General features: G+C 46.1%; 4 protein-coding genes across 6 annotated transcripts; 1 reads left to right on the top strand and 3 right to left on the bottom strand.

Annotated features, from left to right (window-relative positions):
* Window positions 1-24,738: 24,738 nt before the first annotated feature.
* c9h15orf61 (chromosome 9 C15orf61 homolog) lies at window positions 24,739-26,007 on the bottom strand. The gene is made up of 2 exons (XM_030366805.1): window positions 25,168-26,007; window positions 24,739-25,041 (listed from the first exon to the last, which is right to left on the bottom strand). Exons 1-2 carry the CDS (start codon window positions 25,520-25,522, stop codon window positions 24,917-24,919), a joined length of 480 nt encoding a protein of 159 aa, XP_030222665.1. The 5' UTR covers window positions 25,523-26,007; the 3' UTR covers window positions 24,739-24,916.
* A 109-nt stretch (window positions 26,008-26,116) lies between these two features.
* iqch (IQ motif containing H) lies at window positions 26,117-49,338 on the bottom strand. The gene is given in 26 exon segments (XM_030366162.1): window positions 26,117-26,405; window positions 26,595-26,703; window positions 27,364-27,425; window positions 27,662-27,784; window positions 29,166-29,324; window positions 33,004-33,198; window positions 33,200-33,351; window positions 33,621-33,738; window positions 37,630-37,818; window positions 37,927-38,291; window positions 40,092-40,187; window positions 40,480-40,528; window positions 40,530-40,564; window positions 41,837-41,903; window positions 42,743-42,832; window positions 42,834-42,983; window positions 42,986-43,290; window positions 43,833-44,082; window positions 44,739-44,902; window positions 45,134-45,248; window positions 47,571-47,690; window positions 47,805-47,880; window positions 48,211-48,305; window positions 48,416-48,529; window positions 48,748-48,832; window positions 49,211-49,338. Coding segments are annotated over 25 exon segments (3,339 nt in total). The 5' UTR covers window positions 48,808-48,832; window positions 49,211-49,338; the 3' UTR covers window positions 26,117-26,324.
* Window positions 49,029-52,408, top strand: aagab (alpha and gamma adaptin binding protein). 3 transcript variants are annotated; one of them, XM_030366791.1, is made up of 10 exons: window positions 49,031-49,366; window positions 49,681-49,871; window positions 49,970-50,066; window positions 50,166-50,255; window positions 50,456-50,539; window positions 50,856-50,935; window positions 51,065-51,161; window positions 51,252-51,356; window positions 51,461-51,510; window positions 51,816-52,408. In XM_030366791.1, exons 1-10 carry the CDS (start codon window positions 49,270-49,272, stop codon window positions 51,891-51,893), a joined length of 969 nt encoding a protein of 322 aa, XP_030222651.1. In that variant the 5' UTR covers window positions 49,031-49,269; the 3' UTR covers window positions 51,894-52,408. The 3 variants fall into 3 exon arrangements, with proteins under 3 accessions (XP_030222650.1, XP_030222651.1, XP_030222652.1); XM_030366792.1 differs by having other exon boundaries at window positions 49,052-49,366; window positions 49,973-50,066; XM_030366790.1 differs by having other exon boundaries at window positions 49,029-49,366; window positions 49,970-50,255.
* A 105-nt stretch (window positions 52,409-52,513) lies between these two features.
* smad3b (SMAD family member 3b) lies at window positions 52,514-61,854 on the bottom strand. Its single transcript, XM_030366784.1, has 9 exons — window positions 61,441-61,854; window positions 59,209-59,402; window positions 58,958-59,092; window positions 58,665-58,739; window positions 58,524-58,574; window positions 57,297-57,509; window positions 56,994-57,131; window positions 56,334-56,478; window positions 52,514-54,266 (listed from the first exon to the last, which is right to left on the bottom strand). Exons 1-9 carry the CDS (start codon window positions 61,641-61,643, stop codon window positions 54,143-54,145), a joined length of 1,278 nt encoding a protein of 425 aa, XP_030222644.1. The 5' UTR covers window positions 61,644-61,854; the 3' UTR covers window positions 52,514-54,142.
* Between the last annotated feature and the right edge of the window lie 5,646 nt (window positions 61,855-67,500).

Here is a 67,500-nt window from a genome sequence, read left to right as displayed (position 1 = left end):
TGGTTGTTTATTAGCTTTCGTAAAAAAAGATGAAAAAGCTGTAACATTGACTCTTTGTGAGGCTGGCTTTTCTTGTTGTACAGTTGGCGTCCGAGCGGCCTCGATAGACCCCCTCCAGAGCCTTCACAACGAGGAACATGTTCAAACTAATAGGTCTACAAATGTTCTGGTGCTGTCCTCTAAGAGTGATATCCCCCCATCTACTAAATATTCCTCCTTGATAGAGAAGCGGTTGTTCTTAAAGATGGCCGCCGGCCTCTCTCCGCTCCGTGGTGACCGGGGCCGGCGTCCCCTCGGTCTATCAGCCGTCCATTCAGGGAGCGTCCATAGTCAATTACTTGCTCATTTTGCAAGGTCTTTTCTGACAAAGCTGCACCGCCGTTATTGATTCATTCTTTCAATTAAATAAAGCTTTACTCTCTCTGCTCCTTGTAAATATCTAGAGACACCCCCCCCCCCCCCCCCCCCCCCCCCCCACCCCCCCCCCCCCCCCCAACACAATATCCATTCTCCTACACAGCCACACTATCAGTCTGCCCAGGAAATTAATTCACCCAGGATTGCCGAAATAACCATAATTGCAAACTATGCAGAGAGAAATTGGAAAGGGAGTTTAATATACATTTCCAGGTGTATTTTCCATTTGTTCAAGTCAATAACATTTTTCATTAACATTTGTAATAAAAAGGCAAGTTCTGTTCCCTGTTCAATTTCATTTTAATTCAGATGAATTCAACATAATCTGTCCAAACAGCTCTTTGTCATATCGTTTGGTTTAAGACATCCAAATGAGATTAATGCGTGTTATCAGCGATAAAACATTTCAATTTACATATTTATCAGTTGAATGAGCCGTGACTCACTCTAGGTAAAAGGTATTAAAATGATTGCATATTAGTACAATAATGTAATACAGCCTATCAAACATAAGTGAATAGAAATTAAAACTATTCAAACGTCGTTGTCACAGAGTGGAATTCGAAGCGTGTGTTTCCTCCTCTGTAACAGGGGGCTCCACACAACCCCACACCCACAGACACCCACGGTCACCCGGCCATTGGTATTCTCTGGAGCAGGGATTGAGAGGAGCCAGGAGGACGCCGGTTGTGTTCAAGGACATCTCACCCCGTCGTCTCCACTCAGACAGGCCAGCGGAGGAGGAAGAGGAGACGCACAGACCCTCCTCTTCATTATCCGGCTGGCCGTCCCGGGGGCAGAGGGAGAATCAGGCGGGCTGGCCTCAGCCGTACAGGGGTCAGAGCTCGGCTCGTCGCTGTTGGAATTATGAGCTAGCCTTCGGCCCGCGGGGCACAGACTTAGCTCTGACCCTGGACACAGACGGCTCCCCCGGTGGTCGACAAATTTTTATCACCACATTGCTCCTGTCTGTGGCGTCTCAGAGATCCACCCTCTCTCCTGAGCCGTCTCATCCCCTCGTACCTCAGCCTGGAGACGGGCTCTGGGAGGGAAACCTCCCATCACAGTATGGTGAACGCTGAGGTACATATTCAATTAAGATCAGGAATAATAATGCATCCATAACCGCACAAGGAATGTGTAACGTGTTACCTATGAGGGCTAGTTTAAAGGGTAAAGGGTAGGCCTACTGCTTAGTTCTGAGGGCTAGTTTAAAGCGTAGGCCTACTGCATCTGCTTAGTTCTGAGGACTAGTTTAAAGGGTAGGCCTACTGAGTCTCCTTGGTTCTGAGGGCTAGTTTAAAGGGTAGGCCTACTGCATCTGCTTAGTTCTGAGGACTAGTTTAAAGGGTAGGCCTACTGAGTCTCCATGGTTCTGAGGGCTAGTTTAAAAGGTAGGCCTACTGCTTAGTTCTGAGGGCTAGTTTAAAGGGTAGGCCAACTGCTTAGTTCTGAGGGCTAGTTTCTTCAGGGAGACCTCCGACATAACTCTCTCACTTAAAATGAGTACTTTTTATATTGATGATGTGTGAAATAAGGATGATAGAAATGAATTTCTTTATTACAATGTTTTAGAACATTTCAAATCTTTTAACTTTGAGCTCAAAGCAGACAAACTCTCCTGCCATCCCGTTCCCCACCCCCCCTGCCTGGTGTGTTGGCAGTCGCTCAGGTTGAGGTGCGTCCGCTCACTGACAACAACGCACAACAATAACACGTCGCCGCGGAAACCATTTCCCTCCTATGCTTAATGCGGTTCCTCCACACTGCATGTAAGCAATGCTAGAAAGTGTAGAACAATCACCATGACAAATATCCTGGCCGACTCTCTGGCGTCGGAGCGTCTCGTTGTTCCGAACCGCGAAACGCGCCGCAGATAGACCTGCTACTCAGAGCACGGAGAGAGGGAGAAACGAGCAAACATTACAGACACAATAAATCAGGGAGCTCTTTGCTGGCGGCTGCATGTACATTAGAGCACATCTTGGAGATTTTCAGAGCAAACCGTAGTGAAAAACTCCATTACCCCCTGACGCAGAATGCAAATGAATCACAACATGGGGTGAGATGGAATTAAAGACCCTTCTCTAATCAATGACAAGCCAAGATGAAACCCTCTCTTGCAAGGCTCTGCCACGGGCGAACTGAGAGTGTACCCCCCCCCCCCCCCCCCCCCCCCCCCCCCCCCCCCCCCCCCCCCCCCCGCGCACCCCCCGACCCATCACCAACACACACATGCATGCTTGCACACGTTCAGAATGACAAAAGACGGACAGGGCGACCGACAACACAAACACACGCGCGGGCCAGCACACTCACATTCTTCCATTCTTCCATTCTTACACACACACACACACACCACACACACACACACACACACACACACACACACACACACACACACACACACACACACACACACACACACACACACACACACACATCCCCACACACACACTCTGTCAAACACACATGCACACATCCACACACTCATCCTCACACACATCCACAGACACTGTCAAACACACACACACACACACAAACTTTGAAACACACACGCATCCTAACACACACCGAACACACACACACACACACACACACACACAAAGACAAAGAAACACAAACACACACAAAGACACACCCACACAAACGCACACACACACCCGTACGGTGCCAGCCCGTGTCAGGGCGGCCATGTTGGTCAGCGGGTGCGGTGGTGGTCTGGGTGCGAGGAGGTGCGGGTGAGTGTGTGGGTTGCGTGTGTGTTGCGCGTGTTGAGGGGGGGCTGTGTCGAGGGGGGCTGTGTTGAGGGGGGCTTGTGTTGTGCGGTGCTCAGACAGATGCAGGGGCCTGTGTAAATGACAGCCTGAGCCCGAGGACGTCTGCTGGCTCCACGCAGCCTGCTACAGCCTGCAGGTGAAGTGTCTGTGGCGCCATATGGAGCAGGGAAAATTAACAACGAGAGGAAATTCTCCAGCGCAGCAGGGGGGGCTCGCTGCTCTCTCTTCCCCCCGTACCCAACCCCGAAAAAAACAACCCTTAAAGACGAGGCGGAAACAAGAGAGGGGGAGAGATAAAATTAATGGGGTTCAACATTTTAACACAACACCGACGGCAATGTTTGCTCAGAAAAACACGAATTCCCTTTACAGTTGGGGCCCGACGCAGGGACGGCCGCTTGATAAATCAGAGGATGGCTTAAGTAGTTTGACCCGTTCTATAAATGTACATTAACCCCGCTGCCTCTCCCTGCCACGCGCGCCCCCCTCCCCCACACCCCCGCCCTCCCCCTCCCCCCTCCGGTAGCGCAGGTGAGATTTCCCGCCCGTCCCCGGTGACTCCGCGCTGGCTGCCGTGACAGAGGAGGAGAGACAGAGACACCCCCTCTCCCTCCTCCGCCATAGAGACGCGCGCGGCGCGGGTCATTGATTACAAAGAGCCTCCTGGTTTCGTCTGACAGATGTGAATCCATGCTATTTAATTTGGAGAGTTACCCTCAGAGGGATCACCATTAGCTATCCAATCTGACCACAAATAGTGTTCCATTAACCAGAGAGTCTGCCGGAGCCGGGCTGAGGGTCTCCCGACAGCGTGCCGGGAGGAAGAGCGTTCAGGGGGGGGCAGGGGCGGCCTGGGAGGGGGGGATTTTACGCTGAATGTTAAATGCTCGGTTGTTTAAAACAAAAGGGGGAAGATCTTACTTTAAAAGAACATCTTTTGTTTTGGAGAAACATAAAGAGCCCCCCCCCCCCAGCGGGGTTCTGCAGGCACATTAGAGCTGAAACTGTCCTTGTTTAGTGTCTAAAGAGGGTGGGGTTGGTAGTTAAAATGTTAATAAGTGCAATTCAGTTTTAATTTAACAGCCCTCTGCATTCCTAATTACTCCACTAGCTGTGAATAAATGAGGAGCAGAGCACGTCTCTCGCCCTCCGCCATCCACACAAAAACACATTCCTGCCGTTTCCGGTCCTTTATGGCGCTGTGCGTGAAAGTACACAATGTGATTCTTACACGTAATCATCGCAAATAATCTCCGCAAGAACAAAGCTCGGATCGCTATCTTCAGCTCCTCTTCTCACTGTGGGACGGGCGCAGGAAGTTCTCCTCCAGGTTCAGCAGACTTGGGAAAGTGAGCGGGTGAACATGGGAACACGGAGCTGAGAGCCACCAGGATGCATTCCATGTTGGAACAAACACAATGGAACAGGGACGGGATGCATTCTCTCAAAGAAGAAGAAGCAGCATTTAGCAACAGAAGCACGCGTCCCAATGCAGCCGCGGAACAGAACTGTGCATAAATTACTTTATGTAATCATACGGCGTAGATTAGCATGATAATAGTGGGTGTTAATAGATGCCAGGAAGCAGGGAGTGACAGCACTTTAAAATGAGACATGCTCGGGGCAGTGGGCTCCACACACACACACACACACACACACACACACACACACACACACACACACACACACACACACACACACACACACACACACACACACACACACACACACACACGTGCAAACCAACACCTACACACACACACACATACACACACATTGACACACAAACGTGCACACCGACACAGGCATACACCCACACACATAACACACACACCGCGTTGGGGAATAGCCAGCGAGGCTCTTGTGCCATTACGACAAATGTGAGTGACGGGGAGGGAAGCTCTGCTCAGCCCCCCTCAGGCGGCTGCAGTATTTCCACAAGTCTATAGAAGCAGGCCTCTCGGGGTGCTCTATTAATTGTGAGCCAAATTGTCCACCATTACAACTAATGCTTCCAGAGACCCGCGGTGAAGCCGCTGCCCGGACTCAGAAGTCGGATCTGAAGAGTCTCCTGAAATAATGTCATCCTAGATTAGCCACATTTTAACCTGCTTTTAGACTGGAGTCAGAAAAGCACATGGGAAACAAAAGGAAATGTGCTGGAGACACACAGAATGGATTCACAGGGCCTCATAAAAGAAAGTCCATTGAATGACCATCGCTGTGATGTAATCGGACTGATGGCTTGTCTAATCTTTGGCTACAAGGTCAGGGCCAGACGGTTAATACATTGCTGTATTAACACAGGTCTTTGAAGACAGCTCTGCCCCTCTACCCACCAGCCCTCATTTGTAACAGTGTGGTTGCCATCAGCTAATCATCTCAAAATGCACCGCCCCCCCCCCCCCGGGGAGGCGGGGACGAGGCCAATGGAGCAACAGGGATGGACAGAAGCATAGGTCAGGGCCCCTTATTTAAACCCTCCCCGAGCACAGTGGGTACAGGCCACTGAATACAAAGAGCCTCTCTGCTTTCATCTGGCAAAGCCTTCGCAGAACACAGAGACCGGCGGGGGGCCGGGGAGGAACCCACGGGCCGGTAGATCTACGGAGAAGGGGCCGCCACTCCCCTGGATTAATCCAAACCAAAATGGCTCCGAGACGACTGCAATTTGATCAGCTCCGACCTGGATTACACCACCCCCTCCCCCCCCCCCCCCCCCCCCCCCCCCACCCCCCTCGACACACACTCCCACTGCGCCTGCTTCTGATCTGCCCGCTCTGTGGGTCTTCATTAACTCAGGTTGAGAACGTTCACCGCAGCACACTGGTCTTTGAAGCCCAAACAGAATGGAAAAGGATGACTCGATTCAAGCATCGCATTGAGTGATAACACTGTGTCGATGACAACTACAGTAATAGTGTAACAATGTCAAAAGAAAACGGCACTCCGTCCCAATTGGAGGCTGTCCGTTGAACGCAAACCATTTATCGTTATGTCCCGAGCTCACCTCTCACAAACACGTATCTTCCACCAACGTGCTCCTTCCTGCCACGGACAAAGGGCCCGGCCCCCTGAGTCTCAGGGGCCGCACTAAAGGGGGTCCCCCACTCGGAGCCGGCCCCCTGACCCGGGGACGGTCACCGCCTGAGAGCGACGGCTACATTCATGCTCTGATCCGCGGGTCAGCTCCACCGCGCTGTGCACTCCAAGGAGGGCAGAGCCCAAAATTAATTAAAAAACGCTACTGTGTGCTGAATGACGGCCACCTTTTGTTGGTCCTTGCCGTTGGTCGGGTGGGGGATGGGGTGTGTGTGTGTGTGTGTGGGGGGGGGGGGTCCCCGCGTCCCGGTTGCTATCAAACCCCGGGTGGCCTCGGCCGCCATTGTCTCACTGCCAAGCGATCCCCTTATCAGCGGCGGCGCATAAACGAAGCCACCTTCTTGTTTGCGTGCTGGTAATTACAACATCCGCCATTCTGAGGGTTACAACAATGACACCTCTAGGGGAGGGGGAGGGTGTGACATGTTTAAAAGATGTGTGGCCCCATGAAAGCCGCCTCACGTCGCGTGTGCCGTCACACACAGAACAGCTTCCGCCTCCGTTCCCCAACCCACACGGACGTGTCAGCAGGACACACAGACGGGAGGATCAGCGGGCCAGTCCGTTACCGTTGACGACCCGCGGTGTCGCGGCGCCGGAGAGCTGGGCTCGCGCGGCGTTTTTAGCAGGAGGAAGCTCAGGGTTTAATGCGCTCCATCAATCCCGTCGGCGCGGTCCCGGGAGCGGGCTGGAGTGGGTTAGTGGCGTGTTGGGGTCTAGAGGTGCGGCAGGAAGTCAGGCAGCAGGGGAACAAATAGTCTCGGCAGCCCTCAGTTTTAACTACCCCGGTTCCATTTGACCCACGCACGTTGCATTCCGAATGCATTTGTACTTGTAGCTTTTCACACATCGGGACACACACACTCACATTCACACACCCACACACACACACACACACACATTCACATTCCCACACAAGTACACACTCGCACACACAAAAACAAACACAAATTCCTGTTCACAACTCACCGGCAATGGCAATTTAAGGCAATGACCATAAGGTGCAAATGGCCATAAGGTGCTCATCTTAAAGTGCATGTTATCGAGACAGAGCGAACGCAGAGGCCAAGCGATGTGTACACTTAGTCCCGGGAACACAGGTCCTTGTCTTGGACACACATTCCTACTGGGAATGGGGGGACGGCCCTCAGCTGGCCCACCCATCACTCAGAGAGTCGGAGAGAGTGGGGCGAGTGCAACGAGGGCACACAGCCACCGCCCAGGAAGCACCGCAGCAGAAACCAGGGGGAAGGCAGGCGGGCTAAATGGAATCAGAAAGAGGTAGCTCCAGCCACCCGATGGCTGCTATACTCCAGCGGTCGCTCGGGTACAAGCAGTGTTGAAAAAGAGTGGAGGGAGGAGAGCTACGGAGCACTCATGAGCACTTCATCTGGTCTGTTTTACTGAGGAAAGTTAAACACATAAAAACACTCAACACATGGACTTATGATAGACGGTTGGATTGACAGACACAGGTTTGGATTGAAGGGTTTGGCAGAGCTATGCGACAGTTCTTTTCCAACTAAACTACTGAGAATACTCACTATGACTGATCCACATTCAACACCACAAGAGATCCCATTAAATATATAATACTGGTGCTATAGAACAATCAGGCACAAATAGCATTGCAGCAGTATGTGTCGGATGAGGATATCTTAGACTTGGGGGAACTGGTGAACAGCAGCGTTTAGCCAGCAGAACAGACGACGGTAAGAAGAGAGTAAGGAGTTAAATTATTTAACAGGACAGACAGCCATCTTCAATCACAAAGAAGACCCCGGATCCAGACCGACGTCCGGCACACGGAGAAGTGGAATATTTTCCCCATGAACCCCGGCGTCTCACCATGCAGGGCACTAACGCCGTTGATAGTCTGCTCATACACACCTTCTGTTTAATTGCATCCCAGCCCGAGGGGATTGCCACTTAATGTAGGTAATATAAGCTGCCTTAACCCACGGAAAAAGTACATTGATTCCTGAACGAAGACGTAGCACTCTCAGTTATGGCACACGAGCGCAGCGACGCGATCACTCTATAAAAGAGGGCAATATCGTCTGAGCACGGAATAAAAGGACAAGCCGGGAGGTGTTATGTTCTAGACTCCAGACGTGGCGAGTGCTCGGGTCAGGAGGACCGCGTTGAGCTCAATAGTCATAGACAAGTGACTCAATTACCGCCTTTGCTCCAGTGTCGACCCCTCAATTAGTGTGGAACTGTACCAATCTGCCCCCCCGAATACAGCCATTCATCACCGGACCGCCCGCTGCTCGGCTGGAAACGAGGGCAGGCAGAGGTCAGAGCCAAGCCCCGGCCGTGTAAGCAGCCCGGTTAATATGGTCTGTCTAACAGGATCAGCCCGCGTAGGTCACCAGCGAACACGTGGCGCTGTGACAGTCTGCACGGTGACAGTCTGCGAGGAACGGTGATAAATGAACGAAGCCAATGTTCAACCTCACAAAATGGCCTAATGATTTCAATTGGAGAATGCAAGATAAACTGGCTTTTTGAGTTTGATAATGCACAACGTTTACTCAAACGCTGTACGAAGTAGAGAGGATCTGACGCTTAAGAGGGAGAGAGAGAGAGAGCGAGAGAGCGAGAGAGAGAGAGAGAGAGAGAGAGAGAGAGAGCGAGAGAGCGAGAGAGAGAGAGAGAGAGAGAAAGAGAGAGAGAGAGAGAGAGAGAGAGAGAGAGAGAGAGAGAGAGAGAGATTGAGCGAGAGAGAGAGATGCAGTAAGTAAGGGGCAGATCACGAGTAACTAAGTACTGGAGTACACAGATATTCAGATAAGGCCTAAGTGGGTGTAACAAATGTACCAGCATCTGCCGGCGCATCGGGGCGTTCACAAAGGCCCCGCACCCTTCGGTCATCGTGCACCGGGCGGCCCCGGCGAGACGCTCCTCTTACCTGCTCCCCTGCACAGGTGATAGGGTTGCAGTCACAGTAAAAGTGAAGCTGTGATGATTTAATTATGATAGCGGTTCACTCAGTCACGGCGGCTCGCGTTACCGATCGGGGGGTGAGGTGACACGAGCGAGGCTTGGTTTACGTTTTCAAGAGCTCACATTTAATCCCCCTGGAAGGCCGGCCGGCGAAGGTGGTGTCCCGGTTGAGGGGGGGGGGGGGGGGGGGCCCGGGAGGCTCACCCCCGCGTCCGGACAGAGCGCGGTGGCATGGCCACACCTGTCTGGCTCCGCTCTCGGAGGCCTAGTTTACCCCGTGAAAGATAACCACGGCTTTTCCACCGTCAGGATACCCGCCCCGGCTCATCTGCCGCGAGTCACAGCCGTGTCACCGCACCGCGCTCACGGGAATTCAGTTACCACACAGTTTGACCGACCACTTTGAATAATGACCCACGTGTCTCCCCCCCCCGCGCCATCATAACCGATAATCAACCGCACCTATGAGCACACGGTTTAATTAACCTTTGACACAGCAGCTGATGTATAAATAAAGCGACACAAAAGGTGCCATCCAGCGTTTAATTATTCCTCCATCGTACATTGTCTCACACAATGGCTCCTCTAACGGTGAGATCTCCACCACCCCCCCCCCCCTTGAGTTTGATAGCTTACTCTACCTTTAAGCTGCACAGCCAATACCTTTTAAGCAAGGAATGCATTTCTTAATTAAGCGAAGGGGGCAGATATTAATTTAAAGCCATTAAGCAGCCAGGCCTTATGTTGCCTGACATTTAGTTGTGATCACACGAGTCACTGTGTACTGTTATGGGAAGCCATTACCCTGCTGTCATCCCAAGATGTTTCCCTGCACTAATTACCACAGCAATCATAACACACTGCGTCTTCTACCTATACACCATAACATCAGCGGGCAGGGGGGCTGGGGGGAGAGGAGGTCTGGAAGTAATTAAACTCTTCTTCACAACTTTATTCCTCGTTTTCTCTTGACCTGTTGGCTCTCTCTCGACTGAGGGAGCGGAGTCCACCTGCTGCCGGAGCCTGTGCGGCGAGCGAGGGCCAGGGTGTAGCCTGACCCCCTCTGGAGAGCGTGGTGTCCCAGCCGCACGCAGCTTATTTACACTCGTGTCTGGGGCTGCGCTGAGGTCTGACGCATCAACTATTCATGGTGCTTTCTGCGGTGCACCCATCAGAGGGCCACCAGGAGACCGAGGGGAGCGGCCGGCTTTGGTTACACATCCTCCTGGGGCCGAGCGCCCCGGAGGAGAGCACCTCCGTGCACACATGCGCACACACACACGCACACACACACACACACACATACATACGCACACACACGCGCACACACACACATACATACACACACACACACACATACATACACACACACACACACACACATGCATACATACACATGCCCACACACACGCGTACACACGCACAGACACGCATGCATGGAAACACATGCTCACACACACACAGAAAAAATGCTTCAAGACGTTAATTAAATTGATGTGATGGATACTGTGCTGGCAGTTAGAGATTGTATCTTTTTCTAGAAAATGTTTAATAAGGTGCAAAGTCTGAGGCAGCTTAGGGGTTGATCGCCAGCAGTACCATTCCTTAAAGTCTATTTTTGTTGTTGTTGTTTTAATTAAAAAGACAGATGGGTGATTACAGAAAAACTATTTGTTTTGTTGTGTGTGCGTGTGCATGTGTGTGTGTGTGTGTGTTTGTGTGTGTTTGTGTGTGTGAACACCTCCCTCACTGTGTAATTGTGGGCTCTCTGGGCTGACAGATACAAGCAGGAAAGCCCAACAGGCCAGCTGGCTGAATTATTCCAGCAGAAAGCAATCTAACGCCGTCTCCCTGATGACCCGCTGCACACCAATAACCCGGGCCGGGCGGTCAGCACGGAGGTCTGCTGCAGGAGGTCCTGCATGGACGTAAGGTATGGCTACCAAACGACCCAGCTGATAAACCTCTGCTGTACACAGGCTCATCCGACAGGCTGTGTAGCGCCGTGGTGCAGCGTCCAGCCAGCCCCCGACGCAGGAGGCCTCTCAGACTGCCTGAGAGGCGCAGGGCTCTTCATCAATTCAGCAGGATTAGTTAAAAGTGGGGCGAACAGCGGTAACGAATCAAGAGTTTTCCTCGCTAAAACGGCCACATAAAGAAAAGGAGAGAAGCAGATGATATGGATTTTGTGCAGGGGCTCAATGGCGTGAGGAGTTGTTTGGCTTGCATTATTGACTTCCCAGTATGGCGGAACAGTCTGGGTGAGGGCCGTCTATTTCTTCACTCTAACTACGGTGTCATAAATAGAAGAAGCCATTAATGAAACCCACTCATGGCTTTAAAGCACACCGTCCGATCGGCGATCGGCGGTTTAAACAGGAGAGGAGTGAGAGGGGATCTCAGGAGCGGTCCTGAGACTATCACTCACAGCAAACTACCCCAGCGCTGAATAATGAGCGTAAGTGCTGGTCAATAAGTCAGTAGCTGCAGAAATTGATAGGGAGGGAGTGGAGGGAGAAAGGGAGAGAGGGATAGAGAGAGAGGGAGGGAGAGAGAGAGAGAGAGAGAGAGAGAGAGAGAGAGAGCCAAGGTCCATAATGTTCACTGACATGTGACGTTGTGTTGTGCTACAGAGAAAGAAAGGCAGTGTTGGTTCTCCATGACAGCAGTGACAGACACAGCATTGGGATGTTGTGAGGATCTTCTACATTGTGTTGTTACAGTTTATGTAGTCCCCCCTTTCCCCGTCCATAGAGTTGGATGACTCTATGGTTTGGGGTTAGCACCAAATGTGTTAAGCATCAATTAGAAATAAATTCACTAACAGTTTAAGAGCACTGAAGCCTTAGAAATGTATTTCCAATCCGTCAGTTACTGGGAATATATAAGGCATTATTATAAGAGCATGCTGCATTTATAACCGGGTGTGGCTGTCATATTGACCAGGCCTGTGATCATGTATCATTCTGGAGAAGAGAAAATAGAAACAGAAAAAGGTAACAAAACTGTCATGTCGACGTAATAGCCTGGAAAATCAATAACATACAATTGGATCACATGTCATGTATGTCCAACGAGATCTGTATCAAAAGAGTGGGACACGCACCATATGGCCATGAAGACAATAGATCTATTTATATTCAAACATTTAATTTTAATGTCAGTAAAAGTGGCCCAAACCGCGTGTTGTTATGGATTAATGGGTGATTGAAACGCTATATCAAGGACAAACCTCAACATTTTTCTAAACAACGCAGCAGAAACGCAGGTCACCTCCAGTTCAGCTGCAGCGAGCGAAGAAAGATTAATATAACATTTGCTGAACAATAAAAACATAATGCCACAGCCGACAGAGAGATAGAAGAGCTTGCAACCGGTTTGTGTCGCGGGGATGGTTTCATTTGCTTTTGGTCAAAGCCTTCAAGACACAAATGAAGAAGAAGAAGAAGAGTTGAATGAACAAGAAGGAAACAAGGTTCTTGTATGAGGAGAAAATAGGCGGTGAAACCCTTCTGACTTCCTGTCAAGACAACAGGATACTTCTTAGTTCCTTCTGAACTGACTGATCATAATAAAACTCGGTCACGGAACAATAAGTCCATTAACATCCACACCTGACTCCACGCGAGCTAATTGAAGTAAAGTCATTACACTGAAACAATGCAGTTAAGCGTTCTTCCCACGCAGCAAGGAGGACTCCAATCACCCTTTAATGAAAAGCCTGAAGCTACACCATGCTAGTCTGCTACAACGGACAGAAAGGAGGTGACAGTCCCCACCACCTCTAATAAACGTATCCATTCCACTCAGACACCACATACTAGATAAATATTTATATGCCATAAACTGTGTCGATAAATCCAACAGGGGGAGAAGGGGAAGGCTATTCTGCAGCATGTCAATAGTTGATTAGGCCAGCAGATAATCATTTTTCTCTGGGCGGTGGAGGCTGATATGAAGTCGATATGCGCTGTCAGAGTTCGTTTTGGCCCCGCCGCCACACAGAGGCTGCTATTTGGCACTCTGCCTCTGAGCTGCATTGATTGGACAGGGGGCGTGTCCGGAGGTGGCTGGAGAGGTTGGGCCTGTCATGTCACACACGCGTACACATGTGTTTGTGTATGTGTGTGTGTGTGTGTGTTATATATACAATGTGTTTGTATGCATATAATATAAATGTTTTTGTGTGTGCATGCTGTATACAATATATATATGTTTGTGTGTGTGTGTGAGAGTTTATATATAATAGATATGTGTGTGTTTGTGTGTGTGTGTGTGCGTGTCTGAGTGTGCTTGTGTGTGTGTGTGTGTGTGTGTGTGTGTGTGTGTGTGTGTGTGTGTGTGTGTGTGTGTTTGTGTGTGCCTGCGCGCGTGCATGTGTGTGTATGTGTGTTCTTGTGCGAGTGTGTGTGTGTGTGTGTGTGTGCGTGCGCGTGTGTGTGCGTATTCTTGTGCGTGTGTGTGTTTTCGTGTGTGTTCTTGTGTGCATGTGTGTGTGTGTGTGTGTGTGTGTGTGTGTGTGTGTGTGCTGATGGGAGAGACTGTGCAGTGTGGATGGCTCTCCACAGCGGCTCTCTATCTGACCATTATGCTCGCCCAGACACAGGGGAGTCGGGGCCTTTTAATTGTCTTTCTGACACCCAGCTGCACGCGAGAAGCTATGACACCACTGAGGACGAGAGGGGAGGGGGAGGGGGGAGGGGGAGGGGTGGAGGGTGCTGAATGAGAGAGAGCAAAATGGCAATCGCACAAGCGCGAGCGCCGCCACCGCCCCGCGCGAGACGATGAACACACAGACAATCAGTCAGGATAAAGATCTCCACCCCTCGGCCCGGCGTGAAAGGGGAAGTGAGCGGTGCCGGGGTGAAAATCAATACGCAACCACTCCTTTCTGGGGGGACATGTGTGTCACAGTCAATAGGAGTTAATAGGCAGGGTTGTTCAGTTAAGACAGGCGGCTGGGGAGAGCGACCCACTCCTGACAGCTTAATACATACTGAATGGCACGCTGGTAGCGTGTAGCAGTCACCGCGGACACATCAGGGCTGGGATGGAATCTGATGGGCGCAGGCAAAAGTTAATTATAGGATGGAGTTGAAGGTCTTCTACACAGTGCTGCAGAATTACCAAGCCCAGCGATGGCGGACAGCGTGGAACAGTGGGAGCAGGCGAACGCGCATGGTGTACAAGGAGTTGGATTGGGACTAGTGAATGTGTTATTTGTAGGTGATATTGAGTGGATGGTGGTGGACACCAGACAGGAACACGAGTCCTTAACGAAACAAAATGAGAACGTCAGAATGTTTAATGTAACTAAAGGCTTTTAATTACAACAATTAAAACTAGACCACAGATGCAGAGACTCATCCGCAAAACTGGTCTAAATCCATGGTGGTAAACTGAAACTCAATGATTCGAACTAATTAAACACAATAAAATGCAGTGATTAAAAAAAATGGCCGGTAGATAAAAGGAAATCCAAAATCACTTAACATGTGTAAAGGTAGTTAAACGATTAACAACTGAATTCACGTGCAGGTTCGATATCGGTCCCTATGCTGTGACGAAATGGGAAACATGAGAGGCTTAAATGACATAAGTGTGGATAAAAGGGCCATCGATAGCAACAGTGTTAAATCCTTAAAAAAAAAAGATCTTACAACTTTAATACTGCTCATAGGTATATTGTATATTAGATAATTAAGTAATTTAGTTATAGTTAGATTTTGTTGAATGTAAATATTTTTTCTATTTTGACAAAATGACCTCAATTAATAATGCTATAAAAGGCAATTAATGACTGACAAATCAAATCAATAGCCTTCAAGAACTATGACATTAACCTCATAAGGAATCATGAGCACTAACCTCCTATCATACTGACCATACATTACATATGTTTTTCTAGGGAAGGGTATCTTCTCATTTTAAAATGTTATCTATTTATAATTATTATTTTCCTGTTGTGGATGAATAAAGTACATCTCAACATCTAATTAGGTCTGGAGTTGAGTCTACAGGGCACTCGTCGACAGCAAGGACATAGGGACACAGGAACTAGAGAGCGCCCAGACAGACGGGCGGACAGACAGACAGACAGACAGCGGCTCACCCCAGGCCTTCTCTGTCATGCAGAACCCTGCCTCCCTGCTCTGATTCATCAGGCCTCACTCTCGGCATAATCACAGGTTAATTGGCTGGGAGGGCGGGTGACAGGGTTCTGCTGGAGAGAGGAGAGACAAGACAAACATGACTTTAACCGTTGAGGAACACTTTTATCATCAATCATGAGCCATCGGGGCGGCTTTGGGCGTGCAGAGTGGATCATAATAGCTTAATTAATTGGGGTCTTGGGGTCACTGTGTTTAGTGCTATGAAATATAATCTAACCTCTTAATTAGTGCCCATTAGGACCTCATTTCGATTATTATCATCTCTTAATTTTCTCACGCTTCCTGGTAATTAACGACATTTTCAGTGTAATTCTCAAATAGATTGGCGTGTTAAAACCCAGTGGTTGAACCACATGCTGTCAATATAAAAACGCATCATTTTCTTAACTAAACCATGTTCTAGTCAGGTGTGTGACTGCAACGTATCAACACACTCACATAAAAGTCTCCACACCCTTTAAGCACTGATCATAGAGGCAGAGCGGTAACAGCAGCGAGCAGCGAGGGGTCACCCCCCCCCCCCCGTACACAGGCTGACGGTGGGGGAGAGAGGTAGGAAAGAGGTCTTGACATTTCAATAAGTGGAACAGACCGTTAGTGATTCGGTCCCAACTTTTCTGAAACAATTATTGAGATGGCACCTCCAGGCCATGTGTGTTCCTGCTCCCCCGGGTGCTGCTGGCTGAAACAGTAATTGACTAAATTGTAGAACACATCAGGGCCATTTAAAATTTGCCGAAAATGAATCGTTTAAAATGAAATGAGGGTGACTCTCAAATTAGCAGGGAATATGATTGAGATGTGGCTCTGGGAATTAGGAAACATGATTTAGTGCTCCGCAGGATGGAGCGTCTGTGAATAGTCCGGCGTTACACCCACACACACACACACACACTCATTGCTATGACTTATATTTAAATATCATAGCAGTTTATCAAAGCTTGAATAAAACACCATGACTCTTATTTAAACACAACAGCTAAGTTTCCATGATGACTTCCTAAAGATGGCACTGATTATCTCACCATAGCCGTTCATTTGCAGAGCGTTCATTGGCTTCTATTTATGGGGCCCTTGTAATTGCTATATCTACATAGTTATCTGACAGTTGAGTCCAAGTCACAAATACTCCACAGTATGTGAATTACACACATCTATCTAATTTAACATTTGAGAAAAACGATGTATTTAAGCTTTATCATATCCTTTTCAGATGGCATCACTAAATACATTGTCAATATTATGTTCCCTGTGTACACCATTGCCAGGTTTTTGTCATTCTAGTGGGAAAACTGCAGAAAACTGCAGAAAAATGTATAAAGTACTTGACCGACCTTGTATTATAAGTACCAACTTCAATCTCCGAGGGTGACAGTTGAGTCCATGGAAGCGTAACTTGGCCAAAGGAATTCGGGTTGTGAGCAAACTGCGTGATAAATCATGGGAGAGAAATCTCATTGGTTAAAACATATTGTGCTGCGAGGTGTTTAGGGAACATGATCTTAGCTACATTTTACAAGGGTGTACTCATTTCTGGGGAACACCACCAAATGACTGTGACTGTTTAAAGGCCTGACACTTGTGATTGATTGTTGTGCAGGGACTGTGTTGATTGTTGCCTGTTGTGCCAGCGCTGTGGCTCCCAGCAGCCACTGCTTCCCTCTCAGCCGGGCTCAGCTCCCCCAACCCATCAAGAGTAATTACCACGTTCATTAGCCCCGCTGGTGGCCAAAGCATTTAAGCACAAAATATTTTCTTTATCACCTCTTGCCCGTTGCATTTGACCCTCTTAGAAGTCTGCATAGTGCATTCATGTATATGATTGTTTCTTTGTGGTTGATATCCAACCCTATTTTTTTAACAGCAAGGACGAGTCTGAAATGGAACCGCGTGATAAAAATATTCTCTCTTAAAAAGGATTTCAGATTGGCTGCCAAACTGTGGCTGTTCATGTAAAAGTGCAGAAGGACCGATTATGAAAAACCCTGGGTACAACACACATTCCATGGTGAGACGCTTACACCATCGGGAGGAAATGAAAGAGCCACGAGCTATCTGAGGGCGATGTCCGAGTAATTTTTCTTTAATAGGAAAATTGTTACTTATTGATCGGCACTTTGTAGTGCCTGACAGCTACGCTCCAATCATGACGGCTGTCAGGCCCGTGGAACATACTCTGGGCTCCTTTGCGGTTTGATGGCACATAGATTCCCATTACTGGCACTTTTCCAATGTTAATTACCTCCAACATAATATCATCTCTCTTAAAGGACTGTCACACAGGCTAGCCGCGTCCCACCAGAGGCCAGTGGGATGGGAGGGCTGTTATGAGAGGGATGGGCTGAATGTGTCTATAATATGCTTTTCCTGTTGAGAGCTCTCGCTGAGGCTGTGCACCACTGACTCTGGCCATTAGGCTGCATGATGGGCTTTTCTTTTCCACACCATTTGCCATGGTCAAAATAGCATAAAAACTCAATTTTGGCTCAATAGCAAAGACTTCAACTGAATAATCACAAGGGTGAAACTGTAACTATTACAGAGGTACCTCTGGGATAGCCATACATAACAGGGGTGTCAAAAACAGTGTAGGTTTTCTGGAGGGCAAAGTGTTTAAAGTGTACGCTGTTAGCTTTCGCTCCGACATCTGCTTTTAATTACTCAATTAGCGCCATCATTTAGTCTCCTTGACACTCATCCAAATAGCACATCATAGCCAGGAGTTGTTCGGTTCAAGCAGAGCGTTAAAGTTGCCATGAAAAATGCATACATGATAATGTATATGGATAATTTACTAATTGACCCAATTAAAGAGAGGGAATTGCTTTGAATGGGAACAGCTCCAGCGATGCCCTGCAGCGCGACGCGGTGACACCCCTGATCAACCGCCTCCCCTCTGCCTATTCACACGCCTGTGCCCGGGGTCATGGATCAGCCAGACAAAAGCATTTCCTCTCAGTCATTCAGCAACAATAACATCCAGTATTCGAAAGTTACACGGCACTAAAAGAGACGGGGCAAAAATGTTTGCAGATGTGTTTGTCAACTGTGTTTTCACCGTTTCTTATCAGATCGTTGCCCATCCGTTGTCTGGGGCAACCTCTCCTCTTCCCTGAGATGCGAGCCGATTGCTCAGAGAGTCCACCATCGGACTCAAGTGAATTAGCGCAGGCCTATTTCCCAGCATAGTTAAACTAATTCAAACCCCTCCTCCTCGCCCACCATCAACACCACCGCGCACACACACACACACACACACACACACACACACACACACACACACACACACACACACACACACACACACACACACACACACACACACAAAGAATGATTGTTCCCCTGCGGTGGTGATTTCCTTGCCTGCTATGGATGCATAAATAAACATAGGCATAAATACACAGAGGACATTGACTGGGACTGGCCGACCAAGTGGGGCAGCTGTTATTAAAAGGGCTATTTATCACTGTCACCCCTCGCAGGTTCCATCCCTCTCTGCCCTCCAGCGATGTCACCAGGCCGCACAGGAACAATGTCTCATCCCGGCCCAACCTGCCCACTCCTCCAGCTCCCCAAAACAAACAGGACGCGGGCAAACAGCCACGCTCCTCACGGAGGCTTTGAACACACACAGATAGACTCTACTGTAGAGGCTATGCACACACACACAGATAGACTCTACTGTAGAGGCTTTGAACACACACAGATCGACGCTACTGTAGAGGCTATGCACACACACAGATAGACTACTGTAGAGGCTATGCACACACACACAGATAGACTCTACTGTAGAAGCATCACACACACAGATAGACGCTACTGTAGAGGCTATGCAGATACACACATAGAGGCTATGCACACACACAGATAGAGGCTATGCACACACACACACACACACACACACACACACACACACACACACACACACACACACACACACACACACACACACACACACACACACATACACACACACACACACACACACACTGATAGAGGCCATGCAGACAAACAGATACGCTCGCGTAAAGGCCCACACCTTTCGTTTATGCGTCACAATGCGCGCATACATATAATTGAACCAAATTGCTCGACTGCCAGTGAGAGCAAGGAGAAATGCTGAAACGGGAATCCCGCCACACTCCATTGCAGTTGACCATCTAAAACACATCTACACACATACGCACCGTTTATTTTCTGCTCCGGTGCATTATTGATTGTGCGCACAATTATCCACTTTTTCCAAAGCACTGCATTAAGCGAATTCCCCCTTTGTTGGACAATAAGTACAGAAGGTTGGCTGAGGCAACCCATCCTTCAGCCTAGGGGGACAGTCCACTTTCTTCCATAGCCTCATCACCATTACCAAGGCCATATACAAAAAGAACACACACACCACAATTAGTCCACCTCTTCTGGGGAATCCCAGCCAGGGAAGACACAGGCTCCGAGTCTTACCCTTGTCACGCGGCCACTTTACACGAGTCCCGCTCCGGAGTCGCCTTCTGAAAGGCCCATTGGGCTCTGCGGTTAAGACAGTGAACTCCTGGTAAGAGTTCTTGCCAATTATTGAATTATATTTTATAGTCAATTCGGTTTATTACGTCTTTTTAATGGATAGTCAATTCAGTTCAAAGCCTTGTCCGCGGCTTGCGGCTATGTAGTAACCCTTTAAAAGTATCACACGTGCGCGCTCACACACATGCTCAGAGAAACACACACACACACACACACACACACACATACACACACACACACACACACACGCACACCCACAGCAATCTCACTCACTGTTAATGATGTGCTTACTTAACCAATTTAGGCCCCCTTAATTCCTATTAATTCAACATAATAGCGATGCTCTCCACTTGAGTTAACAACACCCCAGCAGAAAAGCGCCGGGCCCCGAGGGGAGGCCCTTGAAAGGCGCCAACACTGCACAATTTCCGCATTCTTTGATAAATATGTAACCGTATGTATATCGCTGTTAAAATGCATAACCCTCGCGTAAGACCCCCATCAAGTCCGTTTTACACCTGTATTACATTTCCCCTTCAATCAGCAGCTTTCCTCAGACACCGGCCTCCCACGAGAAGCAGAAAACCATTACAGGAGACTGCAGCTCATTTGCAGAGAGATTGGAGATCACAGAGCTGCAGCATCAGAAAAAGAGGTATGAGGCGTTTCTGAGGACAGGATTGATTTATTCCACGACCCTGTTTGTATGCAGCCACAGCCTGCAGGGTGTACTTCATGTAAATCCCCAGGCCTGCATATCGTCTGCACACAAGAAAACAGAAATGCCCGAGAAAATATACCCAAAAGTGCCAAATTATAAAATATATATGTTGATGTGGAGCGTTGATACACAATTCTCTGATGATAATCAGATGACGATCACGAACCAGAGGAAACAGAGGCAAAATTTATATCGTGACATTAAGGGCTGAGATGGTGGAATATAAATAAATAAGTACTTGAGAGTATTTTAATTCTGACTTTAGAGAAACAGATCAAGCAGTGCCTGTGGCTAGAGGAGCCTGACTGCCTGCCGGTGGGGGGTAAAAGACAGCCGGGTGGGGGGGGAGTCTGTTTTGTAATGAGCTGAAACTTTAAATACTGCATAATATATAATGAAAATGGATAGTTCATTTAACTCTCGGGATAAGTCGGGGGGAAACTATTAAAATCCATTACTCATAATGTCAACAGAGTAAGCAATGAGTACGAGTGAAGGGAACGCCATGTTGAGTCGATAGCAAGATGTGGGAACAAAGTAATAATCAACCTAGAATGAAGAAAATAAGGCATTAAGCCATATGAATGAACGTACAAAAATAGCACCGCCGCGGCCCATCGTATCAGAAGAATAAAGCATTAAACTACAACAAATAAAACGCTGACGATGATAATGAATGCGTTTCTAATGTCGTAAGGTGTAATTATTCCGAGTCGATGAGGAACGTGTACCATATATGTATGGTTCATTCATTTCAATTGAAAAAGCGAAAAAGAGCGTGGCCCATAGAATGATTGAAAGATATTTCAGACACCTAATGTCCATAGCATTGACCGCATTTATAGGCACAGCAGGTGCTGCGCTGCTCCACCAGTCCACCCCCCACCCTCCCCTCCCCCACCCCCACCCCCACCCGCCTGCAATGGAGGCTTTGGGCTTCTGAAAAAAAAGAAAGGAAAAAAGAAATATGGCTCTACTTGTCAACCCTTACGTTCTGCTTAGTAATGACAATGTTTGCCCCCTTGGGTGAAGACATACACCATAATAGATTTTTAATAGCACTACCAACCCCCCCCTTAAAAAAAAAGAAACACATGCAAAAATCCCATAATAAGGTGAACACATAAACATATTTGGTGGCACTCTCATTCAACACACTGTGCACTTCTTTCTCCGTACAAAAGGTCCCTCTCACCGCGGCGACATTGAGGATGTATTGAATCCACAAGGCCCCGGCTGCCCAGAGCCTTCGGATCGACATATGCCACGTCTAACTGTGCTGACTTTTAATTTGAAGGTGATCCACCATATACGGCAACGCATGCCGTGACTACCATTCCGTGTTGCTTTGAAATTGATTCTATATAGCGAGGCATGCCAGACGACTGCATGTCGGCATGTCTGCTGTGGTGTTTCCACTCTTAATTTGAAGGTGATCCACCATCCATACGGCGATGTGACTAATGGCTCTGGTGCCCCCGCTGCTATCAGAGCAGGTCGGGGTAGGGAAACGCTTGGCCAATCTACAGGCTCGCTGATAACCTCATGCACATTAGCTGCAGGGGTTGTTCCTACAATAATTGTTTCTGCCAACTTATGTGGCAGTGCTATGTATGTGACAGAGAGAGAGAGAGGGGGGGGGAGGGGAATACAGCAATTTGGTCCGATAAATAATTGATTTCAGAATTGCCATTTTATTCATAAACTACTTTATTTCAAGCACAAAAAAAATGCTATTATTTTAGACAGAGTAGAATAATTATTACACTGGCCGTATTGTTTTACACGTTCTCAACAAAACGCTGTACTCAATCTATCCACTTTTGTTTTGGACTTCCTGTCGAGGGAACGTCCCCATGTTCAGGATGCAATTTAACTTTACAAAAGAGATATTCATCGTTTGTCGACCGCTATAACTGCAGTTCACTCTTTTCAGTCGCTTCAGAAGGACGAGACGACGCAGCACTGAAAACACAGATGGCCCCGATCTCAAGGCAGCGCGCCTCTCCCTGCCGGCTCTGAGCAGCATGGCGGAGACACCCTAGACCACGCTGGTGGTGGTGCCCAGGGATCTGTGTCACACTGAGCCTCTGACCGGCCCCAACGGGGGCCTCCTCTGCAGGTTACGGTGCGCCGCAGTCGTGGAAAACAAATACCCTTATACTTACACACACACGTGGCTTGGATTTCACAGACTCACAACCATCTCTTAATAGGCAGACACAAAGCTGCGGTCTGTCGGGGCCCCATGCTAAAACGTCTCGGTGCTACAGTATCAATGCACCGGCAGAGGGTTCAAAAGGTCAATAAGTAATTAAGACATGGTTGCCTGAGCATTCCCCACGCACACTTTCAGGTCCCAGCGAAAAAGAAAGGCCAGAGATGAGAGGGGGAGATTTGGGTGCAGGTTGGTAACGTGGGGGATCGGATTTCCTTAAGTGTGTGTAAATGTTCCTGTCACAGGCAATTAGCATGATTAAGCGATAGCGTGCCGTCATCGCGCTGATTAAGAGGCCCGTGTGTGGACCGTGATGGAGCGAGCTCCCTCCTGACTTAGTGTGAACTATTGATAGAATTTAATTGAGAATATGTAACTATGATATTTATGGTTTTACTCATCATTCTTACTGTTTCTCTATTGTGCAATATCTTAGACCATTACTTTATTATGCATTGTTTTTAGACAGTTTTTCCATCCTATTCGTTTTATTTTGATTAATCATTGGAGATGATTTTGACTCGGTTATATTCATGCTCTACGGTGCTGCTTCTGAACCCATCTGGTTCACATCCTTTGTGCATTAGAAATCTGTTTAGGATTATTACTTCCCAATGATATCAAAGCAGTTGAGTTCTTTCCTTAACTTATTAGCTGTGTGCCCTGTGTTATCTTTCCCCTGTTAGTGCACTTGAGTTTGTTTTTCTTGGTAAATCATCTCCTTTAGGTTGACCATTCAAATACTTTGAAAATTGAATGATTAAGAATTGTGTTTTAATCATATTTAGAAGTGTCATTAGCCTAAAACCAAATACATGTGCACCAACAATAATAAATCCCTACATAGGGATTTGTCTAATTTCTAACAATACATAAATATATCTGACCATTCAGCTAGTCTAGCCATGTCTGAATCGATCGTAGAATAGTTTCCAACAGAATGCAGTGGTTCAACTAAGGAGGTTACCGAAAGCAGTCTGTACGAAATGTAGGCCGATATCACAGAACACATAAAGACCAAGGGCCAAGAGGTCCATTGATTTACATGTTGAACAAGAAATTATTCCTTCGGCTTCATTGTTGCTTAAAGAGAGGCCAAGGCCAGAAAATTGGGGTCGCTGATAAATGCTATTAGTAAGAGACGCTGGGGGTGGGGGCAGGGGGGGGAAATCAATATGGCAGTTTGTCAAGCAGAGTCTCCGAGGGGCCGGGGCCCGTGCTGCAGAGGTGCAGCGTGCCACGTCAGCAAAGCACATTATCAGAAATCAAAGGCTCACAAAGGCCTTGAGGACAGGGGAAGCGGGCCCCGCTCAACAAGGGCCACACTTTGGTAATTAAAACCCATTTTATCACACCTGTCCTGTCACCAGCTCTTCTTTGGCACTATTGACAAGCTGCTGCATGGAGACTGATCACTAATTCCTCTTTAAATAAATGAGCTATAAGTTATTTAAATGAGTGTGGTTCACAAGCTGTGGGTTGGAGACCATGGGGAGGCAAACCTTATTGGTCTAACATTATTAAACAGTCAAGGAAAGATTCTTGAATAACGTTTCTTATTACAGGTAATTCCTGTGACTTTACAAATAAAATATTTTTGTTTTTATTTATGTTTACCTAACCGATCATTGGTAAAGGTAGTGATCTTGAAGTATATTTCCAATTTTTTTTATTATCATATCCTATTTTTATAGAGCAAAACCAGTTTTCATATTATGGGTCACTATAGAAAACATGCCTGTTGGAAGGGTTGATTTATTGTATTTGCATATATGTTGTTGCTTAATAAGTTTGATTATTTTTACGTGTCTAAGCTGGTGGTACCTGAAATGACAGTAATAAGTGAAACAATAGGCCCAATTGCATTTTTTCATATTAAATACGATTTATTAATAAAATAATTTACAATACTGCCAAACTGAAGAAAGCAGAAGCACTGAATACTGACATTTGGATAGCAACAGAAAAAAAACTTTACATTCTCACAGTATATTTTGAATAGTGTAGTTCTCTTTGTCCCATTTGATGCATTCTTGTTTCAGTACTGAGCTCCATCTTCTTTGTATGCAAAATAGACCGTTACCTTCCCAACACTCGTCTGCACTGTTTCAGAAGCCCCCACCACCAGCCAGCAGCCCACGCCATAGGCTACACAGGGGACACCTGCAACACGTGGACACATTTGTCCATGTTTAAGCCGACACTTCCATGAGGACTTCATTAATTGGATGCATCAAATAAAGAGGACACAAAGAAGCACATTGCTGATCACACATACACCAAACAAACCTAGATTGATGACTTTCAGGATGGTAAAGAACGTGTCTTCTATATCCAGGTTCTGGTGGGGTGCCTTTGAGCAATGATATTTGATAAAAGGGAAGCAGCCTGTTCTGAGTATTTGATAGTTAGTTCCAGAGACACTCCAGTTGAAGTTGGACAGTCCGAACTGGTCGTTTTCTACGGCGCTGTAGGGGACACAGAAGGAGGTCCAGGGGGGCAGACACCGCTGCGTGAGGTGGCAGTCCAGCACCTCTGAGGCGGTGGGACGGGGTCCCGTTCTGCCGAAAGTGCTTGGAAAGAGCACTACCTTAAGAAAGACGTTATGCACCCTTCTAAATACTTCCTTCATGTTCGATTGCATTGCGTCTTTTGATCTTGGAAGTGTCTAAACTGGCAAAAACAGTGAAGGTCAGATCAACATGGTGTGCATGGTGGAAACTTCCTCACTGCAGAACCAGGTGGTCAAAACGTAGCCGACAATGCGGGCTCAAAATAGACGAGGTTAAAAGCGGAGAGAACGGGTTGACATCCAATTCTATGTGAGAATATCCGTTTTCAGTGTTTCGGCTGCCAAGTAGGCTAATGTCATGCAGAAAGAGAGCTAAACTTTAATGAGGAAGGCGCGTTACCACCGACATGATGAAGCTTTTGTGTAGCTTTGCTACACAGAAAAGCAGCCGACATCGTGTTTTCCTTCACGGGGTTACACTTGATATATGTATATATGCAGCTCTTTGCGCATTTCATACCTCAGATAATTGTATATTTACAATTTCAGCCTACCGAAATTGAATGACAACATTCTCTGGTCGGCTACTGTGGCGGTGTTCAACTTGTGCCTCCGCTGTAATCATCCGGCTGGAAACGGAGCTAAACCAATGTTTCCGTTCAACGACTGGAACCACTCCAATGATCCCCTTGATTACCAGACCCAAGAACCGAAGCGGAAACTATAAAAGCGGTTATGTTTTTATTTCTCATTTCTCATTAATCTATGTTTCTATAAGTGACTACATTTATGAACTAATAAAACAAATTTATTTAAAATTAACTAGATCTAGCCTAACTATATTATAACGTGGCCAAAATATTGTGCTTCAGCTCCTACATAGTGGGATTAAGCTGTCGAAACCCCATGAAACCTAACAGTATTCGGAAAGCCCTTAAGATGTTTCAGCCTCCAACGCTTGCTCTTTGTTCTGAATGGCCATCTGCAGCACACCTTCAATGTCCTTCAGCAAATCCTAATAATGATATAAAAAACTTCAACATATAATCACTACCCCAGCTTTTGCAAATCAACAGCATCTCATCTACACTCTCTCTATGGTATAGAGAGAATGTAGAAATGCCCTGTGAAAGCTTGACTGAATATACAACACAACGACATGATGAAGATGAAGGGAGCGATCGTTAGGTCATCAACGAGGTACCTTGAAATTAGTGTCTCCTTGTGTTTTAGGGGATGATATTTCCTGATGAATGACTGACAGATTCCGAGCAAAGGTCACCAGGGATCCCAGGAGATCGTCACCGACGGTTCTATTAATGACACCCCAAACAAACGAGTTTACTAATGATCCCATCGCTGCCAGCCCAGAAACAATCACCTTGCTTATCCGCAGCGCCCGGTAAATGAGAACTTTCAGCTGACACTATTGCAGGTCTTTAGGGGAGGGACGGGGCCGTGTTTCACCATTATGCGGCCATTAGACAGGATGAGGAAGCCAAAGGATTTGTGTGATAAATATCCTAAATAACCCTCTTCTTTGAAGATGCATAGGGGGATTATATTCTTAGTGTGCAAAGTGATCTCAGACCCTAATCCATTGAAATTACAGTCTTTTGTCTCTGTCTGTTGAACCGTGGTCATCTAAATTGCGTACATGTCATCTGATGACGTTAGGAGATGTGAGGTAAATGTTTGCATGTAGCCCTTCTACTGTTCATGTTTTTTTTATGTAGGAATTGTTTAATAGATAAGCAACTGAAAATAATGCCTTGCATATTATCAGTAAATTTTAACAGATTTGGAAGTATTAGAAGTACATTTTAAGGCTTTAGTGATATACATTTGAAGTGACCTTATTTCTAAGTGATGCTTCACAGATTTGGACTCAAAAGTGAAGGGTCATCCAACTCAATGGAGGGTGAGAGGGGGGACTACAATAACTGTAACAACGCAATGTAAAATATACTTACAACATCCCAATGCTGTGTCTATCACTGCTGTCATGGAGAACAAACACAGTGCCTTTCTTTCTCTGTAACACAACACAACACAACATCACATGTCAGTGGACATTATGGACCTTGGCTCTCTCTCTCTCTCTCTCTCTCTCTCTCTCTCTCTCATCTCTCTCTCTCTCTCTCTCCTCTCTCTCTCTCTCCTCTCTCTCTCTCTCTCTCTCCTCTCTCTCTCCTCTCTCTCTCTCTCTCTCTCTCTCACCCCTGAGATAGAATCAATCATAAGAGACAGTGGGGTCAACATTGTGTTTACCTTTGTGTCGTAGCCGATGCCGTGAGCCTTGCACATGCTGAAGAACACGCTGTGGTAGAAGATGGACAGGTTGGTGTGGAGCAGGCGGTTCACTAGCACGGCGTAGCGGGGGCCCACAGCATGCTGGGAGAAAACAACAACAACAGAACAGCGAATCACTGCACAATCAGGTCTAGTTGGGTTTGACTGCCGGCTGAAAGGTTCCGGGTTTGAGCCTCCAAGGCAGTCTACTGCGCAAGGTGCCTCACCCCTACCTGCTCCGTAACGACCTTGCATGTGAATCTGTAAGAGTCTCTGCCTAATGACTCCACACTGACTTCTAAAACATAGTTAATGGTAAGTTACCAGTAGCAGGCGTGCCTGGAGGTCATTGTGCTCACTCATCTCACACACTTTAAAAACTCTTCACAGGGATCAGCCATTTCTCCTCCAGATTGTCAGCACCAAATGCCCAACGGCAATTACACTTCAGTCAATAATAAAATTGCAAGACAAGTGGTTCCCCCTTTTTTTTTTTGCCATACAAATAATTAAATGTTGAAGCTAATAAGGTACGAGATACACTCCCTTTACAACACTTGAAGGACAAAAAAACAAAAAAAAACTCCTATTAATCACAATGCAAAAATCGCTTAGAAATGCATGACCTATATTGTCATCAACGAGTTTTCAAAGATTCGGAGATCCTCCGACTCTAGAAATACATACAAAAACAAGTAACGCTCCAGAGGTTGAATACATGGAGGTGGGATATAGTTCATAGAGACCCCCGCCCCGGGCCCTGTCCGCCCCCCCTGGGGGAGACAGCAGCAGCGGGCTCAGACCCGCTGAGCTCAGGAGGCGGGCCATAACTCGCCGCGACGGCCTCATGTTTGTAGCTGTCAGATACCGGACCCTCGCACGACGATAAAAGCGTCCAGCAGGGATTTAATTGTGTTTGTAATATGCAGGCCCCTAATGATAGCCGGGGCTAGAGCCATTAACCGGTGCAGGGGCTGAAAAGCTGTGCGGGGAAACACCAGGCTACTGGCTAACAGTTTGATCAAATAAAACAAACTGGGTTCAACAAGCGTAAACTCAGGCATGCTGCTAATAAAGGACGGCTATTGTTTAAGGCCCGGCATCGGGCTGATGAGGTGTTGAAGCACACATACACATGCATAATGAATGTGCTATGAATTATTAATGTCTCGTTTATTTAGGCTCATCTATCAAAATGATAATGAATTCATCAACTAAACACCAATTCGGCTCAGTACGTAATTACAGTATTTAGTTGTATTTAACAAAAATCCATTGCAAAAACACTGATCAATCGGTGGAGAACAATGCAGTTGGAAATAATTAGATTCAAGCCTCTGCTCTCCTTTATACCAGACTATTGCAGAAACAAACTAAAGTATTTCCCTGAAGCCACCGGTAGCTGTTGACACGTCAACATGTGAAGTCAACAGAAGAGTAAAGATGTGGAGGTAAAGTCTATGGAAAGGAACAGGAATAGTACTTTGGATGGGCTCTCTGTTTCAGGGGATTTCTCTTGGGTTGGCAGCGGCACAAGTAAACGACAGGACCGGCAGTCCAGCGTAGCTCCCGTCACCAGCAGCAGCAACTGGGTCAGGGCGAGCTGGTCGCTGTATCTCAGGTCCAGATCGATGGCCCACACCTGCACACACAAGAGATCACAATCAAGAGATTATTTAGCAGCATCTTATAATAGCAATATATGCTTTATTTTTTGTTGCTGAAGGAGCTATTGAACATTGACGATTTTAAAACAGTGTGTACAAATATTAAATAAGGCCAATACCTTTTAACTCCTTACAATATTATCCATGTTGAGGATGGCAGGGAGAAGACAAAAAATGGTAAATCATTCAGCTATATAAATATATATATATGTGTGTGTGTGTGTGTGTGTGTGTGTGTGTGTGTGTGTGTGTGTGTGTGTGTGTGTGGTGTGTGTGTGTGTGTGTGTGTTGTGTGTGTGTGTGTGTGTGTGTGTGTGTGTGTGTGTATTTGTCAGCATTAAGAAAAAATCAGACCACCGGTTTAGAGAGTATCCTATTCTAAATGCAGCGGAATGGCACTGAACCAATGGTTAGAATGCTAGGCCACGCGTCTGCTTGAGGAACACACTTGTGATATGTGTGGTAAATGGCGTCATTATAAGTATATTAAGGGGTCAGGTCCAGTCGTAGCCTTCTCCTTAAACGGGGCTAATTTTCCCAGATAATATCCTAATAGCTATGCCCCTCTCTTCAAAATGGCATATAAATCACGAGTGAAGGAGTTGTTAATAACTAAGTGGCAGTGGCCTGCCTTCGTGTGCGGTTCCTATTTGTCAAAGTAAACGCTGCTGCCACAGAATGCAAATAGCTGGCTGCCTCGTGCGGCGCGCTGGCTACCGCTGCGCTGCCTGCTCTGGCACGCGGACGTCTGACCGCGCTCCACGCCAGTCAAACCAGACGCCTCTTCTTCTTCTATATTATAAATTGTCCTCCTAGGAGGATTGTTGGGTTGTTGACTGAAAAGTAACCAAATCCCTATTGAGGTGTTGGAGGTCATGATGAAGAGAATTGTGTGGAACAAACAATAATCTCTTTGAGGGTGAGACAATTAGTAGTAAAAAATTATATATATTATATCAATCTATTATAAACTTATAAAAATGAATTGATTTGTAGTGGAGATACTTTAAGGGAAGAATGACAATAATTGAGGGAGCTAAAGCAATTCAAATTTTGAGGACCATTTATATTGGATTTAAATTTCAACAATTTAAGATTAAAATAAATGTATAGAAAAAAAGCCACCTGTATGACAACAGCACAAATGTGTCTGCATATATGGTTCAAGGTTCATTTAAGATTTATTGAAGACCGAAGAATGGCCTCAATAATCTTTATTTGTCTTCATGTATGAAAATAACCTCAACTCATATTACAGTTATTATGATAAGCGGTAGGTTTACTGAAAAATTGAAATAAGTAAATAGATACATAAATTACAGAGGCTGGTATGAGGCATCTTACAGGAGACGGGTTCCCCAATAATCTGGGACAGTTAGAGGTAGCAACCTTTGAATGGATAAGGGTCCATGTGGACCCCAGGTTGATGCATAAGGCCCCAATGGACACACTTCACGGAGCCATTCACCCCACTCACACAACATCAAACCGCAGTTCCCCATTGTCCCTCTTAACAAAGCTGGGGAAAATCTCGAACCCAGATTGTACCTGTTTTCTATAGCCTTGCATTTTCATTAAAAACCTTAATGCTGCAGATGGGACCCCACCGTTCCACAATGTGGAGGAGGAAAAAACACTGCAAAGGGCAAACATATGTGACCCACTTCTTTCCATCAAATAAAGTAGGGCGGCTTTTAGCAACAGGTTTGAATCTAAATGGATGTTTAAATCCAGACAGGTTTGTCCGTGGTGGTAATGAGTGTGTGCGCACGTGCGTGCGTGCGCGCGTGTGTGTGTGTGTGTGCGGATGTGGTGTGAATATGAGTGTGTTTCTGCACACATGTGTGTGTGCCTGCGTTTGTGTGTGTGTGTGTGTGTGTGTGTGTGTGTGTGTGTGTGTGTGTGTGTGTGTGTGTGTGTGTGTGTGTGTGTGTGTGTGTGTGTGTGTGTGTGTGTGTGTCTGTGTGCGTGGTGCATGTGCATGTGCTTGTGTCTGTGTAGAGCTGTGATTCAGACTATAATGGATCTGCCTTCAATTGAGGCGCAGGCTGTTTGCGGTCAGTTCTTGATAAAAGTGAAAATGAGCTATATTCAGTCAGGGTCTTCGTTCAATGTAAAATTAATTGTCAGGCTGCACTGTAACTGTCAAAGATAATTGATTGAGTGCCGTGTAAGTCATACATTTTTAATTAAATAGCTATGTATAAATATGTTTGTAGAATTAATATATAAATATATTATATATAAACCATATCTATGACATGTAAATATATAAAGACCTAGTTTGTGAATGTGTCTAGTTGGGATGTATGTGTGTCTGTTGGTATGTGTGCCTGTCTGTCTCTATATTATGACTGTTGCTCAGCAGCAGTCATAATACACTCTTCTTCTCAAACAAGAAGAGTGTAACTTGTGAGTGTATCCTATCCTTTTGGATGCTCAAGATTATGTCATCAGGTTCTGCCCAACCAAAGTTAGGTAGCCAGTGAATTTAATACCTGAAAATCTTTACCCAACATAATTCTTTGTACCAAATTTTGCGACTAATAAATTCTTCCCTGCAGTACATTAAAGTATGATACAATTATCCATATAAACGTCAAAGCAAGACAATATGCATCGGCTTTGCCTGCTTGAAATCCTTCACTAAGTCCATAACACAACTCCCTCTAGTGGCTGCTTCCGTTCTGAAAATCTGTCCTGAATCGCCGTCGGATTGGAATTCCATTATGATTGTACACACAGCGTCAAAACCAAATGGAAAACAAAGTATGCAAATAGAGAAATTAACTAATATATAGCGAGGGCAAAAACGAACAAAACGGCAACAAAAAATGTTTTTCATTGTAATTATTTTTTCGTTGTCTTTTTGAGAGGAAGACAAAAACATTTATCATCACTTTTTGCAAAATTGTAAAACAATTCTAGTCCTTCCTTTAAGTGTTTTAGTTTCAGTTTTTATTTTATAGCACAAATTCGTCAAGAGAAGCGCTTTATTGCCCTGCTCTGGGATCAATAGGGTAGTCAATGTGGCTACATGCGTGACGCCCAGCCTTGGCCCATCACCACATCGCACCTTCCTCGCAATAACATAAATCCAGCAGGTTTCAACGCATCAAAATGTGACAGATAAGATACAGCGCTATAGAGCCCCACCATATAATAGAAGATAAATATCAGGAAGGGGAGTGGAGCAAGTGACCAGTCAGAGGGGTTAAAACACTGACAAGGTATTACCAGCCAGCGGTCAGAGTCACTTTAGATGACCTATTGTCTGGAGGATAAGGTAGCTCGGAGTTTCCTGAGTGTCGCGGGGTGAAAGGTCGGCCTTTAAACGGTGGAATCAGCGTATTGACACAATGAGACCTGACAGTTTATTACGCGGCCTTGTGAAGACGTTTGGCCGCGTGCCAGACTGTGTTCTGCCCCTCGTTTTGGCGGGTCCCCGGGGGGCAGTAAGTGGGGGAGGAATCTATCTAAGAAAGAAATATATAATCCAGCAATGTGCCTAAAAATTGATCTCCCTGACCGCGCACGGGCAAAATGGGAGTCCTCTGATACCCGGCGCCTCAGCCGAAACCACCGCCGCGCCTTGTCTTACCTGACCGGAGACGGCTTTAAAACTGAACTCACACACCCCCCGCCCGCGTCTTCCTTCTGCTCGGCGGTGCAGGTGGTCCCAGGAAGGTGGCCAGGTCTAGGGAGACGTACCCCAGGAATGTGGCCGCTCTGCAGGCAGGCGCGGCCCACGCGCGAGCAGAGAGCGTGCAGGGCTCGGGGTCGCACCGAGGCCTGGGGGACGCAGGAGCCCAGGGTCTCCAGCCGACAGGCGCCGTGGAGCTGGTCACACGCAGGACAGCACGCTCACACTCCCCCCGGGCTCCAGCAGCAGATCTACCGTGAGGGCAGGTGACACTGTGGAGGGGGGGTAGGCCTCCACCAGGCCCCCTGGGCGCGCAGGACAGACAGACAGAGGGAGGGAGAAAGTTGCACTTGCCAATTCTTAACTTTATTCTTTCCTCGTTTAAGTTATTTTTTCTACTTTGTTAAGTTGTTAAAGAAATAGTTTGGAGGTATGAGCAGTCACAGCTGCAGGAAGAAATGAGGGCAGGACATCTGTCCAAAGAAATACATTTGTTATTCAATAAAAAAGGGCACTACATTATCACCCACTAAACAAGGGCAATAGGAAAATTAAGAATGGACATCCAAAATGTTGTTATTTCTTCCCTGAGTGAAAAGCATTCAACGGTTCACAATAGGAGGCTGACCTCGCCGGAGGAAGGCTTCAGAAAGCCAGCCCAGTCGGGAGCAGAGGCGTTGGCAGGCCGGGCATGGCGGGCTAGCCACGCAGGGATCTGGTCCACATAGCTTATGCACAACGTGTTCCTGCGAGGAAGCAGAAGGGGGTTGTCAGAGGATCAACATCAAATAGAACATCCACGTAATCCCAGCGGTGGAGTCAGCTCTGCATACAGTGAGCTCTCACACTGTAGCACACTTGTAACAGAAGGGTAAAGGTGCTAAAATCAAAATCCACCTTTCTGTTTTCCCTGTCGCGTTTGAGGCAATTTTCCCTGCCTTTACTCAACTATTCCAAGTGTCCACCGCCGCGGCGGTGAACACGTAGACACGTACAAGCCCGAATCACTGGTGTAACTGTCTGTTATGGTTAGCCCGTCGGTTTAGGGGGCCGCTTCAATCTCTTTGTGCGTGTCCGTCGGGCGTATCTGGGAGTGACAGCCTATTATCAGAAGGCCTCGAGAGCTAATGGCTTTAACTCACAAGCCAGGGAGACCGCCATAACAACTACCCAGGGCTGGGGCAGATGATGAATACCTAAAGCAAAACCCCCCCTCCGTCTGGGGATCAATCAGGGCCTGACGTGGGGATCGATAGTACTCTCTTGTTTCTGTAACTAGGAAACGGCGTAATGGTTTTCGCCACTTAATTATGCTGTTAATTGCAAACTTTTACTGTGTCCACCCGAAACACTTGTGTACCACTCTCATGGGTTTTTGGTCTTTAGTTCGTACTGAATGCGGTCGGTTTTGCGGTGTGAGCACCAACACTCACACCGACTGTGCTTGCGTTGTTTTAGCAGAATTATTTTCAAGAAATGAAAATCCACATTCAAAATAACAATATAAAGATGATCCTCATTTACTCCCTCAATGCTAAATAAATGAATTTCTTCTGAGCATTTCCTGACATTAGTATGGAAGAAGAGATTGTGCACGTTGGTATTCCCAGTCATGTCAGCGATAGCATTCTCCCATCCGAGCTACGGTTTGAGAGGCGAGGTCACACACTACACGCGGTTTTCCCTGCTCCCCTACACCAGCCATAAGGCACACAATGGTGCGGCAGAGAGGGTAAGGGAGCGTGTGCCATTTTCAACGGAAGAGCGCGCTCAGCCAGGGACTTGCCTGTGTGCTTCAATGAAACAGCGGGAAAGAAACAAATGAAAACTGCTTGTTTTGCAATAAATTATTTGGACTTAAACTGCGAGCAGGACTCTGCGATAGTATTGGAAGCGTTGCTCAGTGTCCACGCGCCCGGATAATGAAATGAGATGTATGCCCCCCCGATTTAGGTTATCTTGTTCCAAACTGAGAAAAAAACGTTGGAGGAACATCAACCTCTGGGAACATAATGCGCATGATTCAACAACAAATCCTGGGAGAATTTATGCGAAAAAATCACAGTTATTTGTTTTTAAATCATACTAAAACAGGAACCGTTGGCAATATTTACAGAGCAGAGCCTTTAAAGCCTCTTCTCGTCCGGTCATATTCAGGAAGCTCCACCTGAATACTGGAGAGAGAGAGGGGCTGCGCCGCGGCGTGACCCTGCAGGAAATGCTCCATCTGCCCAGGCTATTAGGTGTCATTCGGCCCTGTGGTGCCTAATGATCCATACGCAAGCTGGGTGTCGCAGTGTTTAAGTGTTTGCATGCCCCAGCCCCTTCAGGCATTGTATGTTTGCAGATCTACACATCTTTAACCTCTCTTTGAGGAAAGGCTTAGAGGGAACATGGGGTGGGGGGGCGGGGTGTGGGGTATGTGTCGCAGGGGGGGGTCCTGCAACATTCGGGGCCTCCCTATATTAGGGCCCGTTGGGCCCATTCTCCCTGCTAGCCCTGGGAGGGGGACAGGGCTTTGTCCTCCTCCTCCTTGTCCCTCTCTCTCTGCCCCTCCAGACACAGCTTTTCGTGTTCTCTGGAGGAAACAGAGGGGCTGATCTTTTGTTGGAAGGGCACATGGCTACCTTGTTGACGTCGGAGGCCGGCTGCCCCGTGCAGAGTCACCCCTCTCAGACCAGGCAGTAATTAAAACATATGCCCGGCGTCTCTGCTGATGCCAAGGCTACAGCAGCAACACAAAGGAGCGGCGCAGCACACAGACGGGAGATCCTGACAGGAGGGAGCTCAGCACGGATTCTAGGGAATCGTGTTTTTTTGGGGGGGTTTGTTACAGGTCCAAATGTGTACGTCCATATCTCTTTTATAAATAAGAAGTCTGTTGCTTTCTTCCTTTTTTTTAAAAAATGTTAATATTGTAATGAACACTTCCGTCAAACTTGAGGACACAGACAACATCCTCCAGAGTGTTGTTAATTGCGAGTGTCCTGAAGCAGTCACTGTGTCTGCTATTAGCGCTAAATCTTTTATGCTGTAGTAATGAGTGCTATATGTCAAAATATGCTGCCGTGCTTTAAGTGTGGCAGCAACTGTTGCTGCTGTAGGGGTAGTGTGTAGCAAAGAGATAAATCCACCCTGAAATATTCATACACTTGATTGTACACCCTAAATGTTTTGTTATGGTAAATGCGTCAGCGCGTCATGCATAATGGCTCCAACGCTCTGCAGAAGGAGCCCATGACATTAGAATTAAGGTCCGCTAACTCCATGAAAAGTTAATATATAGAACAGGGTGAGCAGCCCGTTGGTTTGGGGAGAAATAGAGCCCGGCCCGGCCCCTGGAAGCCTCTCGTGGCGCGGCGGAGCGCAGGATGTGGGCTTGCCTTTGATTAAAAGAGCAAGGTGTAGAATAAAGGCCAGTTTAAGTGTTGTGTCCATATGGCCCCGGAGCCCCGAGGCTGCCAGCCTGCGCTGGGGGGCCTCGGCATTCTTCCCTCTCCATGGGACCCCAGCTGGTGAGACAAACACATTTACTCCCACGCGCCGCCTCAGCCACCATTATGGACCTGGGCTCTCGCTCTCTCACGCTCTCTCTCTCTCTCTCCCTGCAATAATTAACAGCACCAATGACACAACAATTACAGCCCTGCAAAACACACACACACACACAAACCGACACAATACACAGACTTACATGAATGCAGACACACACACACACACACACACCACACATACACAGAATGACTCAAAAAGCAGCTAATGGGAGCAAAGCAGTAAGCACCATAAGAAGCTTGGGAGGGCTGTTTGTGCTTTGAAATGAAATAAAGAGTAAAATCATTGTGCTCCAAGCCCACAATGATTAGCCAGTAATTAGTTTACAGGAAGCTCCCTGTTAAACGGCCAAATACGGTAATTAACGCCTGACAGAAAATCAAAGGCTACTTTGTAAGTATATGAGAAGTAAGAGCCACGGGCTTTGAAGGTGAGTACACATTCAAATACTCAGCCAGCACTTAGCCATTACTGATAACTTTTTTATTTTGGATAATTTGTTTTATTTGGTGTTGTTGGTGTTTTAGAAAGGAGTCCCAACAACCCTACACAGATTCAGTCCACGCATTTCTGAGCATCACTTTCAAAAGAAAGCAAGCGCTCGAGATTTAATACCAACCAACACATTACAAGGTAAACATCTCCCTCCCATACCTCCCGCTCCATGATATTATACTGGGGGTTAGGTTAGGAGCCTCAACCTCCACTGTTAGGAGGTAAGCAGGGAACCATGTCCCTGTGTTTATTGTGCTCCTCAACCCCTCAAAGCATACATGCATTAGTCTAGGGTGTGGGTGTCAGCATGCTCAGATAGCCATTGATTTAATGCTCTCAGTTTGCATGGTACTTAAACGTACTGTACCACAGGGACCACTGTGTGGCTGTACCCTTATCGTAAGCTGACCGATGGTCACAGAGTGACCTCACTGTGAACTAAACTCCCCTGACAGGAACGCATTGAATGACTGGTGTGAAGTGTTTTGAATGCATTATTGCAAAAAAAACAAATGTTTCACACAGATAAAGTAAAATCAAGTATTTGGACCTACAGGCTCACAGCCTCTCCTAAACAGTTACATCAGTACCTGAGTCCACTGCTGGCTCCAGAGAACAGGGCCCAGGCGCCGGTACTCCTGTAGGGCCCGACCGTGGCAGCCCAGGTGGCAGACGTCACAGTAGGCGGTGCCGCGACCGCCAAACTCAGCGTCCATCTTGAAGATCCAACGCTGCACCTCCATGTTGTGCGTCATCAGCCGAGCCAGAGTTTCATGGAGCTGACCGCCAGCCGGACACATCAAAACACAAAAGTGTAACCATGGGTGAGGACCCCAGCTCGGGCCTCAGGGTGTGTTTAGTGTTGTGGTTGGCCTTGTCGCTCTCACCTCGGGGAGGAAGTGAATCCCCCCATGGCCGGGGGGCACCGCCACCTCTGCCCCGGTGAAGACCCCCCTCCCTCCAGACTTTGTGCCGTAGCGCCGGGCCACGTCCGGCTCCGGGCCCAGGATGGCCACGCCCAGCTCGTCAGCCACCGCCAGGTCATCCGCGTGGGCCACGCCGCCCACGATATAGGCCCGCCTCCCCTGGACCAGGTTCCTGATGCGCCGCAGGGCGTGCGGGCTGTACTTGAGCAGCGTGGACAGGCACATGCTGTGGGTCTGCAGGGAGACCCCCCACACAGGAGAGAGAGTGAGCGGTGAGCTCAACACCTGGGAGCTCTGTGTGGCTCCACCAAGGATCGCCCCTGAGCCTGATTTATCATAGTGAACAGACAACAGATCTATTATTGTAATGGCCAACCAGGGCGGTGACCTCTCCTGTACTGCAGCAGGTTGAATTGATACAAGCTGCCAGTGGACGGTTTACCCAATCCTTCAACCCTTTAATTGTGTCCTAGCAATGAGCTCCTTGGGAATACAACTAATTACTTCACATCTGTATTTATTTGATCCACATGGAATTATCCCTCTGTCACTGGCAGAGTGTGCTGCCAGCCATGTGTAGCAGTTATTCATCTCAGCAACACCGCTTGGCACAGTTTAACAACGGAACAGCAGGAAAATCAATGGAGAAATTAATAAGAATCTACCATGTAATACATTGAATATGGCGTGAGTCACAACATAACAAAACACATTTGGGTTGGAGTGATACCTGACATTTATGAACATATTGGACATCTATGATATAGGTTCATACCAATGAATATTTTATCCAAAAATATCTATATATACAGCGGTAGGCATACGTTTAGGCAACCATGGTAAAGTTTTTAGTTAGCCTAATAGCGGTTATTTAAGCCTAATGATTTCTCAATGCAAATTAAACCAGCTAATAGGCTAACTGAAGAAAAAAACTTGCCAATCCCTAGGTTTGGTGAAGGGTATGTGATGATGTGGGGCTATTTTAATTCAAAAGACCTAGGTGACTTCAACAGGATGCGTAGTATCCTGGATCCATGAAATAAACTGGCTTTTAAAAATAAAAATCTGCCTGCTCTATAGGAATTTAACATAGGGGTCTACACTTATGCACCCTATATTTATGGAGAACTTTATTTATTTACGATACATTATTCATTCACAAAGCAAATTGGTGTCTTTATTAGGTTGGACTTCTTTAATAAGGCCATAACGATCTATTTCAAAAGATACATTTTTATTCCTCTTTTTATCAACTTTAGCATGGGAGCCTAAACGTATGCCTATCACTGTATATATATATATACAAATTTCTTTATATATTAAAAAAAAAGCTAATAAAAATGTAACAGTTGATATAGGAAGAACTTTTGTTTAATAATTGGGTAAGAAATACATTCAGTAAGGAATGATTATTCCCTTGCAAGAAACATTTAGCACAATTTTAACAGTGTTACCGTTCTATTTCATAACCTCAAACCTTCAAAATGTTTTCCACGTTAATTTTCTAGACAGACACATTAAACAGTTGTATCAGTGGTAGTTCCTCAGCAGGCTAGTGTCCTCTACAGCCAGTGCAGGCATTTCACATAAGAGCCCTCAACCCTCAGATCCTAGTCAGGCATTTCACATAAAAGAGCCCTCACCCACTCAGGATCCTAGATCAGGCATTTCACATTAAGAGCCCTGAACCACTCAGATCCTAGATAAGGCATTTTACATCAGAGCCTGAACCACTCAGATCCTAGATCAGGCATTTCACGTAAGAGCCCTCAAGCACCCATGTCCTAGATCAGGCATTTCACAAATAAGAGCCCTGAACGACTCAGATCCTAGGATCAGCGTTTACACATTAAGAGCCCTCAACCACTCAGATCCTAGATCAGGCGTTTCACATTAAGAGCCCTGAACCACTCAGATCCTAGATCAGGGCGTTTCACAGTAAGAGCCCTCAACCACTCAGATCCTAGATCAGCCGTTTCACATTACTCTTAGAAGGGTTGGAAGCACGGACGACTAGCAGCCACACACATAAAGCTTACTGGGGAAGTAGTCCCAGGGCTTCTGTGTGATGATGGTGAAGCGCTTGTGGGTTTCCTAAGACGAGGACCCTGGGGGCTCTCAGGGGCCCCCGAGGCCTGGAGCTCCAGCAAAACGGGCATAGTAGCCAGCGACGTCCTTGCCCATGGGCCGGGGGGCCACGTAGATCACATCCACGTTGGGGTCTGAAGCAACAAGCGGTGCGGACAGAGGGGTAAATGTGTATCATAGATGACATTGCAGATTGCATTACATTACATTACATTTAGTTACATTACATCACATTTTACATCATATCACATTTTACATTACATTAAGTTCGTTAGATTACATTATATTACTTTACATTACATTCAATTACCTTACATCACATTATATTAAATTATGTTACATTATATTACATTACATTAAGTTACATTATATTACATTACATTACATTACATCACATACATATGAAACATTGCAGAGCGCCCCTACCTCTGATGTCAGCCAGCCTGCTTATCTGCGTGTTCTGCAGGATGCCAAAAGTCCTTCAACTGCGAACGCTGGCTCTGACTGTAGCCTGTCGCAAAGATGACACACATTTCATGCTAAAAGATCATTCATTAGCATCCGCCTTAAACTTTTGTTACGAGGCGATCTGTAAAACGATGATCACATGATGGTAGGTATTAAATATGTGTTAAGTGTTATTGTATAATATAAGTAAATATTACACTAACACAGCCTTAGTGTTTTATCCACCTTGCTCACACACACACCAACACATTCCCAGACACCCTTCCTCCCACCCATCGGTCTGTGGACTAGAGTGTCCTGACCTATTAAAAGGCAACCAGGGGTTTGAATACCATATTTTAAATGGGTTGCTGAAATTAATTAGCTTAATGATGTTTAATGGTTTTTCGATGATTGTAATTGCATTTCCGCTCAGTACTATTGCAGCAACGCCCTAATAAGAAGGTTGTAACAATTACTGCGAACCGAGTAAATAAACCATGCAGGTCGGGTGTTGTGCTGTTATTGTCATGGTGTTGATTATTGTCGCCTAAATATAGCTGGGGCGGCCTGCTTGGAGCCTTGAGTGGGAGTGTGCACACAGTGAAACCCTCCAGGATCGGGTCTGTCTGTCTGGATCTCTGCCTGAGAGAGAATCCTCAAATGAATAAAGGTAATTAAATGATTGGATTCATGCTAATTAACAACAATGGGGTTCAACTTTCTAATTATCCTTGCTCACAATGCCACTCTCCGTAGCCACCCCAAGTGCAAATAAAGCATTCCATCTGCTGGTAATTAGGCTTAATAATTTAGACAATCGCTCAATGATTTACAACACCAACCGGCTGGTTACAGTCTAAGATGTGGGCTCAGCTCTGGGATGGGACACGGGAGACGGGATCCCGGCACGAGAGCAACGCACTGTGGAGAAAAAGTGGGCTTTGTCGATGCTTGATTTCTTTTAAAAATCAATGTTGTTTTCCCTTTGGTCATGAGGTTAAACGCACATGTGTGTGAGCGCTGGCGTGTCCCAACACGGACACCAAAGATGACATCTAATTTGCTTATTCTGGGATTAATTGGTGATTTGAGTAAGTTGCCCGGCGCCCCGGCATGTCACCGCGCGCTCGGAAAGGTCTCCTGCAGAGAGCCATTTGACTAAGACAGGCAGCCCTGACCAGAGACACAGGCTGGGAGCAGAGCAGTGGGTGGGCCCGGCCTGCTGCGGCCGCATCCCCGCGTGCGTGTGTACGTGTGCGTGTGTACGTGTGCGTGTGTTCGTGCGTGTGCCTGCTCGCGTGTGTGGATGTGATGCCGACACAGAGAGAGGTACCTAATGATGGAATGTGGATAATGGTCCTCGTGGAGGAGTGGATGTGTTTCCAGTTGGCTGCCAGATGCTGCAAATAAAGAAGAGGAGAGAGAGGGGAGAGTAGAGAATGAAGCCATCCGTGCATACACACACACACACACACACGCACACATGCACACGTGCACACACACGCACACACACGCACACATGCACACACACACAGGCACGCACACACACTCACACACTGCACACACACACATGCACAAACACAAATATGCACACACACACACACCAACACACACAAGCATGCAGACTTCTACCATCCTCATCACATCATCTTCATGCCCCCCCCCCCCTCCACAGCTCAACATGGAGCTCCACACACCAAGACGCTCAGTGAGCCACACAGAGGCCCGCCGTGCATTAAAACACCACCATCTCCATTCCATTAAATGCTTTCTTACAAACCTCTTTTACCAATTAATTCAATCACCGCGCTCCGCCATGCGTTCTGCCAGAGGCCTATCTGCAGGCTTAATTAACCGGGTGTATGTACGCACGTATGTTCCGGCGCTTAGAACATACAGGAAGCCGTGCGCACAGACAATGACGGTACAAGCGTTTCGACACTTAATTAATATGCCAGCCATGTTCAGGGAGATGTAGCCGCTAAAGCGAAGGACTTGACACCTGCTCCGAAGGGGAGGAAGGTACAGTGAGGCAGAAGGCTTACCTCTCACAACCTATACACTCAGGATCACTGGGGTCTGAAGGCAGTGCTATAGATTGGCAAGGTGGATGCCATGGCTGGAATTGTATCATTAATTTCTCCAAAGTGTCGAGATACGACATGAAGATGAACGTGTAGTGGGGTGAAAGCAGCTTGTTCCTGTGCAGTGTTGGAGGTGAGCAGAGGCGCTCTGGTACCTGGGCTCTCTGCCGGTGGTTCTCCAGCTGTCTGCGGCGCCGGGCCTGCAGGAGCTCCCTGACCCGCCGCATCTGCAGGCGCCTCCACAGGGGCGAGGGCCAGGACGCCCCCGGCCCACACGCGGCGGCGGTGACGCACGTAGTCGGCACGGGCCAGGCGGCCCCTCCACCAGGCCTGGACCCGGACGGCCGCCGCCTCCGCGCCCCCCTCCCCCCTGTAGCGCTGGCCGGGGGCTGAGCAGGGAGAGCCAGCACCTCGGGCTGGTTGTCCAGGGTGGCGAGCATGGGCGGGACACCGGGGGCGTGGCCCAGCCCCAGGCCAGGTCCCGGCCCAGGCCGCACGTCGGCCAGCCGCTCCCCGTTCACGACCGGGCCAGGTGCCGGCGTACCGCCGGAGCAGCGTCTCCAGGGGCGCGGAGGGCGTCCACCAGGCCGCCCCACGGCACGCAGAACTGCTGCTTGAAGCGGCAGGAAGTCTGCGGCGTGGGGTCGACCCGGCCGCGCGCGATGGTGAACGGGAACCGGCTGACGGCCACCGCGGGACGGCCCTGCAGAGACGACTGGAGGCAGAGGAAGGGCTTTGAGGTGTAGAGTGGTAGTAGAAGTAGTAGCAGAAGTAGAGGTAGGAGTAGTAGTAGTAGTGGTAGTAGAAGTAAAGGTAGTAGTAGTGGTAGTAGAGTGTAGTAGTAGTGGTAGTAGTAGTAGTAGTACTAGTAGTAGTGGTGGTAGTAGTAGTGGTATGGTAGTAGTGGTTGTAGTAATAGTAGTAGTAGTAGTAGTGGTGGTAGTAGTAGTGGTAGTTGTAGTAATAGCAGTTAAAGGTAGTAGTAGTAGTGGTAGTAGTGGATAGGTAAATCTATATAGGTCTATAAAAAAATTGCAAGTTAATATGTAATATAAAAATAATAATAATAATAATATCAGAATAATGATAGTAATTATTTTAATAATAATTATTATATACTTTTAATTATTCATTAATACAACATTTAGAAAAACGTAAACACAAATCATTATTAATAATAATATTAAATTATTTTAAATCACCTTCCTTTCATGCATCTAAAACCAAAGGCCACCTAAACCCCACCCGTGCGTATTAACCTCAGGGCTCTCAGGGGCCCAGCACTCCTCCCCTGCGGTGCTCCGGGGGTCCTGGCTTCCGGGGGTCTGAACTCCGGGGGTCTGACCTCCGGGACGCGGGGCTGGCGGGGGGCGTGGGTGGCAGGGGCGGCCAGGCTGGCGGGGTCCCTCTCTGCCAGCCCTCCCTGCTGCTGCCCAGGCTCCTTGCTCCACGTTAGCTGCTTACGGCGCCGCACCGGCCTGTCCCCCTGGCGGCTCTTCAGCACCCAAACACACATGCACGCATTCACACACACACACAAGCGCGAGCGCACGTACATGCACAAACACACACGCAAAACACACACACCACTCGCACAAACGCGCACACGCAAGTGCAGACAACACTCACGCACACACACTTGCACACACACACACACACACCCACACAAACACACACACACACACACAAAGAACGCATGCGCACCAGACACCACGCATGTACACATGCACACAAACAGGCGTGCACGAACGTACCACACACACACACACATTCGAAGACGTACACACACACACAAATAACAAGGCAAGGACTGAAGCAGCCTTCATCGCACTTACTTACATCTACAACTAGAGAACTGTCGTTGTGGGATTGTAATCTAACAAATCAAAGCTAATAAGGGAATTGTTTTAAAGAATAGATTGGCTTGTAGCAGCGAGCGTTCAACACAGTGTCTTATTGCTTCTGAAGCAACACCTTTGTATTCAGATCCCCGTGCCAAACCTCCGAAAACCAGGAGGAGAGATGGAGCTTTTCACCACTTTTAAACTAGTAGTTCTGATATTGTACAACTTTGCGGTTTGAAATCCTCCATCTGGAGTCGATATAGATAATATATTCAATGGCTACACCAAGCAACTAGGTTTTTCATGCGGTAGAGTCTTTGCGAATAAAGGACAGACCGACCTGCGCTGAGGGAAAGGGTTGTGCTTCTCTGGCGTGGAGAGGCGCAGCCTTGTGCTGGACCAAAGTCTGCAGAGAAGAGACGTCTGGCGCCGGCAAGGGGAGACCGACGTCCACCAGCCGCGGCCCCCCTGCTAATAGATCAATATCAGCGTTATGGTCTCATATCACAGATCATCACAATCCAAGCAAATGTGTGGCTATATTCACAAAATTCACAAAAATGAGTTTTAACTAAATAAAATCTCAAGGCGCGATATGCATTTAGTTCTTATGGTTTGGTTACCAATAGATACAAAGGTTAGGTGTAAAATATCCAGACCAACACACAGAGCATTAGTCTAAACAGGATGGCCCTTCAGTACCGGTTCTCAGGCCTCCTGCCTCGGGCCGGGCCAGGGGAAAGTACCCGGGCTGCTGCCTAGAAACCAGGGTGGAGAGGCCCACTCTGGGGACGCTGATCACCCCCTGGTGGGCTGCCTGGAGCAGGGGATGATAGAAGGTATACTTTGGATCAGAACAAGAACTGGTGTATGTTGCATAATTTCAAACCTCATTTCTGGAACTCCCTGCAAATCGAGGATGTCCATTAGAAAACATTACATTTATCCTACACATTGTACTCAGTCTCAGAGGAATTGAATAAACCACCACTTAAATACCACTTAAATAAACAGCTTTTGTATTTTTGTAATCATTCATTCATGTTGTCATAGTGCAGCATGATTTATATCAATATGAGCATTGTCACTGAGCTGAATTTAGAGTTAAATCATTAGGCATAAGGTTTGCTTTTTACGGCACATAATATCTGACCAAGTCTCTACAGAGAGCAGTTTAAATGTTATCTGTTTTTCATCACAGGAGGTCATGAATTATGTGGATGGATGTGTTATAGAACAATACTTCTGTACAACAAACAGATTATCTTGATTAAAGAGATGGCAGATCTTATCGAATGGGAGATCTATAACACATTAACACACGCATTGACAAAGTTGTAAACTGCCGTAATTAATTACAACTCTGCAAAGTATAGAGTCGCGCTCACCAGAATTTAAGACTCATTCTTTTTCCTACTCTTGTTAACCTTTACAGATAAACTGTTAAGCCTGCACAGTGGAAACTGCAGATGGAATTTTCCTTGATTGCTTTTATAGTGATTGATTCAGCTGTCTTCCCCGGTCTGAAGAGATACGTATGAAGTCTCAACTTCCTGCTCCTGCAAACCTATCACTCGATGTCCACCTGCTTCCTTCTCTTCAGCCCACTGAGCTCTCTGACAGACTACAGGTAGCAGGCAGGTGCCCAGAAAAATTCCCCTCAAAGGCACACATCTGTTTAAGATGGGCTAGGGGTAAGGGAGGGGAGGTATCTAAAAATTGTACGCAAAAATATGCTGCTGAAAGCGGTACCTGGGAGAAAAAAAAGAAAAAAAGTGGAGAGTGGAGTGGAGATGAGCTGGCCTGAGATGCTGGAGAGGGGGTGGGTGTGGGGAGAATTGGCTTATTGCCAGTGGTTAGCAGTTGGGTAAGCTACACCCGTCTTATTGGCATGCTGGAATAGGTACCCACTTCTGTCCAAAGACAGCTGTAAAGCAGTAGCCCATAGCGTGGCAATCGGGCGCCTGTTTCCCTCGGAGAATGCTGATGTGCTGCAATCTGCTGCCTTTTCTGCAGCCAGCTCTTTCATTCTCTCCGTAGCCGAGTGACAGCTATGCCCCCCCCCCCCCCCCCCCCCCCGCCACCTCCTATTTCTTCATGTCAAGTACAGATGCCCATGGAGAAGATATTGCCAGATAAACGCGTGAAAAATATGTCTAAAACTTGTGGCCGACCTTTGGCGAAGATTAATTTGTTTGCTGTGCGAGAGGTGGCGGCTGCCATCGCTAAAGCCAAGTGACCTTTATGTGGCCGCCTCCCTCGGAGGAAGGGAGACCAGGTGTCATCCAGTAACACATGCCCCGACGCATCGCTCCTCACTCCCCCATCAAGTACCCGTTGTTAAGAGGAGGGGAATAACCGCCAAGGAGCAGCGTCGTGCCAATTAATTTTACTCGGTTGTCGGGACTCCCTCATACGTCCTAATGGTGTCTCCTGTGAGACAGGCAGCCTGCGCCGTTGTAATTGATATCAAAACGTTGGGGCCGCACGGAATCAATATCTTGGAATAGAAAGTATGAATGAGAGGCTGAGCGCAAAGTGGTGGAGCCAGATTGCATGGGCCTATTCATTAATATTTTTTTGCAGAAAAAGGGGTCCCGGATAATTATCTTATTCTGCAACAATAAGCCGGATGTGCTGTGAGAGATGACCCTCGGCAACTCTAAAGGCCAACAAGAGGGGGGCCTGTCTCCAGCCAGTCAACAGGGACACTATGTTCCTGTTGTTGACATTAGGTCTATGTCCCTCTCTATCTTTGTTTTTATTTTTTAGCGCCTAAAGCAGTTTGCTATTTGATGAATTGATGAACGCTTTTTGGGTTATATCTTCATTGGTGAATGCAATTATTGTAAATCGCTTTGGACAGAAGTCACAGCTAAATAAATGTAGTGTAATTTAATGTCTTCGTAGACAAGATTTATTCTAAACAGCCATGATGGTTTCGATAATCAGCTCATTCCGATCTAACTGACCCCGTTGTATCCGTCATGAACACCCCGTTCAAATGATTCACCCTCTTATCCTCAGAGTGCCAGGTATTCCTTGCTTATTATAATTTGTGATAAGAAGAACCAAAGCATTTGGAAATGCAGACAGTAAAAGTCCTAGTTGCTGAGCGATTCGAGGGCTGAGTACTCACGGAGGTCACACTTTTCTTGTGAACATCTGGCAGTGGGATCCCAAACTTTTCGTTCATGATGGTCCTGGTCTTTGGATGCGCTGGATTATACAACAGGCGCATGGTCAACGCCAACTTGTGCTGAAAAAAAAAAACAAGCAGACAAACAGGCCAAGGTTGTCGTTTGTGTAAGAAAGGATCCTCTGAATGAAGAAAATGAGCCGGAGTACTTTCAAAACATGAATGTGGGCTTACCTTCTCCCCAGGGGAGATCCTGTCAGGACCTCCCCACTGACTGTGCACATTAGGTATGTTCTCCAGCGGGGGTCCCCTGTGTGTTTAGATGTATTTTTAGCACATGATAGAGATAGAATGGACTGGAAACAACAGTGACAGTACATCCTTCTGAGGTTGTTGAAGTGTATTGAATGTATGGGTCTACTGGAATATTGTCACAGGAGACAACTGGTGTACAACACTATCAACCTGTACATGTATTTACTGTTTTACTTATTTGATACTTACTTGATTCAATAAAACAATTTAATGTTCAAATTCTGTGTCTGCAGTGTGTTTTGTGGTATATTTTTTTCTGCCTTATTTTCATGACTACAGTTTCTGTTTTGGGTTATTAAAGTGACAACTGAAACGGTCTGCTTACCATTTGGGAATCTGTGAGGTGGGGTGTTTGTCTTCAATGTTTGGGAGCACCAGCATCTGGTTGTTCACTGCTTTAAGACACTGCTCTGCATGCTTCTATTATCAGATGAGAAAGCATTGCTTTCAATTAACATTATCGGTTTGATTGAAATAACAGTCATCCATATAAATTAGAGTTAATAGATTTATCTGGTGAGCATCCTTACCCGTATGCCACATTCTGTCCTGAGAATGGCTTTGTCTAAGGCTAGGAGGTCCAATTTTTCCCCACTTCCTTTGACAACAATTTCACGCCTTAATTGTCTCAAATCTTCCTGGACCTGCAGCATGAAATATGGGCGAGATTATAATTTATAACAATGCCAAATTAATCTATAATACGAAATGCTTACACTGTGGAAGAAAAAAAGTAAACTACTTCTGATGTTATGTCGTCAGATAAAAAGCTTAGCAAATTATAGACTGCGGTTTCAACGACATCTAGGTCCTAGATCCAGAATAGCAGTCCTTGTTATTGTCTTCAGCACCATCAGCCTACCTGCACAATAACTCTTCCCAGTTCCTCCACCTCTTCGCCTCTAAGTGTTGCAGTCATCATGTCAGGAAAATGTGAATTAGTTGACCTGAAAAACACAATGCATACGCCATGGAGAGAATAAGTCAAGACACATTTTTAAAGTCTCTGTGGCATTATCCCGGAGGAGACCCCTGTTGGAGGTACTCATCGTAACCATGACAACCCGACGCCAAGTCGGTTCATTTGTTCCAGAGATTTGTTCATTCGAGAAACTCCCACATGACAGTGTCACGTGATGAAACACGTCTGTGCATTTGTAGCATTTCCTGAGCTGCAGCCAGCCATGTCTTTCAACAGATAAGTTGTACATACAGCCGCGTTTGTTGACCATGTAGAAAAGTAGAATATTAAAAATATGAGCCTTCGCTCGTCTCCTCGTTGAACCGGAAGAGCTTCGGCGGTCAGGGCTCAGTTCAAAGGTCACCTTACGGAGCCATCGCGTAGGGTTCTGTGTTTGCGTTCGCCTCTGCCTGCTCCTACATCATGTCATCTGTCGAAGAGACCGCAGAGGAGGACACCGTCCCATCGATACTCATCACCAGCAGCGACCCTGCGTTCAAAGAGGAAGAGCTGATCAAACGTGAGTCCGACTGCGCGTCATCCTAACAACGAAGCTAACCTGATGCTAACTCCTAGCCGAGGATCTGTCACCTGAGGCTAACTCATAGCCAAGGAGGCTATCACTTGTAAACTGACTAACTGGGTGACACCCAGCTTAGTTCGTTTACTTGTGACTTACGCTGTGAGAACTCCAATTGACATAGTTGCTTGTTTGTTTAGGGTTAGTTTTTTTTTCTAGCTGTTTCATTAGCAGATGTCGTTTCAGACGTGTCGTTACAGTTTATCTACCTACATCCATTGAATGATGATTGATTGACTTGTTTCTCGTTTTAGAGATTCTCAGCACGGAGTGTTTGCCAGAGCCCGTAAAGCGGGAGGAGACGGTGACCTGGTATCCATGGACACTAAACAACAAGTACTACACTGCGGATGTGAGGCTGTGCACAGTGCCCAGCCCCTTCCAGATGACCGCCGAGATTGCACAGTCCATGCAGGCTTTCATTGCCTATTTTGACAGCACAGCGGTAGGTCTTATTGTGTAACTGATGGCATCTTAATTATGTAACGTGACAGAATTGTCCTTGCTGTGTATTTATTTTCTTTATGTGTATTCTGTTGTCAGAAGGATGGTTTGGAAAAGCTCTCACCTTGGATATCAGTCGTGGAAGATCTCGGTCCAGAGGTACTTATTCTGGTGTGCGACAGAGTCTGTGAACAGGGTTTGTATTGCGTCTCATCACTTTGTGGTTATTTGTTTGAATGGCTCAATGTGATGCGGGGCGATGGTTTGAAACGTGACGTTTTGCTGTGTGTTGCAGGAGTCAGTAGACACGCAGCACAGCAGTGGTGTTTGGCCCATGCCTTTGAGCTTGTAGAGCTCAACCCTCAAGACTTACCGGATGAAGACGGTAATGAATGAACAACACTAGTTTATGTTTTACTGTGATTTCTTCTAATCCTTTTAAATCTTATTTGGTGCTTTAGTGTTTAACGTCATGGTATCATCATTGCAATAATCATCATCATGGCAATCATCATTACATCGCGATGACTCAACATGAGCGGGTTCAACATTTTGGACCTTTTTTGTATTCGTCGTGTTTCTCAGATGACTTCCCAGAGTCCACGGGGGTGAAGAGGATCCTACAGGCTCTGAATGCCAACGTGTGGTCCAGTGTAGAGATGAAAGATGGTGAGTCATTTAAATTAACTAATTCATCATTAATTGTATGTGTATTTTAGCTTTCTGCTAAATCTTAAATTGTATTATTATTATTATTAATTATTTTTATTGTACGACAATGTTTTTAGGTGAAGCACTTTGAGTCTGCCTCGTGTGGGAAAAGTGCTATATAAATAAATTTGCCTTGCCTTAACTCCTGCATGCAGCTATTTATCATTTCACATTCATAGTATTAATAATTAAAGTTTATTTTGGACAATGTGCTCAAATTATGATACAAGTTATGATCCGAAATCAGTTGAGTTGTGATCCTTTACTTTCCCAGAACACAACCAGGGCTTTGGTCTGATGAGCAGCCTTGTGGCCAACAGACACAACACCTTCCGCAGTGGAGCAAACCCTCCAGTCAGTCACATCTATGTTCTCAATGTTTGTATGAGCTGTGTTCTTCAGTAAAGTCTAGATGGTGGATTGAAAAAACAAGCCTGCGCTTGCTAAACATGTAACCGACAAGCTAACTAGTCCTTCATTCAGTCCTCTAGTTTGCCAGCAGAGGGTGCAAACGAGACTGAGGTGCCTGCGGTGAGAGAAAGTGAGGGCATCACACCTGCTCGGGTGGAAACAATAGTTGGTTAGTGAACAAAACTCTAATGATATAATAATTAACCATGTATACAGTATGAGTGATCAATGAAATATTATCACTTTATTTTTTCCTCAGATCCAATGACGCATCTGGACATCCAGGAGTTGGCTAATCTCACCGCCGGAGATGCAGATGTGGAGAACTTTGAACGGCTTTTCACCAAGCTCAAAGAAATGAAAGGTATTTGGTTACTGAATAAGCGATGCGTTCACAACCAGGAAGGACAGAAGCACTTATGACAAGTGGCAGCATATTATGACAAAATGTCCATGTTTTCCACGCAGACAAGGCATCATCTTTACCACACGAGCAGAGGAAAGTTCATGCAGAAAAGGTGAGTAATAGTTTTCAATCATGAGCACACTATAATATCCGGATCATTTAGTCTAGTGATAAAGCTCTTTCACTTCATTTATTTAAAAGACTGTGCACATTAATCAACATTTCTGTAAATGTGGCAGTGTTAGCCAGCAGGCAAATTTTCATCTATAGTCCTTTGGCCAATTGTTAAACTGCGCACATTTTATGGTGTGATATGTAAAGATAATTGCATCAAAGCTGCATCACCCTTTTAGTTACATTTCTTTGTTTTTGACGTTTTTTGTGTCCTATTTGAATTGGTCCTAAATGCCTCCACAGGTAGCTAAAGCGTTTTGGATGGCTATCGGTGGAGAAGCGGATGAGGTAGAAGAATTATCATCGGGGGAGGAAAGCTAAACCATTTCTACCGCTGACCCAAGTTTCCCCTCATCCTGTAAACTTCCCCTCGCCCCCCCCCATCATGTTCCTGCTCTGTAGGACACGTTTTAACACAAGGAGCAGAGGAAAACACGGCACCGTCTCAGCATAGTAATAATACTTGGTCTTTACTTGGGCAGTTTTATTATGCAAGGATAATATAAAGTGAAAATCGGTTGGACTTTGATGAGGAATGGGAAATGTCACGTTTGTTGGTCAAATGTGGAACAATTCTGAATCTGAACTCCTGGTTTTCCTTCCACCCACTGGCTGCCCTGCCCAGTCCCCGGTGAATACGCAGAGTTAAGTGGGTGGGGAGGCGTTCAATCAGAGCACGGTTTGTTTTCAAACCCAAGTATAGATTGTTGTTTGTGTTTTGGGTGCAATTGTCATGTTTTATTTCTTAGTGACATGTGCCTTCCTATCAAAGTTTGTCAGGCATGTACATTTTGTTCTGTCATCTCTTAATGATTAAACACAATTATTTTATAACATTTTTGTGTTTTACAGTCTATGGAACAACTGGGACTGTGGCAATGGTTGACTTAATTGCCTTTCTTGGTTGCAAGTCTTTTTCTGTATGTAAGATTAACTTCAGGTACAGGTACAATTTTATTAAATCATCACATGACAAAAACAATGGCAATTTCAAAACAATTTGGACTAACATGTAGAACCTAATACATGAGATAAACAACCTAATAAAGTAAGATACAAATACAAATTATGACACAGATCTACAAACTACTTGGTTGAATACACCGTTGCATAGCACGGGGTCACAGCTCTGAACAGATTTCATTCCAGCTCGGTATCGTGTACTAGAAGTGCAGTGGGAGAGAGGGCCGCCTTGAACCGACTCGCTAATAAACAAGGACCACAAGCATATCAAGCATGCCTTTTATAGCATAACAATGTGGGATGTAGAAGAGGACAAGCAGAAAACACTACCATTGATGCACTAACTGATCATTACACGTCCTAATAACGGCTGTTTATCCATGCAGAGTATGTTGTATACTCAGGTGAACATTGAACTGACGTGGATTACATGTGTAAATTAAGTGCTATGTAGGAGAGTGCCACTGGGGCGGCTACTGCTGGTGAGGCACGACGAGAGTTACGATGCTAAGACCTAAACTACTCCACTGACACCGTTTATATTAGCCTTATTCCTTTCATGGAAACATTTTCCAGTTTAACAGCTGGTACAGTATTTTCAGGATCGATCGATCCTAAAGTTTTCCACTGAATCCGATGACCGTAAAATACTTGAATCATCACAAGCTATGAATATTTATATACATCGATCATAGTGGGGTGCCAATAAAAATATATTCCCCATGCAGGACACTATGTAAAAATAAATTATAAAATGTCTTTCACTGAGCAAAATAGTTTTCATACAGACATTATTCTTAAATATGTCCAATTCTCTGTTGAGCAATAGCCAACATTATCAATTGGAAGGAATAACCACATAATTCACTACTTCATCATATAGACTAATTGGTTAGGCCAAAGTACTTTGTACTTTGTATTTGTTAACAAGATGAGGGATTTCATCATTACTCAAACTGGGCGTTTACCTCACTAGAGCCACAATGCTAAATAAGCCTTTCCAATTCACGATTACAAAAATAGGTGATCAGTTGAAGGGGCATTGAACATGACCAAATTTCATTAAATAGCAAGGTGATTAATATCTTCGTTTGACCAAACAACTTGAGTCATACAAGAATTGACTTAAAAACCAAACAAATAGAACAGAACAATAAGCAGATTTTTCAAAAGGAGTTCAATGGTCTTCATCGAAAAATGATGAACACAGCACTACATTACCGTCTTAAAATGTACATTAATGCATGATGGGGACAAGGTGGTAGGGTGCAAGTTCAGTACTATGAAACCTATTGCTAACATGCTGTGGCTGTGGGAGCACAATACGACAGATACAAGTCATAACATAAACCTTCAAATGGAATTCATGGCTACTCCTACAAGGAAAGTGCTTTACAGTGTGTGTGTGTGTGTGTGTGTGTGTGTGTGTGTGTGTGTGTGTGTGTGTGTGTGTGTGTGTGTGTGTGTGTGTGTGTGTGTATATGTGTGTGTGCGTGTCCAGATGAGTTTACTTTTTTCCGTATAATATTTTTTTTTGCTGTTGTTGATCCTATGTGATTGTGTAAATGAGTATGGGGGGGGGGGGGGGGGGGGTTGGCATGCTGTTCCTAGGACACACTGGAGCAGCGGATGCTGGGGGAGCCCATCTGCGTGAGCACCTTGTCCAGCCACTGAAGAGGGCCGTTCAGGTGCAGCTCTATCCAGCAGGGGGTGCTGGTCACTGTCTGTCGCCTGCAGACCCCACACACACACACACACACACACACACACACACACACACACACACACACACACACACACACACACACACACACACACACACACACACACACACACACACACACACACACACACACACACACACACACACACACACACACACCGTGTCATAACAGCTCGGGTCGCATTTCACTGCTTCCCACCCTGACCGACCAAATGGAGATATTTCCACCCTAATGTTGATGTTTCTTCAACCAGATGACTCAGGTCCGTCCCAGGGGAATCCCCCTTGCGTGCAAGTCCAGGGCACCTTGGACCCCCCCCCCCCCCCCCCCCCTCTCCATGTCTCCTGCATTCTTAGGACGTTACTCACCTCCCTCAAACCGTCTTAACCCTTCACCCACCCACCCCCTGTTCGTTCTCCTTATTTCTCGCCTGCTTGCACACTATTCCATTTGGCTCCTTTCGACCATTTGGCTTCAGTAGTCTGGTCTTAACATCAGAGCCAACAGCGGCCCCCTGAGCCCCCCCCCCACCTCAGGCCCTGTAAACCTCGCTGGAGGTTCCCTTGGAATGCAGTGTTTTCATAAGCTCATGCAATTCATCACAACTGAATGAAAGCAAAAACAACCAAAATGTCCCCATGAGTTTAGATTCCAAATGAAAGTCATTTTCTTATGAGGGACACTGCAATAATTAACATCAGTGACATGCCCAACATTCATATACTAGAAAGTCCCCAAGCCGGGAACATCCCTAAATATTAAACTGGGCTGCGTGGGCTGAACCCATCTCCAGAAGGAATTGGAATGCTTCAGGTGGTTTCCGCCAGAGTTAGCATGAAGCTTAAAAGAGAAACGGGAGAGTTCAAGTAATAAGAACTAGATTGCAGCAGTGTAATCAGAGCCAGGTGGCCAGAGGCTTCCCATGCTGCGGTGTCTAGAGAGGAGAGCCCTGGGAGAAGGCAGGCAGGTCACCGTGGGGCCTGCTGACTCCTTTATACCATCCCCACACCCCCCAGGCAGCCTTCCCAGCCTCCCCAGACCAGAGCGCTGCTCAGATCTCCTCACGGCCCTGACACAAACGCTCTGGATCGCCCAGACGGTGTGGGCCTGAGCAGTACTGCCTTAAGAGGCCTCATTATCAATAATGACTACAAGTAGGAAGTTTCTACTCAAACGAATGACTATAGAGCGGCGAAGTCACGCCCCTTCCGGTAGAGCCCATGGGACCTATGAGATCGAAAAATATGAATGGGTTTCAATGGGGAGAAAGTCATTATTTTCTGGTCCCAGTCTGCCCTGGATTACACATATGTTGGTTGTGGATTTAAAGGATATTTTTTCATGCAAAGAAAACTAAAAACTTTGCGAAGGAGTTTGATAATGTTAGGTTTTGTGTGAGGCCGCTTTGTGAACTACAGCCCCTCGCTGCTCTCGACGCGAATGATATACGTCACCACCACTCTGGTACAGACATGGCGATCTCTCTGCTCCACTTCACCGCTTTTTTCCAAGGGGAGGATAACAGCATCGAAGAGGTGAAAACCATTATAAGTCGGGGCATGTGGAGAGTTTCAGTTATGTCGAGGGGGAGATTGTCTGTCTTGTCCATGCCAGTCGCAGGGAGCGTGACATCACATACGAGACGTGTAGTCTTTCTCATTGTGTTTTCCCTACAGCCTTTAACTGAACAATTGCACAAAAAATAAATTAAATCCACAAACAACATATGTGTAATCCGGGGTATATAAAGACTGGGACCAGAAGATAATTATTTTCTCTCCATTGAAACCCATTCATATTTTTCGATCTCATAGGTCCCATGGGCTCTACCGGAAGGGGCGTGACTTCGCCACTCTATAAGTAGGAAGTTATGAACGTATTGGCCATGCCTGCCATTGTATTTGTACGTTTCCATCACACTATAGTAGTGTCACCAGTTGGTTAAGAAGACTGTCAGGCTAATCAAAGTAGTAAACACCAGTAGTGATATCAACCAAATAGTGTTAAGGTTTTTGTGTTAGCACAACATGGGTAATTGGTTTAAACTATGCTATGCGTTGCGTGTTTGACTTACCTATATTCTGCTCCCCAGCCCTTCACAAAACTCATGCGGATGGTGCACATGCGGGTCAGCTGGTACACCGCCTCGAAGCCCTGGTTCACAGACTGAGCCAGGAGTGCAGCGAACTCCTGGTTGTTGAAGATCTTCAGATTACAGCCTGGGAAAGGAGCAGAGCACCTCTGAAGTAATGGCTGACTGGCCCGGTCTACCCGTGTGAGTCACGTGGAACTGTGGGTAACACTGTGTGGAACACTCGTGTTTTACACCCCTTGCCCAGTGCATCCGTCCGTTGACGGATCTCATTGACTTTGCATGGGGCGATCCCGAAGTGCATTGTGGGTCCGTCCGTTCCGTCGGCGCCCGTCTCTTGCGTTCAGAAGTTGAGAAAATTTTAACTTTTCAGGCTGCGACGGATCCGTCAGCCAATCAGAACGTGGCTGCGTCTGGCTCTGTCGGCAAATACCACTCCCCCATCCGTCAGACACGCCTTCCGTCGTCCGTCGACGGACGGATGCAGTGGGCAAGCTGTGTCACACTTTTGTGTCACACTCGTTTGTCACAGTCGTGTGTCACTGTTGTGTGTCACTGTTGTGTGTCACTGTTGTGTAACACTTGTGTGTCAGTCATGTGTAACGGTCGTGTGTAACACTGGTGTATCACATTCATGCTGACCTGGAGGGATCTTGCAGACGGTGGCAGGATGCCAGCCGTAGCGCTGGTTGCAGTTTGGACTCTGGACAAAGATGGCGCTGTCACTGAGGCACTCTGCAAACACCTCCCCCCCGATGTAGTATAACCTCACCCCACGTCCTGCAGGGGGGGGAGAGAGAGACAGAGGGAGAGATAGTGACAGAAACAGGAGAGGAGAGAGAGAGGGAAGTTAAAGTTTGTGGATTTGTTTTACCTGCAGTTTATGCAAAATGCTAATCTGATGGAGAATACGTGGGCGCATTCTACCGGAGGTAACATAGGTACCTATATGTCTGCGCGTGAGCTCCACGGCGGAGTTACGGTTAACGTTGGAGAGCAGACCCAGGCAGAAGCGCTCAGAGTTGGAGGGGTCCGTGAAGCCGTCCACGGTGAGGGAGGGCTGGGAGGCGTGGAAGGTCTCTCCCACCCGCTGGTTCAACTCGTAGTAGGAGATGGAGCACCAAAAGGCTGACTCGCAGTAGGTTACAGGCTGGAGGTCTGCACCACGGGGACGGAAAAGGACCAGAGGTGTGCGGCGAAGAAAACACAAAAAGGTCAGAATAACTGGAAACTAAATACGCTAATCAAGAAGTCTGTGGTTGACTCTATTCAAGGACTTCAAGGAAAATACAAAATTTAAAAGTAATGCAACAAATCCAGAAAACATTTGCATACACATTTTGGTGCCTTGTCGCATGCAGACAATGTGTGTGTGGAGCATTTGTGACATCAAAACTGGGAAAGAGAGACTGGTTCTCTATTTTGACACTGATCAATCACTGTAGAAAAATGTTGAAGATCCAAGCACAACCTTGATGGCGTTATTTAACACTTACTTTGCTAGCACACTATAGCATTAAACTAAGGCAGACTGGTAACATAGTTACATCTCAATCTTTCTCATGCCTTTGTTAAAAGATGCTTGATTCAGTGATCTCTTTTTTCGGGCACGGCTGTGAAACTTTTTTCTGAAACACAATTTTGCAGTGGTTGAATTACATCTGGTTAGCTTGCCACTACATTGTCGGTACGTTTTTCTCATGCATTCAGAATCCTTGGCTTTCCAATCATCTGTCCATTAAAACGCAATATGTCCGGTGGACACTGCTGCTTACGGTAAGAATAACCGCATGGGATCAGAACAGCTGTGAACCCTGGGCTTTGTTCTGAGGGAAAGCTGTGTTTTTAATGTTCCCTAGCGGTTTCCCCATGACCTGAGCTGCTCCCGCTGCACATGGAGACATGTGACCTGCATTCTTCTCGTGCCGAAAAGTACAGCTCTAATATAATGTCACATTTAAGACTAAATTACAGAAATACAAGTATCCCCCATCTCCACCAGAGGAATCACAGTGGTGACATGGACGGTAGCAGACGTGGATATGTGTGAAGAGATCAGAGATCAGCGCAACAGGCAAAGCAACAGGTTGAACGCAAATAGTGCCTTGTTCAACAATGGCCTTCTGTATTCAAGAGCCTTCCTCCTAGAGCAACACTTTGATTCACGCTTACCCAGATTATTGTTTGATGGAGAGACGGGATTGGGTGACAGGCTTGGCGACCCTAGAAAGTGAAACAAGAGATTGTTGGAGGAGTGAACACAAGGCAAATGTCAGGGAGAAAGAGGACTGTGATTCCGTTGTCTTGTCACACCTGTATCCATGCTGTGGTTGATTTGGGGATCGCTGGTCTCTCCATCTTCACTCAAGTACCCAGGGGGAGGAGTCTCTGAAGAACACACACACAAATATCTTAGTTTAACAACGCAAAATATGTAATTATAACATTTGGTGTGTGTGTGTGTTAGTGTGTGTGTGTGTGTGTGTGTGTGTGTGTGTGTGTGTGTGTGTGTGTGTGTGTGTGTGTGTGTGTGTGTGTGTGTGTGTGTGTGTGTGTGTGTGTGTGTGTGTGTGTGTGTGTGTGTGTCTGTCTCTCTCTCTCTCTACCGGGGATGTAGTTGCTCTGAGGCTCGATGCCAGCGGGGAAGTTGGTGTTCTCTGGGATGGAGTGGCTGTAGTCGTCCAGGGGGGGGAACTCTGTGGGGATGTCCGTGTGTCGCGGTACGAGCACCGGGGGCAGAACTGGACCCACACACAACATGAACCATCGTTAGACCTTTCTCACCATGAGGGACACATGACAACAGTTGATATTGTCTGTTGAGGTGGAGGAGGTGGAGGAGGAGGAGGTCACTCACTAGGCGTCTCCACCCTCTGGTAGTGGTACGGGTTCACGCACACCTCGTCCTTCTTGGTGTGGAAGGCGAACTCACAGAGGTCCACGGCCCGCAGCTCGTGGTGCGACTGCAGGTCCGGCCAGCGCCATAAGCGGCAGTAGATGACGTGCGGTAGGCCTTTCCGGTGGGACACCTGCAGACGCCCATCCAAAGACCTGAAGGGAGACCAGTCCAAAGGCCACATCATCACGCTCCACTCAATTCAGATGACAGGACCCACCACATGTCACCACATGGCTTCTACAGCAAATGTCACAGGTATGTCAACCTTACTTAGGTTTTTTCTAATGTTTATTATGCACCATGACTATCTCAAGGTATGCAAAACAGATCAGCAGATCAAACCTCAAGATGTTTTTCGACACATGGCCGGTGAAAACAACTTTTATTACAACCCTCAATCACACTTCCATTACCTGAAGCGGGGCAGGGACTGCTCTACACGCTAGAGCACTGTTGTGACGGCTCTATCTGTGGTTAATACAGCTCATTGTTAAACGTCAGAGACAGGCAACATGTGTTTTTTGTCTCTCACCATGTGTCCCAGCAGTTTCTCTAAAAAAACAAAGGCTCAAGAAAGAAAAAAGTCAAAAGCCAAAATGTTCACTACCACCTTGCTGGTGCGGTGTTGCGTGCAGTGGTGTGTGCAGTCAGTGTTGCTCGCAGTGCATGTTTACTCCAAATTATATAAAAATATTCCATATAGAAGTACCAATAAAAGATTGCATGAACTCTACAGCACTTCAGAGCTACCTGGTGGAGGTGCTTTTGGATCCAAGACTTTTCACCTTAGGCTTTAGACTTTGGCTCGTGTGACTTGTTTGATTGCTTGAAGGTGTTTGCTAAATTGGAGACACAAGGGTATTGCTCACGGTGCTACGAAAGCTATTTTTGGGATCTGCTTTTTTCACATTGTGCTCAGGTCAATCCATCAAGGACAAATTTAACAATTGTATTGCTATTACCAATTAAAGCATCGTCAATAGCGAGCAGAAAACTGATATAGCCTAGGGGACTCAATAGATTCTAAGCACAACACCATCCCTGTCGCTGGGCTCCCTGGAAGGAACAGGGACCAAAGCGCAACGCTTCCAGAAACACTTCTGATCAAGAGTAAACGCAGAATCATCACTGTACTCAGCACACACAGGCCACTCCGTTTCCATTACTAAATAGTTACTGCTGTCATTGCCACTAGTTTTAAGATCAAGGAAGTCACTGACTAAGCATAGAATAATGTATATTCATGTGATATTTTCCAATCATATAAAACTTACAAATAATTGCAAAGTTGTTAAAGTTGACTGAGAATTTATGCCAATTCTTAAACCAAATCAATCACTCATAATAAAGAAGAGCATCATATATCCATACAAAGAATCTGTAATATTGACATTAAAAAGGAGTTCTCAAAATAAGGCAATACCATTTTAAGAACTCCCCAGAATAGGCCTAATTCATACTTAACCCAAAGTGCTTCCAACCTTCACTCAGAGCTCAGATTGCTACCCATCCCAAGCAAACAATTTCCCAAACCACTTATCCCATTGCTGTGCGATGTTGCATTGACGGACAACCTCAACAAACCAAGTGACTGTCTTCTTGTTTTTTTATCCCCAAGTCAGGCAGCCCTTAATTGCAGTAACAGCCTCCAAGAAAACGTACAACTTCGCCCTCTAGTTTATAGATACCTTGTGTGGCCTACAGACTATATGGACTAATCCCAGCTGTTACCAAACAGGCTTTAAACTGGGGAAGGGAAGGTGCCCAGTGGCAGCTCCTCCAGCCACAGCTACACACACATCCCCGTTCATTGACAGACATCCAAGCTCAGTACGTGTTCAGTACCAACTCACAGGGGGTCAGGGTGCAGAGCTATACCCTGGTAAACATGGTATTAAGTTAGCAGAGGGATGCTATCGTTAGCTAGCTGCAGCTCATCTGTACATGGGTGAAACTTAAATAGGTTGAACTGCAATTTTACACAAAAAGACCTGCACACAGCTGAAAGGTATTCTGATTTTAAAACGATATTCAAGTTCCCTTTATGTTAGCATCCGAAGCTTAGCCGGCTGGCTAGATACGAGCTAATGGTCACAGCTAGCGTTGTCAGCCTGGCGTTCCCCGCTAGCATGTCGCGCTGTAACCCCCCTGTAACAACCCTGTAACAACCATTGGTACCCCCTTCTCTACCTCGGGATGGTGATGCACTTGGTGTTGACATTCGGAGTGGTGATGGCCTTCTCCAGCTCCTCCAGCTGTCCCGTCTTCTTCAACTTCTTGACGAGACTTTTCACTGCTTTTTCGCACCATTTTTCCTCCTGTCCGTTCTGCTCTCCCTTCTTCCAGCCGAGGAGTCTCTTCACGATGGGGGGAGTGAAAGGTAATATAGACATGGTATACTGTCAGACCGACGAGCCACAGAGTAGACTGACCCTGTTTTCTAGAGATAGAAGATTAAAAAATGAAAGAAGTGAGGTTAAGCTAGTGGGAGCTAGCTTAGCGCTCCGTGCTGGATGATGTCCCGACTCGGCGCCTGCTCGCGACGCAGCTTCCCCGGTACGAGTCGCCTGCAGCCCGGTGCTAGTCTGGAGTTTGTCCCCTCCTCCCCCCTCTCCCCTCCTCCTGCTCCCCCCCTCCCCCAGGATGCTGCTGCTGCTGCTGCTGCTGCTGCTGCTGCTGCTGGTGGTCCACCTTTTCATGGGCTCATGTGCACTGAAGAAGCATTTATTTTAAATCCAACAGTAATTATAGATAATAACTTGAATACTTATTGTGTGTGAACATACTTATTTTGTTGAAGTATTTGACTGCATGTTAATAGTGAGCATCATCAAAACAGCGTATGTAGGCCCCCAAGTAGGCCTACAAAGGTGGTTAATCCTAATCTAATGGTATATCAACAATGTAAATTCATAAAATAAAATAAGAATCGTCCCAGTTGAATATGTTGTCCTCATTACACTAATTCTTCCTTCTCCCTTCTTTCTGGTGCCCTTTGACATTTGATTATAGGTGCAAGAAGGGCTCCGATATATTGCAATCGGCCACACACATGCCAAGAGTGAAATGTGATCTAATATTTACAATCACAATGTCCAAAAATAGAAGAACCGTTGGAATAATCCTTTTGATCCCCTCATAAAAGTGATGTAATTTCACCTTGAATGCACCTTTCCATAAATGGATGGCGTGACAGGGCATTGCGTGCTATTTGGAGTTTGATTTGACAGTGTTATTGATAAGTACACCCCTGGTGGTCACCTCCTGGTAAACAGCAGTGCGCTTGTGCTATAAATATCCACTCCTACTAGGAGCAGACCCTCTTCCTCCTGTATATTTATAACCTCTATCAATGACCACTCATGTCTATTTTTATATAGGGTTTTAGCCTTTTAGTTTCTAGCTTTGTTTAGGGTAAAATTATATATTATTGAAATGGCCTTGACATCTCTTCAAGTGAATCTTTGTTCATAAAGTACTGACATGTACTTTGTTTCCATCTAAATACACTTTAAAAAGTAGCCTACTAGCTAAATGGCATCATTTGACTGAGTTCACTTTTGCAGTCATTCTGACTTGCAGTTTGTTTACCTGTAGGGTACACATCCTCTGCCATTGTTAGACTATCCCAACGGTTTCCTGCTTACCAAACGATACCATAACCGGAATAAGGACACATTATGTAACAGGGTGCACTATGATTAGAATGAGAGAAAAACATATGCCCAGGAGCTAGCTACGTTTTGATTTTTGTTTTGTTGCTGTGGGCTCCTGCTAATGTTTGTTTGGGGTTGGAGTCAGCTGGAGACAGACTGCTGCTATGGGCAGCCTGCGGCCTGCACCCGCCTGCACCTTCCCCACACCCAGGGGACACGGAGTGGACATGACAGCTGGTGTGGTCCGGGCCCTGGGTTTTTGCATGCGTAAGGGTGTTTGTCTGTGTGCGTGTGCGTGTGTGTATGTGTGTGTGTGTGTGTGTGTGTGTGTGTGTGTGTGTGTGTGTGTGTGTGTGTGTGTGTGTGTCTGTGTGTGTCTGTGTGTGTGTGTGTAAGCAAGAGATGGGGGGGGGGTGCGAGTGCAGAGCGTGTCAGACAGAGGGCAGATGGGCCACGGCAGGCAGGGAAAGGTCTTAGGGACAAAGTCAAGAAGGATCTCGGACAAAAGGCTCCGCGGCCGGTTGAATGCGTAATCACAGCAGACAGTCTCATGGAAAACAATGGCATTGTGATGGACTACTCGGGGGCTACATGGGAGACAAGCACGGGGGGCCCCCTCCCTGTATACTCCACCGTGCTGGTGGGGGGGGGGTGTGCAGATCAGCTGGACCACTGACCCAACAATAGTCAGACTGGAGCAGGGAATGGATTAGAGTAAATGTCGCTTGTCTGTCCATCTGGAGGGATAACTCAGCAACTCTGGGGTAATGATGAGAAAAACAATATCGTCACGGTCATACTGAAAGACGGCGACCTTTGATATAGTAGAGCCTTTAGAAGGTATCCAACTATTTTAGAAGTAGTTTTCAAACGACCACCCAGCCGCAGCACTAACATTGCACTGACGAAATAACTTGTTTGGTAGAGGATAATTTACCAGTGTAGAGCTATATGATGAGCACTGTTAAAGCAACATACAGTTACTCTTGTGGAAGCCTATAATTGCATCGGAAGCTAATTGCAGTGCGCTAGAATGTAAGGTGGTTGTTCTGCAATAAAGTGCTCACGCAGTCCAATCAGGGTGGGGCTCAGATCCTTGCTCCAATATCAGCCTGCTTTTTAATCTGCCTCTGCTCGGCAAGCTGTTATCTGCTGCCCCCACCCATTAGTTTTTTCCCAGATGGCAGCACCTCCAAATCAGTGACACGGGTGACCCACCAACGCCCTCCCCCCAGTCCAAACGCCTTAAACAATCCTACTTCTTCAGATCCCTATCGCTGTCTGTCTCTACCGTGTGCTTCACTCCACAGTCCAGCTCACTTTCTCAGTCCTCTAAGAGATTCGTTACCTTCATTGTATAGGCAAAGTTAGTCTATTTAGTTTGCTTTTGACAACCTATACTGCCACTACCTTATTTTTGTACCCTTATTATTTTTTCATATGTCACTTGTCATTGCATACATTTATGCTTATATATTTTCTGATTACCATTCCAATAATTGTTAACATTAGTTGGGGAAATACAATGATTTGCCTTATTTTTTTATTCAAATACCCCAGAACACGATGGCGTTCATCTGCAGTGTCTTTAAGGTTGTTACCACCTAGTGGATTCTCTCTGCTACTGCAATATTTCAGGTCTAACGAAGCCAGAAGATCCGTCCACATTTTTGGGGTACTTTGAATTTTAAATATTGATTGTTTTTTTCTAAAGAATTTTCCCAGTTGATTTAAATGATTAATTTACGAAATGAATGATTCCAGATTTTCTTTCTTTTCATATATATTTTTAAACACAAATAATACTTTATTCCTGTCTTTGGATGACAACATGGCCACCCCTCACACTAGCTATAAATTATTTAGAACAACAGAGAGGACTAGGAAGCTCCCTAAACACAATTTACATGTGTATTGTGAACAATGACCCATGAAGGTATTTATGTGATTTAGAGCCTTTGCAAAATATCGCCTCATCTTACATATGGATGGTATTCAGCACTTGGCCATGAATCATTAAGTTTTCCCTCAGGCTAAAAGGCTTTTATATAGTGCCTGCACCTCAACCAATAGGCACAGTGCTTACCAGTGTTTACCCTCCCAGCCATTGTTATGATCCAGCAGGAATGTTAAGCTGCAGCGGGCCAGGTATATTCATGGTGTCCATAATGACACCAAGGTATTACAGATGATTGGTACCATTATTAGGATTATTTTGATGCCTATTATGGTTGTGATGATGGGGAGATTAATTGTATAGTAGTCCTTTTGTTGTATTTGTTGTTGTTGTGGTTGTTGCTGTTGTTGTATCTGTGTCATATTTTGAAAGTAGAGAGAAATATGGAAGGTATTAAATATCACAATAAAAGCCTTAATGGCATATTAAAAAGTGAAAATGAACAAATGTTATAAATTTGCACTGCAGTCTTCTCCTTTGACAACCCTTATTACGACTCAAACCTAATCGCTGCCAGAACTTTCTCCAAGCATACTTATTTTGAGAAATTTGGAAAATGCATTTTTTCATTCACTACACCAAAGCTAATGATAGTGAAATTAGTTTCAAAGCAATCAGGAGGCCCCCTGCCATGATGCACTGTATCCATATGCATGAAATTGCTTGTGCTAATACACGCTATGAATCGTGGGTAATGCAGTGAATAATTTTGACTGCACACAATAACGTTATTTCCTAGATTGGGGACTGTTGTGAAGTGGGAGCCCACAGGCAATATGCTTATAAATGGTTATGTATGGATAATTAAGCATTATTCATAAACATTAAAACTTGCTTATTTCAGAAGGCTGGAGGCAGTGGGGGAATCCTATTAGACGGTTTTCCAATGAGGTTGACTTTACAAACTTTTCTTTCTCTTTTGTTATTGTGCTGAAAGTGTTTTTTAATCAGAACTTATATTTGTCACTTTTTGATTTGATTGAAGAAAACGTTTTAGATACGGAGGAGGTAGGCTGCTTTTGCATAATTAGATTGACAAAATATGTTGAAATATTCCCATTTATTGTTTTCTTGTGAAAAAAGGGTTTCATATCCGATCAGTTTTTCAATGCCGTGTTATTTTAAATCCCCAAAATGAAATATGAATTATTTATTTATTTCAGTAATAATGACTAAGAAGGCATGTCTGTCCGATCAAGCAATGTGACAGGTTATCAGCCTCTCTCTGATAACAACATGCTTAACAATGCAACAGCACACAACAACAACAACAACAACAACAACAATAATTTATCATTATTTTGCAAGGCCAGTATAAAATAGTTACCTTCTGATATACGACACACATGAATATAGTTTGGCATAGTTGTATATCATATGTTTAGATGTATTATATATTAGCAGAATACATAATACATCCATCTCATCCATCACAGTAAGGCTGGTCTCCCCCATAAGCAAAGAGATCACAGGAGCCAAGTCTCTTTGGTGCGCACCACCCTGTGATATGCACAGTAGCGCGGAGCTACACCCTCTTCTCTCTCTAAAAATAACTCAGGACACGGCTACATGCCATGCTATAAATCTATGATGGTGAACGTGTGGAACAGGATGAGCAAATGGACCAACCCTCGAGTGTGTGTAGGTGACCGAGCCAGCCGAGGAGCATCCGCAGCGGCACAAGAAGGAAGAGAGGGATAGTTGCTTCATTAAGTAAAAAGCATAGCTCCATCCATATGTAAACCATTTCCTCCCTCTCTCCTTCCCTCCTCCTCCTCTTCGTCCTCCCCCTCGCCAACTTTAAAACCGCTAGCTCATTAGTGGGCCTTTATAACAGTTTTTACCTAAATGCTGTGCATTTTTCCACCTCATTCTCTGGCTGATGGTTAGATTCTTACCCAGTAGCTTTAAGACACATGTTTTCTTGAGCAGTAGTCTTCTTTGATTGTGTTCCTGAGAGAGCGTACAGAAACCATTCATGTGTTGCAAACACCATCCCAAAATGTTCCAGATATGGGGGACAGTTATGTGGAAACGGGTCACCATTATATCAGGTAACTTCATTCTTATGATAGGATTACATAATTTATTTGTAGTCATACTGAATGAATAGTCTTGAACAATGTAAACTAGCTATCCTTAAGGTGGAATCCTGCATAGAACGCTTAAGGTTAAGGCCTCTAAGAAAAGGCAAGAGGCCCAGAATACACAACTTGTATATTTCATAATCCGCTGGATTATTTTTTTCTTTTGAAAATAAGGATGACAAAAAAAAGCTGTATCATAGTCCACACAAGTGTACAGCTCCTTGTACCAATTTATGAAACAAAATACATAACGAAGCAAATGGCAATATTACCGATTTACCACACGGTGGGAGTATAGCACATGCTTACACACACCTTACACACACAAATCAACTAGGCGGCTCAGTTCTACAAAAGTTCCTACCGAGCTCAGGGTTTGTCGCCTGGTAATGTGGCCTGAACCTACTACAAAAGTATATATTTGGACTAATCAGAACCATATACTGTTTAAAATAGATCAGAACACACGATCAAACTGAGGTGTGTTAAGCATAATCTTCCAACCTTCAACACATTATGGTAGGATATTTGAGGTTATCTCATGAAACTG

Source organism: Gadus morhua, chromosome 9 (assembly GCF_902167405.1).
Source record: "Gadus morhua chromosome 9, gadMor3.0, whole genome shotgun sequence".
NCBI classification, from domain to species: Eukaryota; Metazoa; Chordata; class Actinopteri; order Gadiformes; family Gadidae; genus Gadus; species Gadus morhua.
This window is presented reverse-complemented; position numbering and strand designations above follow the sequence as displayed.

Excerpts from the sequence above, each read along its gene's own strand:
- c9h15orf61 (XM_030366805.1), bottom strand. The coding sequence starts at position 25,522 with ATGCAATCGAACATGAAGGAAGTATTTAGAAGGGTGCATAACGTCTTT. Across the intron at positions 25,042-25,167 it reads CCTGAAAGTCATCAATCTAG|GTGTCCCCTGTGTAGCCTAT; the intron begins GTTTGTTTGGTG and ends CACGTGTTGCAG.
- aagab (XM_030366790.1), top strand. The coding sequence starts at position 49,270 with ATGTCATCTGTCGAAGAGACCGCAGAGGAGGACACCGTCCCATCGATA. Across the intron at positions 51,357-51,460 it reads CAAGCTCAAAGAAATGAAAG|ACAAGGCATCATCTTTACCA; the intron begins GTATTTGGTTAC and ends TTTTCCACGCAG. Across the intron at positions 51,511-51,815 it reads GGAAAGTTCATGCAGAAAAG|GTAGCTAAAGCGTTTTGGAT; the intron begins GTGAGTAATAGT and ends ATGCCTCCACAG.
- smad3b (XM_030366784.1), bottom strand. The coding sequence starts at position 61,643 with ATGTCTATATTACCTTTCACTCCCCCCATCGTGAAGAGACTCCTCGGC. Across the intron at positions 57,510-58,523 it reads TCCATCAAACAATAATCTGG|ACCTCCAGCCTGTAACCTAC; the intron begins GTAAGCGTGAAT and ends CCCGTGGTGCAG. Across the intron at positions 56,479-56,993 it reads CGTCTGCAAGATCCCTCCAG|GCTGTAATCTGAAGATCTTC; the intron begins GTCAGCATGAAT and ends CTCCTTTCCCAG.